This window comes from Triticum aestivum, chromosome 4B, assembly GCF_018294505.1.
Source record: "Triticum aestivum cultivar Chinese Spring chromosome 4B, IWGSC CS RefSeq v2.1, whole genome shotgun sequence".
Classification (NCBI taxonomy): Eukaryota; Viridiplantae; Streptophyta; class Magnoliopsida; order Poales; family Poaceae; genus Triticum; species Triticum aestivum.
Window position 1 is genome coordinate 63,439,005 of NC_057804.1, and position 72,089 is coordinate 63,511,093.

Sequence of the window (72,089 nt, forward strand, 5' to 3'; positions counted from 1 at the left end):
CCTCTTGTGAAATCTGGATTCCTTTGCCAAGGCAATTGCACCAGTATTATCACAGAAGATCTTCATTGGTCCCGATGCACTAGGTATAACACCTAGATCGGAAATGAACTCCTTCATCCAGACTCCTTCATTTGCTGCTTCCGAAGTAGCTATGTACTCCGCTTCACATGTAGATCCCGCCACGACGCTTTGTTTAGAACTGCACCAACTTACAGCTCCACCGTTTAATAAAAATATGTATCCGGTTTGCGATTTAGAATCGTCCGGATCAATGTCAAAGCTTGCATCGACGTAACCATTTACGACTAGCTCTTTGTCACCTCCATATACGAGAAACATATCCTTAGTCCTTTTCAGGTATTTCAGGATGTTCTTGACCGCTGTCCAGTGATCCACTCCTGGATTACTTTGGTACATCCCTGCCAAACTAATAGCAAGGCACACATCAGGTCTGGTACACAGCATTGCATACATGATAGAGCCTATGGCTGAAGCATAGGGAACTCCCTTCATTTTCTCTCTATCTTTTGCAGTGGTCGGGCATTGAGTCTGACTCAATTTTATACCTTGTAATACAGGCAAGAACCATTTCTTTGTCTGATCCATATTGAACCTTTTCAACACTTTATCAAGGTACGTGCATTGTGAAAGTCCAATCAAGCGTCTTGATCTATCTCTATAGATTTTGATGCCCAATATGTAAGCAGCTTCACCGAGGTCTTTCATTGAAAAACTTTTATTCAAGTATCCTTTTATGCTATCCAGAAATTCTATATCATTTCCAATCAACAATATGTCGTCCACATATAATATTAGAAATGCTACAGAGCTCCCACTCACTTTCTTGTAAATACAGGCTTCTCCAAAAGTCTGTATAAAACCATATGCTTTGATCACACTATCAAAGCGTTTATTCCAACTCCGAGAGGCTTGCACCAGACCATAGATTGATCGCTGGAGCTTGCACACTTTGTTAGCTCCCTTAGGATCGACAAAACCTTCCGGTTGCATCATATACAACTCTTCTTCCAGAAATCCATTCAGGAATGCAGTTTTGACATCCATTTTCCACATTTCATAATCATAAAATGCGGCAATTGCTAACATGATTCGGACAGACTTAAGCATCGCTACTAGTGAGAAGGTCTCATCGTAGTCAACCCCTTGAACTTGTCGAAAACCTTTCGCAACAACTCGAGCTTTATAGACAGTTACATTACCGTCAGCGTCAGTCTTCTTCTTAAAGATCCATTTATTCTCAATGGCTTGCCGATCATCGGGCAAGTCAACCAAAGTCCATACTTTGTTCTCATACATGGATCCCATCTCAGGTTTCATGGCCTCTAGCCATTTTGCGGAATCTGGGCTCATCATCGCTTCCTCATAGTTCGTAGGTTCATCATGGTCAAGTAACATGACTTCCAGAATAGAATTACCGTACCACTCTGGTAGACCTACGAGGTTCAGTAGAAACTTGATCTGAAGTTTCATGATCAATATCATTAGTTTCCTCACCAATTGGTGTAGTTGTCACAGGAACCGGTTCTTGTGATGAACTACCTTCCAATAAGGGAGTAGGTACAGTTACCTCATCAAGTTCTACTTTTCTCCCACTCACTTCTTTCGAGAGAAACTCCTTCTCTAGAAAGGATCCGATTTTAGCAACGAAAATCTTGCCCTCAGATCTGTGATAGAAGGTGTACCCAATAGTTTCTTTTGGGTATCCTATGAAGACACATTTCTCCGATTTAGGTTCGAGCTTATCTGGTTGAAGTTTCTTCACATAAGCATCGCAGCCCCAAACTTTAAGAAACGACAACTTTGGTTTCTTGCCAAACCACAGTTCATAAGGCATCGTCTCAACGGATTTTGATGGTTCCCTATTCAACGTGAATGTGGCCGTCTCTAAAGCATAACCAAGAACGATAGCGGTAAATCAGTAAGAGACATCATAGATCGCACCATATCTAGTAAAGTACGATTACGGCGTTCGGACACACCATTACGTTGTGGTGTTCCGGGTGGCGTGAGTTGCAAAACTATTCCGCATTGTTTTAAATGTAAACCAAACTCGTAACTCAAATATTCTCCTCCACGATCAGATCGTAGAAACTTTATTTTCTTGTTACGATGATTTTCCACTTCACTCTGAAATTCTTTGAACTTTTCAAATGTTTCAGACTTGCGTTTCATTAAGTAGATATACCCATATCTGCTCAAATCATCTGTGAAGGTGAGAAAATAACGATACCCGCCGCGAGCTTCAACATTCATTGGACCACAAACATCAGTATGTATGATTTCCAACAAATCAGTTGCTCGCTCCATAGTTCCGGAGAACGGCGTTTTAGTCATCTTGCCCATGAGGCATGGTTCGCAAGTACCAAGTGATTCATAATCAAGTGATTCCAAAAGCCCATCAGTATGGAGTTTCTTCATGCGCTTTATACCGATATGACCTAAACGGCAGTGCCACAAATAAGTTGCACTATCATTATCAAGTCTGCATCTTTTGGTTTCAACACTATGAATATGTGTATCACTACTATCGAGATTCAATAAAAATAGACCACTCTTCAAGGGTGCATGACCATAAAAGATATTACTCATATAAATAGAACAACCATTATTCTCTGATTTAAATGAATAACCGTCTCGCATCAAACAAGATCCAGATATAATGTTCATGCTCAACGCTGGCACCAAATAACAATTATTTAGGTCTAAAACTATTCCCGATGGTAGATGTAGAGGTAGCGTGCCGACCGCAATCACATCGACTTTGGAACCATTTCCCACGTGCATCGTCACCTCGTCCTTAGCTAATCTTCGCTTAATCCGTAGTCCCTGTTTCGAGTTGCAAATATTAGCAACAGAACCAGTATCAAATACCCAGGTACTACTGCGAGCATTAGTAAGGTACACATCAATAACATGTATATCACATATACCTTTGTTCACTTTGCCATCCTTCTTATCCGCCAAATACTTGGGGCAGTTCCGCTTCCAGTGTCTAGTCTGCTTGCAGTAGAAGCACTCAGTCTCAGGCTTAGGTCCAGACTTGGGTTTCTTCTCTTGAGCAGCAACTTGTTTGTTGTTCTTCTTGAAGTTCCCCTTCTTCTTCCCTTTGCCCTTTTTCTTGAAACTGGTGGTCTTGTTAACCATCAACACTTGATGCGCCTTCTTGATTTCTACCTCCGCGGCTTTTAGCATTGCGAAGATCTCGGGAATAGTCTTGTCCATCCCTTGCATATTATAGTTCATCACGAAGCTATTGTAGCTTGGTGGCAATGATTGAAGAATTCTGTCAATGACACTATCATCAGGAAGATTAACTCCCAGTTGAATCAAGTGATTATTATACCCAGACATTTTGAGTATGTGTTCACTGACAGAACTATTCTCCTTCATCTTGCAGCTATAGAACTTATTGGAGACTTCATATCTCTCAATCCGGGCATTTGCTTGAAAATATTAACTTCAACTCCTGGAACATCTCATATGCTCCATGACGTTCAAAACGTCGTTGAAGACCCGGTTCTAAGCCGTAAAGCATGGCACACTGAACTATCGAGTAGTCATCAGCTTTGCTCTGCCAGACGTTCTTAACGTCGTCAGTTGCATCAGCAGCAGGCCTGGCACCCAGCGGTGCTTCCAGGACGTAATTCTTCTGTGCAACAATGAGGATAATCCTCAGGTTATGGACCCAGTCCGTGTAATTGCTACCATCATCTTTCAACTTTGCTTTCTCAAGGAACGCATTAAAATTCAACGGAACAACAGCACGAGCCATCTATCTACAACAAACATAGACAAGCAAAATACTATCAGGTACTAAGTTCATGATAAATTTAAGTTCAATTAATCATATTACTTAAGAACTCCCACTTAGACAGACATCTCTCTAGTCATCTAAGTGATTACGTGATCCAAATCAACTAAACCATGTCCGATCATCACGTGAGATGGAGTAGTTTTCAATGGTGAACATCACTATGTTGATCATATCTACTATATGATTCACGCTCGACCTTTCGGTCTCTGTGTTCCGAGGCCATATTTGTATATGCTAGGCTCGTCAAGTTTAACCTGAGTATTCCGCGTGTGCAACTGTTTTGCACCCGTTGTATTTGAACGTAGAGCCTATCACACCCGATCATCACGTGGTGTCTCAGCACGAAGAACTTTCGCAACGGTGTATACTCAGGGAGAACACTTCTTGATAATTAGTGAGAGATCATCTTAAAATGCTACCATCAATCAAAGCAAGATAAGATGCATAAAGGATAAACATCACATGCAATCAATATAATGAAGGAAATATGCCCTAGAGGCAATAATAAAGTTATTGTTTATTTCCTCATATCATGATAAATGTTTATTATTCATGCTAGAATTGTATTAACCGGAAACATGATACATGTGTGAATACATAGACATACATATAGTCACTAGTATGCCTCTACTTGACTAGCTCATTAATCAAAGATGGTTATGTTTCCTAACCATAGAGATGTGTTGTCATTTGATTAACGGGATCACATCATTAGGAGAATGATGTGATTGACATGACCCATTCCGTTAGCCTAGCAGTTGATCGTTTAGTATATTGCTATTGCTTTCTTCATGACTTATACATGTTCATGTAACTATGAGATTATGCAACTCCCGTTTACCGGAGGAACACTTTGGGTACTACCAAACGTCACAACGTAACTGGGTGATTATAAAGGAGTACTACAGGTGTCTCCGAAGGTACATGTTGAGTTGGCGTATTTCGAGATTAGGTTTTGTCACTCCGATTGTCGGAGAGGTATCTCTGGGCCCTCTCGGTAATGCACATCACTATAAGCCTTGCAAGCGATGTGACCAATGAGTTGGTTACGGGATGATGCATTACATAACGAGTAAAGGGACTTGTCGGTAACGAGATTGAACTAGGTATTGGATACCGACGATCAAATCTCGGGCAAGTAACATACCGATGACAAAGGGAACAACGGATGTTGTTATGCGGTTTGACTGATAAAGATCTTCGTAGAATATGTAGGAACCAATATGGGCATCCAGGTTCCGCTATTGGTTATTGACCGAGAATAGTTCTAGGTCATGTCTACATAGTTCTCGAACCCGTAGGGTCTGCACGCTTAAAGTTACGATGACAGTTTTATTATGAGTTTATAAGTTTTGATGTACCGAAGTTTTTTCGGAGTCACGGATGTGATCACGGACATGACGAGGAGTCTCGAAATGGTCGAGACATAAAGATTGATATATTGGAAGCCTATGTTTGGACATCGGAAGTGTTCCGGGTGAAATCGGCATTTTACCGGAGTACCGGGGGTTACCGGAACCCTCCCGGGGGTTATTGGGCCTTCATGGGCCCTAAGGGAGAAGAGGAGAGGAGGCAAGAGGTGGGCTGCGCCCCTCCCCTCCCTAGTCCGAATAGGACAAGGAGAGGGGGGCGGCGCCCCCCCTTTTCCTTCCCCTCTTCCTCCTCCTTCCCCCTTCTCCTACTCCAACTAGGAAAGAAGGGAGTCCTACTCCCGGTGGGAGTAGGACTCCCCCTTGGCGCGCCCTCCTTGGCCGGCCGCCCCCTCCCCTTGGCTCCTTTATATACGGGGGCAGGGGGGCACCCTAGAACACACAAGTTGATCTACAGATCGTTCCTTAGCCGTGTGCGGTGCCCCCCTTCCACCATATTCCACCTCGGTCATATCGTCGCGGAGTTTAGGCGAAGCCCTGCGCCGGTAGAACATCATCATCATCACCACGCCGTCGTGCTGACGGAACTCATCCCCGAAGCTTTGCTGGATCGGAGCCCGGGGATCGTCATCGAGCTGAACATGTGCTGAACTCGGAGGTGCCGTACGTTCGGTGCTTGGATCGGTCGGATCATGCAGACGTATGACTACATCAACCGCGTTGTGCTAACGCTTCCGCTTACGGTCTACGAGGGTACGTGGACAACACTCTCCCCTCTCGTTGCTATGCCATCACCATGATCTTGCGTGTGCGTAGGAAATTTTTTGAAATTACTACGTTCCCCAACAGTGGCATCCGAGCCAGGTTTTATGCGTAGATGTCATATGCACGAGTAGAACACAAGTGAGTTGTGGGTGATACAAGTCATACTGCTTACCAGCATGTCATACTTTGGCTCAGCGGTATTGTGAGATGAAGCGGCCCGGACCGACATTACGCGTACGCTTATGCGAGACTGGTTTCACCGTTACGAGCACTCGTGCTTAAAGGTGACTGGCGGGTGTCTGTCTCTCTCACTTTAGCTGAACCGAGTGTGGCTACGCCCGGTACTTGCAAAGGTTAAAACAGCACTAACTTGACGAACTATCGTTGTGGTTTTGATGCATAGGTAAGAATGGTTCTTGCTAAGCCCGTAGCAGCCACGTAAAATTTGCAACAACAAAGTAGAGGACGTCTAACTTGTTTTTGCAGGGCATGCTGTGATGTGATATGGTCAAGACGTGATGCTATATTTTATTGTATGAGATGATCATGTTTTATAACCGAAGTTATCGGCAACTGGCAGGAGCCATATGGTTGTCGCTTTAGTGTATGAAATGCAAACGCCCTGTAATTGCTTTACTTTATCACTAAGCGGTAGCGATAGTCGTAGAAGCAATAGATGGCGTAACGACAACGATTCTACGATGGAGATCAAGGTGTCGCGCCGGTGACGATGGTGATCACGACGGTGTTTCGAAGATGGAGATCACAATCACAAGATGATGATGGCCATATCATATCACTTATATTGATTGCATGTGATGTTTATCCTTTATGCATCTTATCTTGCTTTGATTGACGGTAGCATTTTAAGATGATCTCTCACTAATTATCAAGAAGTGTTCTCCCTGAGTATGCACCGTTGCGAAAGTTCTTCGTGCTGAGACACCACGTGATGATCGGGTGTGATAGGCTCTACGTTCAAATACAACGGGTGCAAAACAGTTGCACACGCGGAATACTTGGGTTAAACTTGACGAGCCTAGCATATACAGATATGGCCTCGGAACACGGAGACCGAAAGGTCGAGCGTGAATCATATAGTAGATATGATCAACATATTGATGTTCACCATTGAAACTACTCCATCTCACGTGATGATCGGACATGGTTTAGTTGATTTGGATCACGTGATCACTTAGATGACTAGAGAGATGTCTGTCTAAGTGGGAGTTCTTTAGTAATATGATTAATTGAACTTAAATTTATCATGAACTTAGTACCTGATAGTATTTTGCTTGTCTATGTTTGTTGTAGATAGATGGCTCGTGCTGTTGTTCCGTTGAATTTTAATGCGTTCCTTGAGAAAGCAAAGTTGAAAGATGATGGTAGCAATTACACGGACTGGGTCCGTAACCTGAGGATTATCCTCATTGCTGCACAGAAGAATTACGTCCTGGAAGCACCGCTGGGTGCCAGGCCTGCTGCTGATGCAACTGACGACGTTAAGAACGTCTGGCAGAGCAAAGCTGATGACTACTCGATAGTTCAGTGTGCCATGCTTTACGGCTTAGAACCGGGACTTCAACGACGTTTTGAACGTCATGGAGCATATGAGATGTTCCAGGAGTTGAAGTTAATATTTCAAGCAAATGCCCGGATTGAGAGATATGAAGTCTCCAATAAGTTCTATAGCTGCAAGATGGAGGAGAATAGTTCTGTCAGTGAACACATACTCAAAATGTCTGGGTATAATAATCACTTGATTCAACTGGGAGTTAATCTTCCTGATGATAGTGTCATTGACAGAATTCTCCAATCACTGCCACCAAGCTACAAGAGCTTCGTGATGAACTATAATATGCAAGGGATGGACAAGACTATTCCCGAGCTCTTCGCAATGCTAAAAGCCGCGGAGGTAGAAATCAAGAAGGAGCATCAAGTGTTGATGGTTAACAAGACCACCAGTTTCAAGAAAAAGGGCAAAGGGAAGAAGAAGGGGAACTTCAAGAAGAACAGCAAACAAGTTGCTGCTCAAGAGAAGAAACCCAAGTCTGGACCAAAGCCTGAAACTGAGTGCTTCTACTGCAAGCAGACTGGACACTGGAAGCGGAACTGCCCCAAGTATTTGGCGGATAAGAAGGATGGCAAAGTGAACAAAGGTATATGTGATATACATGTTATTGATGTGTACCTTACTAATGCTCGCAGTAGTACCTGGGTATTTGATACTGGTTCTGTTGCTAATATTTGCAACTCGAAACAGGGACTACGGATTAAGCGAAGATTGGCTAAGGACGAGGTGACGATGCGCGTGGGAAATGGTTCCAAAGTCGATGTGATCGCGGTCGGCACGCTACCTCTACATCTACCATCGGGATTAGTTTTAGACCTAAATAATTGTTATTTGGTGCCAGTGTTAAGATGAGCATTATATCTGGATCTTGTTTGATGCGATATGGTTATTCATTTAAATCAGAGAATAATGGTTGTTCTATTTATATGAGTAATATCTTTTATGGTCATGCACCCTTGAAGAGTGGTCTATTTTTATTGAATCTCGATAGTAGTGATACACATATTCATAGTGTTGAAACCAAAAGATGCAGAGTTAATAATGATAGTGCACCTTATTTATGGCACTGCCGTTTAGGTCATATCGGTGTAAAGCGCATGAAGAAACTCCATACTGATGGGCTTTTGGAATCACTTGATTACGAATCACCTTGTACTTGCGAACCGTGCCTTATGGGCAAGATGACTAAAACGCCGTTCTCCGAAATTATGGAGCGAGCAACTGATTTGTTGGAAATCATACATACTGATGTTTGTGGTCCAATGAATGTTGAGGCTCGCGGCGGGTATCGTTATTTTCTCACCTTCACAGATGACTTAAGCAGATATGGGTATATCTACTTGATGAAACACAAGTCTGAAACATTTGAAAAGTTCAAAGAATTTCAGAGTGAAGTGGAAAATCATCGTAACAAGAAAATAAAATTTCTACGATCTGATCGTGGAGGAGAATATTTGAGTTACGAGTTTGGTTTACATTTGAAACAATGCGGAATAGTTTTGCAACTCACGCCACCCAGAACACCACAACGAAATGGTGTGTCCGAACGTCGTAATCGTACTTTACTAGATATGGTGCGATCTATGATGTCTCTTACTGATTTACCGCTATCGTTTTGGGGTTATGCTTTAGAGACGGCCGCATTCACGTTAAATAGGGCACCATCAAAATCCGTTGAGACGACGCCTTATGAACTGTGGTTTGGCAAGAAACCAAAGTTGTCGTTTCTTAAAGTTTGGGGCTGCGATGCTTATGTGAAGAAACTTCAACCAGATAAGCTCGAACCTAAATCGGAGAAATGTGTCTTCATAGGATACCCAAAAGAGACCATTGGGTACACCTTCTATCACAGATCTAAGGGCAAGATTTTTGTTGCTAAAATTGGATCCTTTCTAGAGAAGGAGTTTCTCTCGAAAGAAGTGAGTGGGAGGAAAGTAGAACTTGATGAGATAACTGTATCTACTCCCTTGTTGGAAAGTAGTTCATCACAAGAACCGGTTCCTGTGACAACTACACCAATTAGTGAGGAAGCTAATGATATTGATCATGAAACTTCAGATCAAGTTTCTACTGAACCTCGTAGGTCTACCAGAGTAAGATCCGCACCAGAGTGGTACGGTAATCCTATTCTGGAAGTCATGTTACTTGACCATGATGAACCTACGAACTATGAGGAAGCGATGATGAGCCCAGATTCCGCAAAATGGCTAGAGGCCATGAAATCTGAGATGGGATCCATGTATGAGAACAAAGTATGGACTTTGGTTGACTTGCCCGATGATCGGCAAGCCATTGAGAATAAATGGATCTTTAAGAAAAAGACTGACGCTGATGGTAATATAACTGTCTATAAAGCTCGACTTGTTGCGAAAGGTTTTCGACAAGTTCAAGGGGTTGACTACGATGAGACTTTCTCACCCGTAGCGATGCTTAAGTCTGTCTGAATCATGTTAGCTATTGCTGCATTTCATGATTATGAAATCTGGCAAATGGATGTCAAAACTGCATTCTTGAATGGATTTCTGGAAGAAGAGTTGTATATGATGCAGCCAGAAGGTTTTGTTGATCCAAAAGGTGCTGACAAAGTGTGCAAGCTCCAGCGATCCATTTATGGACTGGTGCAAGCATCTCGGAGTTGGAATAAACGCTTTGATAGTGTGATAAAAGCATATGATTTTATACAGACTTTTGGAGAAGCCTGTATTTACAAGAAAGTGAGTGGGAGCTTTGTAGCATTTCTGATATTATATGTAGATGACATATTGTTAATTGGAAATGATATAGAATTTCTGGATAGCATAAAGGGATACTTGAATAAAAGTTTTTCAATGAAAGATCTAGGTGAAGCTGCTTACATATTGGGCATCAAGATCTATAGAGATAGATCAAGACGCTTAATAGGACTTTCACAAAGCACATACCTTGATAAAATTTCGAAAAAGTTCAAAATGGATCAAGCAAAGAAAGGGTTCTTGCCCGTGCTTCAAGGTGTGAAGTTGAGTCAAACTCAATGCCCGACCACAGCAGAAGATAGAGAGAAAATGAAAGATATTCCCTATGCTTCAGCCATAGGCTCTATCATGTATGCAATGCTGTGTACCAGACCTGACGTATGCTTAGCAATAAGTTTGGCAGGGAGGTACCAAAGTAATCCAGGAATACCTGAAAAGGACTAAGGATATGTTTCTCGTATATGGAGGTGACAAAGAGCTAGTCATAAATGGTTACGTCGATGCAAGCTTTGACACTGATCCGGACGATTCTAAATCGCAAACCGGATACGTGTTTTTATTAAACGGTGGAGCTATAAGTTGGTGCAGTTCTAAACAAAGCGTCGTGGCGGGATCTACATGTGAAGCGGAGTACATAGCTGCTTCGGAAGCAGCAAATGAAGGAGTCTGGATGAAGGAGTTCATTTCTGATCTAGGTGTCATACCTAGTGCATCGGGACCAATGAAGATCTTCTGTGACAATACTGGTGCAATTGCTTTGGCAAAGGAATTCAGATTTCACAAGAGGACCAAGCACATCAAGAGACGCTTCAATTCCATCCGGGACCAAGTCCAGGTGGGAGACATAGAAATTTGCAAGATACATACAGATCTGAATGTTGCAGACCCATTGACTAAGCCTCTCTCACGAGCAAAACATGATCAGCACCAAGACTCCATGGGTGTTAGAATCATTACTATGTAATCTAAATTATTGACTCTAGTGCAAGTGGGAGACTGAAGGAAATATGCCCTAGAGGCAATAATAAAGCTATTATTTATTATTCATGCTAGAATTGTATTAACCGGAAACATGATACATGTGTGAATACATAGACATACATATAGTCACTAGTATGCCTCTACTTGACTAGCTCATTAATCAAAGATGGTTATGTTTCCTAACCATAGACATGTGTTGTCATTTGATTAACGGGATCACATCATTAGGAGAATGATGTGATTGACATGACCCATTCCGTTAGCCTAGCAGTTGATCGTTTAGTATATTGCTATTGCTTTATTCATGACTTATACATGTTCCTGTAACTATGAGATTATGCAACTCCCGTTTACCGGAGGAACACTTTGGGTACTACCAAACGTCACAACGTAACTGGGTGATTATAAAGGAGTACTACAGGTGTCTCCGAAGGTACATGTTGAGTTGGCGTATTTCGAGATTAGGTTTTGTCACTCCGATTGTCGGAGAGGTATCTCTGGGCCCTCTCGGTAATGCACATCACTATAAGCCTTGCAAGCAATGTGACCAATGAGTTGGTTACGGGATGATGCATTACGTAACGAGTAAAGAGACTTGCCGGTAACGAGATTGAACTAGGTATTGGATACCGACGATCAAATCTCGGGCAAGTAACATACCGATGACAAAGGGAACAACGTATGTTGTTATGCGGTTTGACCGATAAAGATCTTCGTAGAATATGTAGGAACCAATATGGGCATCCAGGTTCCGCTATTGGTTATTGACCGAGAATAGTTCTAGGTCATGTCTACATAGTTCTCGAACCCGTAGGGTCCGCACGCTTAACGTTACGATGACAGTTTTATTATGAGTTTATAAGATTTGATGTACTGAAGTTTGTTCAGAGTCCCGGATGTGATAACGGACATGACGAGGAGTCTCAAAATGGTCGAGACATAAAGATTGATATATTGGAAGCCTATGTTTGGACATCGGAAGTGTTCCGGGTGAAATCGGCATTTTACCGGAGTACCGGGGGGTTACCGGAACCCTCCCGGGGGTTATTGGGCCTTCATGGGCCCTAAGGGAGAAGAGGAGAGGAGGCAAGAGGTGGGCTGCGCCCCCTCCCCTCCCTAGTCCGAATAGGACAAGGAGAGGGGGGCGGCGCCCCCCCCTTTTCCTTCCCCTCTTCCTCCTCCTTCCCCCTTCTCCTACTTCAACTAGGAAAGAAGGGAGTCCTACTCCCGGTGGGAGTAGGACTCCCCCTTGGCGCGCCCTCCTTGGCCGGCCGCCCCCTCCCCCTTGGCTCCTTTATATACGGGGGCAGGGGGGCACCCTAGAACACACAAGTTGATCTACAGATCGTTCCTTAGCCGTGTGCGGTGCCCCCCTTCCACCATATTCCACCTCGGTCATATCGTCGCGGAGTTTAGGCGAAGCCCTGCACCGGTAGAACATCATCATCGTCACCACGCCGTCGTGCTGACGGAACTCATCCCCGAAGCTTTGCTGGATCGGAGCCCGGGGATCGTCATCGAGCTGAACGTGTGCTGAACTCGGAGGTGCCGTACGTTCGGTGATTGGATCGGTCGGATCGTGAAGACGTACGACTACATCAACCGCGTTGTGCTAACGCTTCCGCTTATGGTCTACGAGGGTACATGGACAACACTCTCCCCTCTCGTTGCTATGCCATCACCATGATCTTGCGTGTGCGTAGGAATTTTTTTGAAATTACTACGTTCCCCAACATATAAGTGATATGATATGGCCATCATCATCTTGTGCTTGTGATCTCCATCTCCGAAGCACCATCGTGATCACCATCGTCACCGGCGCGATATCTTGATCTCCATCGTAGCATCGTTGTCGTTTATGCCATCTATTGCTTCTACGACTATCGCTACCGCTTAGTGATAAAGTAAAGCAATTACAAGGCGTTTTGCATTTCATACAATAAAGCGACAACCGTATGGCTCCTGCCAGTTGCCGATAACTTCGGTTACAAAACATGATCATCTCATACAATAAAATATAGCATCACGTCTTGACCATATCACATCACAACATGCCCTGCAAAAACAAGTTAGACGTCCTCTACTTTGTTGTTGCAAGTTTTACGTGGCTGCTACGGGCTGAGCAAGAATCGTTCTTACCTACGCATCAGAACCACACCACACCGATAGTTTGTCAAGTTAGTGTTGTTTTAACCTTCGCAAGTACCGGGCGTAGCCACACTCGGTTCAACTAAAGTTGGAGAAACAGACACCCGCTAGTCACCTGTGTGCAAAGCACGGCGGTAAAACCAGTCTCGCGTAAGCGTACGCGTAATGTCGGTCCGGGCCGTCCAACAATACCGCTGAACCAAAGTATGACATGCTGGTAAGCAGTATGACTTGTATTGCCCACAACTCACTTGTGTTCTACTCGTGCATATAACATCAACGCATAAAACCTAGGCTCGGATGCCACTGTTGGGGAACGTAGTAATTTCAAAAAATTTCCTACGCACACGCAAGATCATGGTGATGGTATAGCAACGAGAGGGGAGAGTGTTGTCCACGTACCCTCGTAGACCGTAAGCGGAAGCGTTATGACAACGCGGTTGATGTAGTCGTACGTCTTCACGATCCGACCGATCCAAGTACCGAACGTACGGCACCTCCGTGTTCAGCACACGTTCAGCTCGATGACGTTCCCCGGGCTCCAATCCAGCAAAGCGTCAGGGATGAGTTCCGTCAGCACGACGGCGTGGTGACAATGATGATGTTCTTCCGGCGCGGGGCTTCGCCTAAACTCCGCGACGATATGACCGAGATGGAATATGGTGGAGGGGGGCACCGCACACGGCTAAGGAACGATCCGTAGATCAACTTGTGTGTTCTAGGGGTGCCCCCTCCCCCGTATATAAAGGGGGAGAGGAGGAGGGGGCCGGCCAAGGGGAGAGGCGCGCCCTAGGGGGGCAATCCTACTCCAAGTAGGTTTGGCCCCCCCTTTCCTATTAGGAGTAGGAGAGGGAAGGAAGAGAGGGGAGGGAAGAAGGAAAGGGGGGCCCGGCCCCCCTCCCAATTCGGATTGGGCTTGGGGGAGGCGCGCCCCTCCTTTGCCCCTTCTCCCTCCTTTCCACTAAGGCCCAATAAGGCCCATATACTTACCGGGGGGTTCCGGTAACCTCCCGGAGCTCCGGTATATTCCCAATCTCATCCGGAACCTTTCCGGTATCCAAATATATCCGTCCAATATATCAATCTTTATGTCTCGACCATTTTGAGACTCCTCGTCATGTCTGTGATCACATCCGTGACTCCGAACAAACTTCGGTACATCAAAACTTATAAACTCATAATAAAACTGTCATTGTAACGTTAAGCGTGCGGACCCTACGGGTTCGAGAACTATGTAGACATGACCTAGAACTATTCTCGGTCAATAACCAATAACGGAACCTGGATGTCCATATTGGTTCCTACATATTCTACGAAGATCTTTATCGGTCAAACCGCATAACAACATACGTTGTTCCCTTTGTCATCGGTATGTTACTTGCCCGAGATTCGATCGTCGGTATCCAATACCTAGTTCAATCTCGTTACCGGCAAGTCTGTTTACTCGTTCCGTAATACATCATTTCATAACTAGCTCATTAGTTACAATGCTTGCAAGGCTTAAGTGATGTGTATTACCGAGAGGGCCCAGAGATACCTCTCCGACAATCGGAGTGACAAAACCTAATCTCGAATTATGCCAACTCAACATGTACCTTTGGAGACACCTGTAGAGCACCTTTATAATCACCTAGTTACGTTGTGACGTTTGGTAGCACACAAAGTGTTCCTCCAGTAAACGGGAGTTGCATAATCTCATAGTTACAGGAACATGTATAAGTTATGAAGAAAGCAATAGCAACATACTAAACGATCAAGTGCTAGGCTAACGGAATGGGTCATGTCAATCACATTATTCTCCTAATGATGTGATCCCGTTAATCAAATGACAACTCTTTTGTCCATGGCTAGGAAACATAACCATCTTTGATAAACGAGCTAGTCAAGTAGAGGCATACTAGTGACTATATGTTTGTCTATGTATTCACACATGTATCATTGTTTCCAGTTAATACAATTCTAGCATGAATAATAAACATTTATCGTGATATGAGGAAATAAATAATAACTTTATTATTGCCTCTAGGGCATATTCCCTTCACAATCGGCCTTTGTGCCAGGCAGGAACATAACAGACAATATCGTCAGCGCATACGAGTGTCTTCACTTCATGAAACGCAGCCAGGCCAGGGTCAACTCCTTCTGTGCCCTGAAACTAGATATGATGAATGCTTATGATCGGCTGGAGTGGGAGTATCTTCAAGCAATGATGATAAAACTTGGCTTTGCAACATCATGGGTCCAGACTGTAATGAACATGGTGAGGTCAGTTTCTTTCTCAGTGCTCTTTAATGGTGAGAGACTCGACACTTTTCACCCATCCAGAGGCATACGGCAGGGAGATCCGATATCCCCATATCTCTTTTTAATCGTAGCGGAGGGCCTTTCGTGCCTACTAAAATCCAGTTCTCCGTCGACTCAGCTTGAAGGGATCAAGGTGGCAGCCACGACTCTAGTCATGAACCACCTCCTTTTTGCTGATGATAGCCTGCTGATGTTTAAATCGAGTGTTGAAGGGGTTGTTGCAGCATCAAACTTGTTGGAACGCTACTGCATGGCATCAGGACAGAGAATAAATCATGAGAAGAGCTCTATATTTTTCAGCAAAGGGTGCCCCCAGACAATGAGAGACAGTATAAAGAACACTCTGAATGTGCATAATGAATCTCTCAGTGACATGTACTTGGGGATGTCTACTGATGTTGGGCATGCAAAGAATGGTACTTTTCGATATTTGAGAGACCGGGTGTGGGAGAAAATTAGAGGGTGGATGGAAAAACTTTTGTCTGCAGCCGGAAAGGAAGTGCTCATTAAGGCGGTAGCGCAGTCTATCCCGGTCTTTTCTATGTCTTGCTTCCGCCTTCCAAGGGGTTTATGCGAGAATATCACTTCAATGATCAGACAATTTTGGTGGGGCAACAAGCAGGGGAAGCGCAAACCAAGTTGGGTAGCTTGGGATGAAATGACAAAGCCAAAACATCTTGGAGGGCTCGATTTCAAGGATTTGGAGATCTTTAACCTAGCACTGCTGTCAAAACAGGCTTGGAAGTTGCTTCAGAACCCCACGTCACTCAGTGCCCGCATCCTCAAAGGAGTCTACTACCCTGATGAATCCCTATTTGCAGCTCGGTTGGGCGGTCATCCATCACAAATTTGGCGCGCTATCTTGGATGGACGTGACATAATGCTGCAAGGATTAGTGAGGAGAATAGGGAACGGGGAAACCACGGATATTTGGCATGACAACTGGCTACCCCGCACGGTGATGAAGAGACCGATAACATCCCTAGCCCATGATCCACCTCAACTAGTTTCAGAACTCATCAACCAATCCATGGGCTCTTGGAACGAACCACTGGTTCGGGCAACCTTTATTCCAATAGATGCAGAGACAATTTTAAAAATTCCTCTTTGCAACAGACAAATTCAGGACTTTTGGGCTTGGAGTGAGGACAGGAGGGGTATCTTCACTGTAAGAACTGTGTACCATATGATTCAGCAGAAGAAACTAAGCAGAGAGGGCTGGCTTTATGAGCAGGGAGGATCTTCTCATTCTCATGGAGATAGTGATGGCTAGACTAAGATTTGGGGTATCAAAGTACCCTCGAAGCTGAAAATCTTCCTCTGGAGAATGGCGAAGAATACCACCCCGACTGCGTCTCTGCTACATCATCGTAACATGGCGGATACCCCCTCGTGCTGCCTTTGCGGAGCTGAAGATACCTGGAGGCATGCTCTGTTAAACTGCACAGTATCCAGGAGCACTTGGGCCATGTCCTCGGAGCAGATCATCGATGTGCTGAGCAGGAACGAAGAAACTGATGCCAAGAGATGGATTTTTGCAATGCACAACGCTCTACCTGTTGGGGAACGTTGCAGAAAACAAAAATTTTCCTACTCGTTTCACCAAGATCATCTAGGAGTTCATCTAGCAACGAGTGATTAGATGCATCTACATACCTTTGTAGATCGCGAGCGGAAGCGTTCAAAAGAACGGTGATGATGTAGTCGTACTCGACGTGATCCAAATCACCGATGACCAGCGCCGAACGGACGGCACCTCCGCGTTCAACACACGTACGGAACAGCCACGTCTCCTCCTTCTTGATCCAGCAAGGGAGGGAGGAGAGGTTGAGGGAGATGGCACCAGCAGCAGCACGACGGCGTGGTGTTGATGGAGCTGCAGTACTCCGGCAGAGCTTCGCTAAGCACTATGGAGGTGGAGGAGGTGTTGGGGAGGGAGAAGGAGGCAACCAAAGGCCAAGGCGTTCAGGTATGAAGTCCCTCCTCTCCCCCACTATATATAGGAGGGCCAAGGGGGGGTGGCCGGCCCTAGGAGATCCAATCTCCTAGGGGGTGCGGCGGCCAAGGGGGGTTTCCCTCCCCCCCCAAGGCACCTAGGAGGTGCCTTCCCCTCCTAGGACTCTTTCCCCCTTAAACCCTAGGCGCATGGGCCTATGTGGGGCTGGTGCCCTTGGCCCATTAGGCCAAGGCGCACCCCCTACAGCCCATGTGGCCCCCCGGGACAGGTGGACCCACCCGGTGGACCCCCGGGACCCTTCCGGTGGTCCCGGTACAATACCGATAACCCCGAAACTTGTCCCGATGCCCGAAACAGGACTTCCCATATATAAATCTTTACCTCCGGACCATTCCGGAACTCCTCGTGACGTCCGGGATCTCATCCGGGACTCCGAACAACATTCGGGTTACTGCATATACATATCCCTACAACCCTAGCGTAACTGAACCTTAAGTGTGTAGACCCTACGGGTTCGGGAGACAAGCAGACATGACCGAGACGACTCTCCGGTCAATAACCAACAGCGGGATCTGGATACCCATGTTGGCTCCCACATGCTCCACGATGATCTCATCGGATGAACCACGATGTCGAGGATTCTATCAACCCCGTACGCTATTCCCTTTGTCTATCGATATGTTACTTGCCCGAGATTCGATCGTCGGTATCCCAATACCTCGTTCAATCTCGTTACCGGCAAGTCACTTTACTCGTACCGTAATGCATGATCCCGTGACCAGACACTTGGTCACTCTGAGCTCATTATGATGATGCATTACCGAGTGGGCCCAGTGATACCTCTCCGTCATACGGAGTGACAAATCCCAGTCTTGATCCATGTCACCCAACAGACACTTTCGGAGATACCCGTAGTCTACCTTTATAGTCACCCAGTTACGTTGTGACGTTTGGCATACCCAAAGCACTCCTACGGTATCCGGGAGTTACACGATCTCATGGTCTAAGGAAAAGATACTTGACATTGGAAAACTCTAGCAAACGAACTATACGATCTTGTGCTATGTTTAGGATTGGGTCTTGTCCATCACATCATTCTCCTAATGATGTGATCTCGTTATCAATGACATCCAGTGTCCATAGTCAGGAAACCATGACTATCTGTTGATCAACGAGCTAGTCAACTAGAGGCTCACTAGGGACATGTTGATGTCTGTTATTCACACATGTATTACGATTTCCGGATAACACAATTATAGCATGAATAAAGACAATTATCATGAACAAGGAAATATAATAATAATGCTTTTATTATTGCCTCTAGGGCATATTTCCAACAGTCTCCCACTTGCACTAGAGTCAATAATCTAGTTACATTGTGATGAATCGAACACCCATGGAATTCTGGTGTTGATCATGTTTTGCTCTAGGGAGAGGTTTAGTCAACGGATCTGCTACATTCAGGTCCGTATGTACTTTACAAATCTCTATGTCTCCATCTTGAACATTTTCACGAATGGAGTTGAAGCGACGCTTGATGTGCCTTGTCTTCTTGTGAAACCTGGGCTCCTTGGCAAGTGCAATAGCTCCAGTGTTGTCACAGAAGAGCTTGATCGGCCCCGACGCATTGGGTATGACTCCTAGGTCGGTGATGAACTCCTTCACCCATATTGCTTCATGTGCTGCCTCCGAGGCTGCCATGTACTCCGCTTCACATGTAGATCCCGCCACGACGCTTTGCTTGCAACTGCACCAGCTTACTGCCCCACCATTCAAAATATACACGTATCCGGTTTGTGACTTAGAGTCATCCAGATCTGTGTCGAAGCTAGCGTCGACGTAACCCTTTACGACGAGCTCTTCGTCACCTCCATAAACGAGAAACATTTCCTTAGTCCTTTTCAGGTACTTCAGGATATTCTTGACCGCTGTCCAGTGTTCCTTGCCGGGATTACTTTGGTACCTTCCTACCAAACTTACGGCAAGGTTTACATCAGGTCTGGTACACAGCATGGCATACATAATAGAACCTATGGCTGAGGCATAGGGGATGACGCTCATCTCTTCTATATCTTCTGCCGTGGTCGGACATTGAGCTGAGCTCAATTTCATACCTTGCAACACAGGCAAGAACCCCTTCTTGGATTGATCCATATTGAACTTCTTCAATATCTTATCAAGGTATGTGCTTTGTGAAAGACCTATGAGGCGTCTCGATCTATCTCTATAGATTTTGATGCCTAATATATAAGCAGCTTCTCCAAGGTCCTTCATTGAAAAACTTTTATTCAAGTAGGCCTTGATGCTGTCCAAGAGTTCTATATCATTTCCCATCAAAAGTATGTCATCTACATATAATATGAGAAATGCTACAGAGCTCCCACTCACTTTCTTGTAAACGCAGGCTTCTCCATAAGTCTGTGTAAACCCAAACGCTTTGATCATCTCATCAAAGCGAATGTTCCAACTCCGAGATGCTTGCACCAGCCCATAAATCGAGCGTTGGAGCTTGCACACTTTGTCAGCATTCTTAGGATCGACAAAACCTTCCGGCTGCATCATATACAATTCTTCCTTAAGGAAACCATTAAGGAATGCCGTTTTGACGTCCATTTGCCATATTTCGTAATCATAGAATGCGGCAATTGCTAACATGATTCGGACGGACTTCAGCTTCGCTACCGGTGAGAAAGTCTCATCGTAGTCAACCCCTTGAACTTGTCGATAACCCTTAGCGACAAGCCGAGCTTTATAGATGGTCACATTACCATCCGCGTCTGTCTTCTTCTTAAAGATCCATTTATTTTCTATGGCTCGCCGCTCAACGGGCAAGTCAGTCAAAGTCCATACTTTGTTTTCATACATGGATCCTATCTCGGATTTCATGGCTTCTAGCCATTTGTCGGAATCCGGGCCCGCCATCGCTTCTTCATAGTTCGAAGGTTCACCGTTGTCTAACAGCATGATTTCCAAGACAGGGTTGCCGTACCACTCTGGTGCGGAACGTGTCCTTGTGGACCTTCGAATTTCAGTAGGGGCTTGATCAGAAGTATCTTTATCATTTTCATTAACTTCCTCTCTAGTCGGTGCAGGCACCTCAGGAACATTTTCTTGAGTTGCGCCATTTTCCGGTTCAAGAGGTAATACTTCATCAAGCTCTACTTTCCTCCCACTTACTTCTTTCGAGAGAAACTCTTTCTCCAGAAAGGACCCATTCTTGGCAACAAAGATCTTGCCTTCGGATCTGAGGTAGAAGGTGTACCCAATAGTTTCTTTTGGGTATCCTATGAAGACGCATTTTTCCGACTTGGGTTCGAGCTTTTCAGGTTGAAGTTTCTTGACATAAGCATCGCATCCCCAAACTTTTAGAAACGACAGCTTAGGTTTCTTCCCAAACCATAATTCATACGGTGTCGTCTCAACGGATTTCGACGGAGCCCTATTTAAAGTGAATGCGGCAGTCTCTAAAGCATAGCCCCAAAAAGAAAGCGGTAAATCGGTAAGAGACATCATAGATCGCACCATATCTAACAGAGTGCGATTACGACGTTCGGACACACCATTACGCTGAGGTGTTCCAGGCGGCGTGAGTTGTGAAACTATTCCACATTTTCTTAAGTGTGCCCCAAACTCGTGACTCAAGTATTCTCCTCCACGATCTGATCGTAGAAACTTGATTTTCCTGTCACGTTGATTTTCAACCTCACTCTGAAATTCCTTGAACTTTTCAAAGGTTTCAGACTTGTGTTTCATTAAGTAGATATACCCATACCTACTTAAATCATCAGTGAGGGTGAGAACATAACGATAGCCACCGCGAGCCTCAACACTCATTGGACCGCACACATCAGTATGTATGATTTCCAATAAGTCGGTTGCTCGCTCCATTGTTCCTGAGAACGGAGTCTTGGTCATTTTACCCATAAGGCATGGTTCGCACGTGTCAAATGATTCATAATCAAGAGACTCTAAAAGTCCATCAGCATGGAGCTTCTTCATGCGTTTGACACCTATGTGACCAAGGCGGCAGTGCCACAAGTATGTGGGACTATCATTATCAACCTTACTTCTTTTGGTACTCACATTATGAACATGTGTAGCATCACGTTCGAGATTCATAAAGAATAAACCATTCACCATAGGAGCATGACCATAAAACATATCTCTCATAAAAATGGAACAACCATTATTCTCAGATTTAAAAGAGTAGCCATCTCGAATTAAACGAGATCCCGATACAATGTTCATGCTCAAAGCTGGCACTAAATAACAATTATTAAGGTTTAAAACTAATCCCGAAGGGAGATGCAGAGGTAGCGTGCCGACGGCGATCACATTGACCTTGGAACCATTCCCGACGCGCATCGTCACCTCGTCCTTTGCCAGTTTCCGCTTATTCCGCAGCCCCTGCTTTGAGTTACAAATGTGAGCAACTGCACCGGTATCAAATACCCAGGAGCCACTACGGGCACTAGTAAGGTACACATCAATTACATGTATATCACATATACCTTTTGTTTTGCCGGCCTTCTTATCCGCTAAGTACTTAGGGCAGTTCCGCTTCCAGTGACCGCTTCCCTTGCAATAAAAGCACTCAGTCTCGGGCTTGGGTCCATTCTTTGGCTTCTTCCCGGCAGCTTGCTTGCCGGGCGCGGCAACCTCCTTGCCGTCCTTCTTGAAGTTCTTTTTACCCTTGCCTTTCTTGAACTTAGTGGTTTTATTGACCATCAACACTTGATGTTCCTTCCTGACTTCTACCTCTGCTGATTTCAGCATAGCAAATACTTCAGGAATGGTCTTTTCCATCCCCTGCATATTGAAGTTCATCACAAAGCTCTTGTAGCTTGGTGGAAGCGACTGGAGGATTCTGTCAATGACCGCATCATCCGGGAGATTAACTCCCAGCTGAGTCAAGCGGTTATGCAACCCAGACATAGTGAGTATGTGCTCACTGACAGAACTGTTTTCCTCCATCTTACAGCTGAAGAATTTGTCGGAGACTTCATATCTCTCGACCCGGGCATGAGCTTGGAAAACCATTTTCAGCTCTTCGAACATCTCATATGCTCCATGTCTCTCAAAACGCTTTTGGAGCCCCGGCTCTAGGCTGTAAAGCATGCCGCACTGAACGAGGGAGTAGTCATCGAAACGTGCCTGCCAAGCGTTCATAACATCTTGTTCTGCAGGGAGAACGGGTGCGTCACCAAGCGGTGCTTGTAGGACATAATCTTTCTTGGCAGCTATGAGGATGATCCTCAGGTTCCGGACCCAGTCCGTATAGTTGCTGCCATCGTCTTTCAGCTTAGTTTTCTCTAGGAACGCGTTGAAGTTGAGGACTACGTTGGCCATTTGATCTACAAGACATATTGCAAAGATTTTAGACTAAGTTCATGATAATTAAGTTCAACTAATCAAATTATTAGTGAACTCCCACTTAGATTAGACATCCCTCTAGTCATCTAAGTATTACATGATCCGAGTTAAACTAGACCGTGTCCGATCATCACGTGAGACGGACTAGTCAACATCGGTGAACATCTTCATGTTGATCGTATCTTCTATACGACTCATGCTCGACCTTTCGGTCTTCTGTGTTCCGAGGCCATGTCTGTACATGCTAGGCTCGTCAAGTCAACCTAAGTGTTTGCATGTGTAAATCTGTCTTACACCCGTTGTATGTGAACGTCTGAATAAAACACCCGATCATCACGTGGTGTTTTGAAACAGCGAACTGTCGCAACGGTGCACAGTTAGGGGGAACACTTCTTGAATTTATTGTGAGGGATCATCTTATTTACTACCGTCGTTCTAAGTAAACAAGATGCAAAACATGATAAACATCACATGCAATCAAATAATAAACGTGACATGATATGGCCAATATCACATAGCTCCTTTGATCTCCATCTTGGGGCTCCATGATCATCTTGTCACCGGCTTGACACCATGATCTCCATCATCATGATCTCCATCATCGTGTCTCCATGAAGTTGCTCGCCAACTATTACTTCTACTACTATGGCTAACGCGTTTAGCAATAAAGTAAAGTAATTTACATGGCGTTTCTTGATGACACGCAGGTCATATAAAAGAATAAAGACAACTCCTATGGCTCCTGCCGGTTGTCATACTCATCGACATGCAAGTCGTGATTCCTATTACAATAGCATGAACATCTCATACATCACATATAGATCATTCATCATTCATCACAACTTTGGCCATATCATATCACAAACCACTTGCTGCAAAAACAAGTTAGACGTCCTCTAATTGTTGTTGCAAGTTTTACGTGGCTGAATTAGGGTTCTAGCAAGAACGTCTTCTTACCTACGTTAAAGCCACAACGTGATTTGTCAACTTCTATTTACCCTTCATAAGGACCCTGTTCATCGATTCCGCTCCAACTAAAGTAGGAGAGACAGACACCCGCCAGCCACCTTATGCAACTAGTGCATGTTAGTCGGTGGAACCGGTCTCACGTAAGCGTACGTGTAAGGTTGGTCCGGGCCGCTTCATCCCACAATACCGCTGAAGCAAGAAAGGACTAGTAACGGCAAGAAAGTTGACAAATCTACGCCCACAACAAATTGTGTTCTACTCGCGCAAGAAGAACTACGCATAGACCTAGCTCATGATGCCACTGTTGGGGAACGTTGCAGAAAACAAAAATTTCCTACTCGTTTCACCAAGATCATCTAGGAGTTCATCTAGCAACGAGTGATTAGATGCATCTACATACCTTTGTAGATCGCGAGCGGAAGCGTTCAAAAGAACGGTGATGATGTAGTCGTACTCGACGTGATCCAAATCACCGATGACCAGCGCCGAACGGACGGCACCTCCGCGTTCAACACACGTACGGAACAGCCACGTCTCCTCCTTCTTGATCCAGCAAGGGAGGGAGGAGAGGTTGAGGGAGATGGCACCAGCAGCAGCACGACGGCGTGGTGTTGATGGAGCTGCAGTACTCCGGCAGAGCTTCGCTAAGCACTATGGAGGTGGAGGAGGTGTTGGGGAGGGAGAAGGAGGCAACCAAAGGCCAAGGCGTTCAGGTATGAAGTCCCTCCTCTCCCCCACTATATATAGGAGGGCCAAGGGGGGGTGGCCGGCCCTAGGAGATCCAATCTCCTAGGGGGTGCGGCGGCCAAGGGGGGTTTCCCTCCCCCCCAAGGCACCTAGGAGGTGCCTTCCCCTCCTAGGACTCTTCCCCCTTCAAACCCTAGGCGCATGGGCCTATGTGGGGCTGGTGCCCTTGGCCCATTAGGCCAAGGCGCACCCCCTACAGCCCATGTGGCCCCCCCGGGACAGGTGGACCCACCCGGTGGACCCCCGGGACCCTTCCGGTGGTCCCGGTACAATACCGATAACCCCGAAACTTGTCCCGATGCCCGAAACAGGACTTCCCATATATAAATCTTTACCTCCGGACCATTCCGGAACTCCTCGTGACGTCCGGGATCTCATCCGGGACTCCGAACAACATTCGGGTTACTGCATATACATATCCCTACAACCCTAGCGTAACTGAACCTTAAGTGTGTAGACCCTACGGGTTCGGGAGACAAGCAGACATGACCGAGACGACTCTCCGGTCAATAACCAACAGCGGGATCTGGATACCCATGTTGGCTCCCACATGCTCCACGATGATCTCATCGGATGAACCACGATGTCGAGGATTCTATCAACCCCGTACGCTATTCCCTTTGTCTATCGATATGTTACTTGCCCGAGATTCGATCGTCGGTATCCCAATACCTCGTTCAATCTCGTTACCGGCAAGTCACTTTACTCGTACCGTAATGCATGATCCCGTGACCAGACACTTGGTCACTCTGAGCTCATTATGATGATGCATTACCGAGTGGGCCCAGTGATACCTCTCCGTCATACGGAGTGACAAATCCCAGTCTTGATCCATGTCACCCAACAGACACTTTCGGAGATACCCGTAGTCTACCTTTATAGTCACCCAGTTACGTTGTGACGTTTGGCATACCCAAAGCACTCCTACGGTATCCGGGAGTTACACGATCTCATGGTTTAAGGAAAAGATACTTGACATTGGAAAACTCTAGCAAACGAACTATACGATCTTGTGCTATGTTTAGGATTGGGTCTTGTCCATCACATCATTCTCCTAATGATGTGATCTCGTTATCAATGACATCCAGTGTCCATAGTCAGGAAACCATGACTATCTGTTGATCAACGAGCTAGTCAACTAGAGGCTCACTAGGGACATGTTGATGTCTGTTATTCACGCATGTATTACGATTTCCGGATAACACAATTATAGCATGAATAAAGACAATTATCATGAATAAGGAAATATAATAATAATGCTTTTATTATTGCCTCTAGGGCATATTTCCAACACTACGCGCATGCAGAGTTCACTACCCTGGTAGTTACACTATGGGCGCTGTGGTCTGCTCGACAGAAAGCGATCCATGAACATATTTACCAGAGCCCTTTTTCAGTCCATGCTTTCATCCAGTCTTATATCAACGAGCTCAATGTTGTTCAGGCAGGAACGGCGAGACAACCTGGCGCTCCGGTACAGCGACCAATGGGTGGATCGCTCCGCCGGCGGGGCTTACAAAAATAAATGCCGATGCTGCAGTAGGGAGGGGACGGAAACATGGAGCTGTGGCGGCAATATCAAGAGACAGCACTGGCCAGTTCCTGGGGGCGTCGGCTGTGGTTTTCGGAGGCATATCCGATCCAGCGACACTCGAGTGCATGGCGGTCAGGGAGGCACTAGCCCTCGCTGATGATCTGAATGTGACAGACATCAAAGTGGCATTAGACTCGAAGGTGGTGGTCGACGACATCCGAGAGAAGAACCCAACGGAGTATGGAGCGGTTATACATGAAATAATAGAGCATAGTTCATCTTTCCATTTTTGTAATTTTTGTCATGAATTTAGGAGCTCGAACACCGAGGCTCACAAGCTTGCGAGGCACGCTTTATCCCTTCCGGTAGGCCGACATGTTTGGTTGGGCCAGCCGGATGGACTCTCTTTTGTCCATGTAAACATTGTGACCTCATAAATAAAGCTTCGGGAGTTTGTCTCAAAAAAAAATTGCCCTACCTTGTTACCTGGAAAGGTAAGAATGTTCTTGTGGCGTTTGTCCAAGCAGTCGCTACCCACAAATGATGTGAGGGCTCATAGGCACATGACAGACTCCCCTGCATGCGGTATTTGTGGCTCGCCAGATTCATGGAGACATTCACTGGTCAATTGTACGATGTCGCGGTGCATCTGGGCCCTGGTCGATGATGAGATGGCACAAAAATTGATATCAACCACGGAACCCAGTGCAAAGAACTGATTGTTCACACTGATGGAGCTTTTGTCACATGAAATGTTTGTCAAACTTTCAGTTACATTGTGGGCGATCTGGACATCTCGTCGGAAGGCTATTCACGAAGGCATATTTCAAAGCCCTCATGCTACACACTCCTTTGTCAACAGATATATTGAAGAACTTGAAATGATTTCTGGGAAGGAAGAGACGAGGCGAACAGAACCTCCAATGCAGGGACGAGCGCCGAGACCTAGTCGACCACCCACGGGATTTCATAAAATCCATGTGGATGCAGCGACATGCCAAGGTAGAGGTGGAGCTGTTTCAGCTGTGTGCAGAGATGGCAACGACAACTTCGTCGGCAGCTCAGCTCTGGTGATAGTAGGTGTTCAGGACCCAACAACACTTGAAGCCATCGCGGTGAGGGAGGCTCTATCACTTGCAACGGATATGCATATTCAAAACGTGGTGGTCTCTTCGAATTGCAAGCAAGTAATCATGGATATAAAGAACGATACAGATGGAAGATATGGAGCGATCATCAAGGAAATCAAGATCCAATCAACTTTTTTCAATTGTAATTTTATTTTTGGAAGTCGTAGAGTCAACGTTGAGGCTCATAAACTAGCCAAGTATTCTATTACTCTTGGTCCGGGACGGCACGTTTGGTTTGGCCAATCCCATGACCAAAGATGTATGCCACACTCTGTGGTCTATGATGAATAAAACTTGGTTTCCCCCCTCAAAAAAAAATTTGCCCTACCTTGTTTGTCTAAAATATTTTTTTTTGCCCTACCTTGTGTTTCTAAAAAGAGACTTTTAGATTTCAGTCCTTAACTCGAACCCACTACTCAGATTTACCCCTAATTTCAAAATATGCTCAAATTTGCCCTTCTACCATTATGTGGTACTCCCTCCGTTCGGAAATACTTGTCATTGAAATGGATGTATCTAGATGTATTTTAGTTCTAGAATCTAGATACATCCATTTTGATGACAAGTAATTCCGAACAGAGGGAGTATTACAGAAATACCCCTGAATGATTTTTTTTGTCAGGTCTTCTCTACTTTATAAGCTTGGCAACGTCCCTCTATAGCTGCTGGTGCTTTCCGTTCTTTTGTAGCATTCTTGAGCTTCTCCATGGATGACAGTTCTTGTTTTTGGGTGTTTATGTTTTCAGGGATGCTACAAAAGAACGGAAAGCATCAACAATTACAAAGGGATGTTGCGATGCTTATAAAGTAGAGAAGACCAGACAAAAACATCGTTTAGGGGTATTTCTATAATACTCCATCCGTCTGAAAATACTTGTCTTAGAAATGAAAAAAATGAATGTATCTATAACTAAAATAAGGCTAGATACAACCATTTTTAGGACAAGTATTTCTGGACGGAGGGAGTACCACATAACAGCAGAAAGACAAATTTGAGCACACTTTGAAATTCAAGGTAAATCTAAGTAGTGGATTTGAGTTTAGGGCTGAAAATGTAAAAGTCCTTTGTAAAAAAAAACAAAATTTCCCCTACCTTGTAACCACCAAAAAAAAAAATGCCCTACTTTGTATCACTGGAAGGTGGACCCGAGCCTTTTTTTGCATCGAAACTGCTACGTAGACGATGCATGTGTGCACGACACTAGGACGACGGGCAGTCCAGCCGCTGATATGCGCTGGATAGTATGCATGGACGGCTTGATATGTGCTGTCGTGCATGAGTCGTCCGCACGGCGTCGTGTGTATAGCAGCGCCGTTTTTGCATTAAAAAAAGATGGTCCCGAGAGCTGATTACCAACCGAACCCCGACAAAGTATCCTATTGAAAGTTTGAAATTCAGTTTCAATGGAGGTAATCGAAACCGGAGCTAGAAACGAAGCGAAGCTTGGCGTGAACCTAGGGAAGCACAAAGGTGATTTTGCCAAGTACTGTTTAAACGCTGGGCTAAACGTACACGATAGGAAAGGCGATATATTCAAAATGTATCGATCAATGAGCATTCAGCAAAAGTTGGCCAAACAATCTATAACATCGTCAATCAAATGGTTCCAAATTCATTTCCTTTCACAAGGAACGCACTCAAGTAACACAAACTTACACACAGAATGGTTTCAGCAGTAGTCATCCTTGCTTTACTGCCCATGAGCAAGGGCAATCAACTACAAGAAATACAGGTTTATTTTTCACAAGTATCCGTAAATCATGGGCGTTTTCCCTGTCTGCTGTTTTTACTTGTACAATATAAGGTTAATTGTCCTCTGGTGCAGGTGCGGGTTCAGATGCAGCAACAGTAGTAGCGAAATTACTGAGGCCCAACTTAAACATGTCGAGATTCAATCCGTTGTTTACTAGAACACTCGTAACTCCCATTTTCGATACCTGAAAGCAAGAGGTACAGAAATTAGTTAAGGCCGCTCAGAAACATGCTCCTTATTTTGTAAAAAAGAACTATTTACACATGCATAATGATCACAGACTGCAATATCACACCGAAGGACCATTAGCTAGAACCAAACAATAAAAGGAGCATACAAATCTGGCGCAGGACTAAGCTACAAAGGTTCAAATCAAGGAACTGGTCTTACTGACTGAAAAAATTATTCAAGGAAAACCAACCACAGTACGATAGGGAGCTTCCAGAAAATGAGTGTGGGAAAGATGTCTTCCTTGGAAGAAAAAACCAACACAGTTTCAGCTTACATGCCTATGTAATCTTAAAGCTAGATCACATGACTTATTTTGAAGCATACCTCTCACTAGAGGCCCCATATAAACTGAAATTTTGAAAAACAGCAGTTGACCCTTGGGTCATGCATTTTTTTTTTCCAAAGTATTCTTGTATTACTGAGAAACTCAGATTGGGGCATGCAGTTACAAGATGAAACCACAATAATCTAGTTTACCAAACAAGCTTCAGCTAGACTGTGCCTGAAAACAACGAGAAAAACTTATAAAGCTTACTCAAAATACTTATTCTACATACTAAGGCTGTGTTCGGCATTGTGGTGGGTTCTCACAATCCTGTTTGCCCCGCCCACTCTCTCCTATTTTAGTGTTTGTATGACCCACTTTACTTTTCTGGCTAATTTTCCAAAGTAAATTTATAAAATAAGCACGACAAAACACAGTTCAGCAACCGCAGCTGAGCCTAAGAGCAATGGTAAGACAAAACCACAATAACCTAGATGAGCCCTGAAAACAGACAGCGTAAGAAGAACTTTGAAGCTTGTAGCAAATATTAAATCAACAGACTAAGAGTCAACAATATATATGCACCACAAATTTGATGCAAAACCTGGCAAGTTGAATAAAACTCCACTGGAGACCGCATACTGAATATTCTGTATTAAGATGTTCAACATTTTTCGATAGTACTTATGGATTAAAGGATGACTGCACTAAGAATTAGGACATTACCGATTGAATATTCCTGTCCTCATCGTCAAAGAACAGCATGGACTTGTATGGAACCCCAGTTTTTCTGTGGATCTTTTGGAAATGCTCTGTCTTGTGAGTCCAGCTGGAGAATATTTCCTTCATACAGACCAAGAGTCCAAGAGTAAGCAATACATCCAGTTCTTGTTACAAAAATGTGTGCATGCTTAACTAGGATCTATGAGTTCAAGACAGAGGTGTATACCATGCATTGTCATAGACGATCGCACATCAGAGCAGTGGCGGACCGTAAACAGAATCTAGGGGGGGGGGGGGGGGGGCTAAAATGGCAGCACACGGCAAAATCAGCTAGGGAGATTAGAGTGGACAGGTAACTTAAAGTGAGTTTACCAATAGGACCATTTTTTTGCATCAAATTCTTTTGGAGAGGAAGGGGGGTGGGGTGGGTGGGTGGGTGGGGGGGGGGGCAGGACCCGGGATTGTCCCGCCGACGCTCCGCTCTGCATCAGAGATATTTCAAGTGATGTTTTTCCCAGGACTTTGTACAGAACAGAGCATGAATAATTCCATGCAGTGCTTTTCTAGTACTAGATTAATAAGATGTGGTATTTATTGTGTACTAAGTCTAAAGTTAAGGTGTTTAACAAAATTCGGGTGGCATACTGGCATGTCAACTTTCTCAATCAACAAACCTCAAATCTGTACGCAATTTCTATCTATATTTCATGAGTCTTTCAGTGATAATGAGACATGTTTATTGTGCACTAAGCTTAAGATGAAATAACAAGATCAGCTTCCAACATTCTTGATTCTGCTCCCATTCAGCTCGCGGCTTTCACGGTCAAATCAAAGGAAGGAAGACATTCACTCGTAAATATCCGTTCCCAATGTGCTCCATGCTTGGTGCATCAAAGAACCATTTTGCACGCATGCACATGCCCAATTTTAGCTACTTTTACATCACAAGGCTGACTGCAAACAAGCTGACTGAATTCCGGTGCGCTGAGGATGTACTAAAACCAGCTGCCGGGAGAGCTTTACCTGTGCGACGAACATGGGCTGGAGCTCGAGCTTGTCGATGAAGACCCTGGCGATGTCGGAGGTGGGCGAGCGCGACGCAATGGCCATGTCGACCCCCTTCTCCTTGAGCGCGCAGATGATGCCCTTGGCGTGGCGGTACAGGCTGGGCGACTCCCTCTTGGAGCGGCACTCGCTGGTGAATGAAAAGCGTCAAATCACCGGCCGATAACAGCGGAATCGGGGCCGAGGAGCGGGGCGTACCAGTAGAAGGGCCACAGGGTGTAGTCGAGGTCGAAGACGACGAGGCGCGGGAGCACCTGGAACAGGCCCAGGATCTGCAGCGCCTCCGCCTTCACGCGCTCGTCGCCCATCCCGGACGGCCGAGCTGCTTCTGCTGCTGCTGCGGCGGCGGCGGTGGCGGAGATTGCTCGCCGGCGGCAGGGAGGGATTGGTCGCCCGGTTCAACGGCGTTCGGCTGGGGCAGGTAAAAAGGAAAGGATGTGACGACGAGATCAAAACGCGTGGAAAGACCAGACGACCAGGCCCATCCTGTCCCGGTAATCTCTCTACTGGGCCGGTACAATCGAGCGGGCCGGGCTCTTCGTGTTCCTCGCCGTGTCCGGGCCGGTCAGGCCCGCACCACTCGGGCTCTCTCTCTCTCTCTCCATAACACCAGACCGGGAGGGGTTCTGCTCCCCAACCGGCGCCCCCGAAACCCCTTGACGGCCGGACCGCCGCTGCCGCTGCCGCCCGTCGCCGCGCCCCTCCTCGGCGTCCTCCGGAGGACGCCATAGTACTGCGGCATCCCCTCCACACCCGCTTCCATCAAGCGGTGTTCACCAGCAGGGGGGAGGGGGGCTCGATTCGGCTGCTGGGAGCGGAGGGAGGAGCGGCCAAGATGTCGGATTTCCAGACCTCCACGCACCGGGAGCGGTGGATCTTCCAGCCGCAGGACCTGGTAGCCCTCCCTCTCCGATCCGTTCTTTCTTCTTCCGTGCTCGGTGCCCAGGGTTTGCTTTGGCCTGGGACGGCTACCCTATACTATAGCATGCTCTGGACATCACATGGTAATGGTATGCTGATGCCTGCGATTCTGCTTTGCAGGTGAATAAGTGGACTACGGCGAACCGGCGTTCAGCGGAGATCCTCGCCCAGGTTGGCTTCTCCCGACGCCATTGCATTCCTTCACTTGTTTATTTAATATTTAGCTTATGTGTGGCTGCTCATTTTGTGTTCCCTTCGTTTTTTTGTGAAGTATGGGACGACGCGGTTGAAGGTGGACCCTGTTGATGGCTCGATATCGAACCCAGAACCTGTGCCTGATCATGGTATGCGCCATTTGATGGTTTCTGCTGCCTATATGTTTCCATGAGTAGCCATGAGCTTCAGAAGCGATGTCTATGTGCTGATTTCACTTCAAAGTTTTGTTCTTTCATAGTTATGCTTGTTTTCCTTGTTGGCCGATGTTCATCATAATTTTTTTTGCGGAGTTTGTTCAACTACTCGCATTTAGATGTCTTATAGTGTTAAACCACTGTTTGGATTCAGTTGTTGGGAGCTCGAGTGTGAAGCCTCTATCCTGCGAAGAGGAGCAAGTGATGCGGATATTTTACGAGCAAAAGATTCAAGAAGTGTGCAGAGCATTCAAATTCCCCCACAAAATTCAGGTAAAGCATTCCTCTTCCAAGAGACCGTGCCTTTGCTAGCTTATTAGTGATCGAATGCTAACAGCCAGTTGTTGCTTTGCAGGCTACAGCGATAATATATTTCAAGAGATTCTATCTACAGTGGTCTGTAATGGAGCACCACCCAAAGCATATTATGTAAGCAGCAGTGGTAACCTGAATAGTTTCATGGTTAGGAACACATAAAATCCTGGTCTATGAATACTCGGCTACGATTCACTTCCCTCTCAAACGTAGCTAGAAAACTAGGCAAACGAATGGGACCCTTCATACTTCTGTGCAAAGTGAATATGTGTATCCTAATCAAAGATAAAAGTATGAGCGTCCATAGTGTTATGTTCCTATCAATGTTATTTCCTGACCCTGTTAGTATTTGCCAGTGGCCAAGTTAATCAATTTTATTTTGACAGGTTAACTTGTGTATATGCTTCTTGCAAAGTGGAAGAAAATCATGTGTCTGCTGAGGAACTTGGCAAAGGGATTCAGCAGGATCACCAGATTATTCTAAATAATGAGATGATTGTTCTGAAAGTATGCAATTTTCATATTCAAGTTTTATAGCACCTCCAAGCAAACAGAACGGGACACTAAATTTCTTGCTTTCTTGCAGTCTTTAGATTTTGATTTGATCGTTTATGCTCCATATCGTTCTATCGAAGGATTTATTGATGACATGGATGTAAGTTCTGTGTGAACATTCCATTATATTCAGCATTTTTGTCCATCGTATTTTAGCTTATCCTATGGCTGCATTGGCTAATGACATTCTTTTTTTTGTTCTATGAAGGATTTTTGTAGGGCAGGTAATGGTGCACACCAACGGTTGAAGGTCATACATTCCTTTCACCCTTTTGCCATACTGTTCAAGAACACATTAATAAAAAATGTTTACTGTGTTAGCCTTTTCTGATATGTGTACTTAAATTATGTTCTATATTCTCGATGTTTCCCAATAATCACTTACATAATCATAGTATCTTGTACAAACTGCGAATTCATGCAAGCTTTATGACTGCTTATACAAACAATAACTAAAGCATCCACTGCCAAATTTATAAAACCAGTTTAATGTAAAAGAAGCCCTTTCACCTTATTTCTTACATGAAAGGAAAGAAAGGTAATATGAATAACAAAACATGCAAGCTTTATGACTGCCCTGCTTATGCATCAGATGTTTGTATTGTAGGATTTGCATCGAACTGCGAATTCTGAGGTTGACACAATGATGTTGACTGATGCACCTCTTCTCTATACTCCTGGACAGGTAGCCTTAAACTATAAATACTATGGTTAATCTTCAGTTAGTGTGCTACTCCAGTACATCACTGTCATTTTCATATTTTTCTTGGTTAATGTGCATTGATTAAGAAAGCTTAATCCCCAGCGTCAAGCTTAGGGTATTCAAACCCCAGAGTTTGTACCAATTTCTTAGGCGATCTGATTGGATAGTGCGTTCCATTTTTTTTACAGTTGGCTTTGGCTGCTCTGTACAAGTCCAACGCTGCACTCAGTGTCCTTGATTTTGAAAGGTTGCAAACTTATCTTTGTTTATTATGATCTTAATTTGTGAGAACTCTGTGTTTCACGATGCAATATTTTTTCCTACATTTAATCATTGTTGATCTTGCGAAATTCATTGATTGTTTGCAGATACTTGGAAAGTGTTTTTTCAAGGCAACACTTTGATTGTCCAGTCGAACAATTTATTCAGATAATCAGTTTAATCAATCACCTGGTAAGAATGTTTACCTGGCTTGGCACAAATACAGTTTATAACACAATCATGTAAACTCCCACCAATAATTGTTCTTTAACTGTGTGTTTCATTTCACCGGTCTGCATGAACACTTTGTGTTAACAAAAAAGAATTGATCAAGGTGGTGCTTGGTTGAACATATGCCACTGTTTAGGGTATTTAAACATTGATGCCCTTATCAGTACCTTTGGCGTTGCCTCTATTATCTGTGTATGTATATATGCAGGTTAGCCAGCTTCAACTACCTGGCACGAAAGAAATGAGGCATGCTGATCGCAAGCTGAAGCATTGTTTGGATCCAAGCTCAAGCTCTCATGATGAGTAAGCTCTCTGACTCCACAAGCCTGGATGCCCTCCATGATTGTTACCCTCATGTGCTCATGCTTGCTATCTGAAAACTTCTACAGCCACAAGAAGAAAGAAAAGAAGTCAAAGCACAAATCGAAAAGAACTGCCAGTGATGCCCAGCTGTAAGTACCTTGCACACCAACACGCATGTTTGAGGATGTTCTTTCCAGTCTTGCATCTGAATTTATGCCGCGTAATGCTTCTCCGCAGCAACAGCTAGAAATCGTGCCGTTGGGCAGCTGTGCAGTGTAGGAACCAGCTCTGGAAAATGTGGTGGTAAGAACTTGTACCGTGCTACGTGTGTTAGCTACGCAACCAAATTAACATACGAAGTATTTTTGGTCTACTCAGGCTTTCCGTTTGATGAGGTTTCGATTCCAAATTTCTCCAGCCATCAGATTGGTGATGCTCAGCTGATCTCCTCAGCAGCCCAAGTCTTGGCCAAGGACAGGCAGTTTTCAGATGAGGCGTCCTTTAGGCGAGTGCTGTGCTTTTTGTAACTCAATAATGATTTTATTAGAGCGGCTTAAATCTTGGGCGCGAGGGGAGAGAAACTTGGAGATGTAAACCATTGGATGCTATTTTGTTGTAACTTGATTTTATTAGAGTAACATAGGATAACTCCAACATTTCGTCTGCTTCGTTTGGGCATTTTTCGTTTCGTGTCTAATCCCCCCCAAAAAAAGGAATTGGGTCGGGTTTGTGTCCACACGGACCACTCGGTGTCCGCCCATGGACCATGCGGTGGCCACCCAATGAGCACGAGGTAGTCCGTCAAACCCTAGGCCACAGTAATTGCCCATACAACACATTAACGGTCGCGCAAGGGGCGCATGCTCGCGACGTCCACGTAGGACTAGCTAGCCGACAAAAAAAACAGTCGAAGGGACAAAAAGAACGGAAGGGTTCGCTCGCTCAGCGTCAGCCCCTGATTCCTCTACCTCTCCCTCGTCTACAGCCGCCGCGACCACCCCTTTCCCTGGACGTCTTCCTTCCCCTGCAGCTGGCGCCCCCACCCCTTCTCTCCTTCCCTCACCATCTCCCCCACCACCGATGAGGTCCTCCCCTCTTCCTCGCCCCAGATCGACCAGCAGGGTCGGATCCTGCCGCCATTCGTGCATCTCGCCCTCGTCATCGGCCGCCGCTGCCGTGCCCCCCCCCCCCCCCCCCCCCCCCGCGCTGCGCGTGTCGTTGTCTTGTCCTTAGCGGGGCGCCGAGGTTCATGGATCTCAAGGCCGGGAATCGAGCCCCAGTTCTGGATGCGCAATAGGTGTTTGAGGTATGTCCCAACAGATGCTCCTGTGCTTTGAATACTATACACTATGATGTTATTAGCTACGTTTGAATGAGAATTAATTAACACTTCCGCCTTCATAAGACATCCAGTACCGCACCATGAAAGAGCGGGAGATGCCGAGCTACATCAGGATGCCGTTCCCTCTGATGCCTCTCACGTCTCTCTTTTCTGCCCTTGGTTCGACTCAATTCGATTTGGATGTTGCATTGTTGTTACTCATGAAGGTCCGATTTGCTTTACTTCCTGATGCGGTCACGCAGGTCGCCATTAAGGCCTCGAGCTGGCTGCGACCAAGCACGACCTCTAGCTCGCCCTGCACCGCGATTGCAGTCGCGCGGCTGATGGCCATGGGCTGCTCCACGCACGGACGACAAGCACGGCATCCGCGATCAAGGTGCTCTTGCCCCTCTTCTCTTCCCGGTGGCTCTATCCATCTCCCCCTGTTTGATTTGGCTGTCGTTCCAGATCGTTAGTCGCTAATTGGAGTAACTCTATTGGTTAGAATTATTTAGATGCAACATTTCGGATTTGCAGTGCGTGGTAATCCTGTTGAAGGTATGCTCTTGTGTTTCTTCAAGTTCCAACTATGATTTTAAATTGGGGCTAAGCGAGTGAAGAGATTTAGGTTCGTTATGTTCTCACCATTGCTAGGGCTTTCATGCTAGACGGACATTTCTGTGCGACATGGCAATGTGAGTGTTTTCCTACTTATGTTTAGTTCCTGAATCTCAATAAAATAAAACTATAAAAATCCTGAGCTACCTCTACACTCACAGAGCTTACAAGTTGGCATAATTAGGATGAACACACATCTTTACCTTATCAGGGTGACCCCCAACAGGAAGTAGCTTCGCATCTAATGAGAAGTGATACGCGCAACCTTGTTTTATGCTTGCTCGAACTGAAGAGATCTCTTGGAAGATAAATGTTGTGTTGCACATGGAACTTAATATAGAACAAAGTAATGATAGTTAACCACTTAATTAGCAGTAAAAAACCAGTCTACACTGTACTGAAATATAAAGGTTTAACCACTTAATTAGCAGTAAAAAATAGTCTACGCTGTACTGAAATATAAAGGTGGGAACCTGGATGGCTGTACCTTTTTCACGATGATCATTTGGCATACTTCTCTGAAGAGAACAAACTAAGGAACCAATGGAGCTACCACATAAAACAGTGAAAGAAAATAGGAAGAAAATAAGCTAGGATGTGATCCTGACATGGCCATCAGACTTTGTGGCGATGTTGACAGTTTCTTACAACATATGTTTGGTTTGTTTCCACTACAAGGCAAAGCAAGGGAAAAGAACAGGTAAATCTTGTGTGGCTGTGTGATGCATTTCTTGTTGGTATACGACTATGACGGTATTACCGAATATTATTTATCTTTTACCTTTCTGAATCTTGTAGCACAACAGAAACATGATTTTGTGCTATTGAATAATGCCTCTATTAGTTTTGATGGATTTAGTGATGATTTGTTGATTATGGTAGTGGGGATTTGGAGAGAATCAAGAAGTTGCCACATGAACTGTCATTTATCTCTCTAACTTCCATTTAGTAAAATTTCTATTTCTGATGTTCTACTCTTTCTGAATTTTTATGTGGTGCATTGTGAAGATCCTTCTCTGCTACAGGAGAACCTGAGATGCAACATCAACGTGGTGGTCATATATCAGAAAGGCAAGTTCTTATGAAAGGAAGGTACCATACCAATACCTTGATTCCCATTGGGCTGCAAATCTGCTGCTTTGGTGTTCCTCCAGTCAGTGTGAATGGCTGTTTGTAGGTCAACATCTCCGGCGGCAGGCCAACGGGCACCATCTCGAGCCATAGGTGCGTGTACGCCGCATACTGTCTTGCCTTTTGATTGCATAATCTGCACTGTAATTGTGGCCTAGCCGTCGTGTAATGCATGTATGCTAGGAACACATGTTGTACATGTCTGTTTTGTGTCAGTGATTTGGTTTTCTGTTGATTGTCTGAATGAAATGGTGGCATTTAATGTGTGTACCATTTTGACCAGCAACCATGAAAATGATTGAGTTGCTTACTACATGTCATGTTATATGCACTGGTTTTCAGATAATGGTGTGGAGCTTGAGGTAGCTTAATTTACACCCATTTATTTGATGTTTTGACCAGTCATGAGTAAGGGCAACTTGTCGTGTTTCAAGTTTATGAGAGAAATAATTTGTATATTGCACACACATGCCTGGTTCAAATATGAGGTGTATGATGGAGTAACTTAGTCTAATTCATTACATACCTGTATTGGATGATTTATTTGTTGGACAATTTGCTCTGCTCCTGAAATGTCACTATGTTTGGGAGTTATATTATAGCTTAGTATAATTCGTTCCATACTTGTATATATGGGTGATTTATTTGCTGTACAATTTGCTCTGCTCCTGAAAAAATAGGACTAGCAGCAGCACCAATCGTTTGCTTGAACCAAGTGTTATGCTGCCATTACAAATAATCAGAAGAGACAATGCTTATAGATTCTGCTCATTTGTTGTACAATCTTATTCTGCAGAACCTGCATGAGAGACAAGAAACACAAGGTCCATTATGAGGTGAGGGTTCTGCTGTCCCAATTTTTCTTCCAGTTTATGATCAGGTTTCTTCCTGTCGCTTGCTTTTCTCTTCCTTCCATGGTTCACTGATGGGGCTGTAGTCTGTACTAGGATTGAAGTAGGAAGCTGCCAGAGGTGTGTAATTCATGTACGGTGAGTGCTTTGCTTGGATCAATTGTATGTACCCCCTGAGTTTTTAGATTCATAGCAGTTGACTGATCTTAATGTGGGGTGCTATTTCAGTTATAAATGTTCTTTTCCTGATGTACATGAATGGTACTTTCTGATTTGGCAATGAATAGTTTGTTCGATCTTTTGATAAGAGGTGTACGAATGTGATTTAAAAGAGTGCTATTATTTGTGAAATTGGTATGTTGATAAAGCTCACAAGAAATCTTAAAGAGAGATGGACCCGAAGAGAAGATTTGAGCAAAGCATGAAAAATGTCTCTTATTTGTACTGTCAACACTTTAACAACTACGACAACTTGATTAGTGCGCACAGTAACATATTGGTCATGATCTGGACATCTCCATCGACCAAATATACATTGTTAGCTTATTATTTCTGTGAAATTACACTAGCAATAATGCACTAGCTCTTCTAAGTGTCAAGTACATAGTTTTTTTGGCTGGTAACCCTTTTGAGGATAATTGTCAGTGTCATAGTGATACGTGTAACAGAAAAAGTTATGTAAGCTCCAAATAATACCGCCTCATCTGCGCTGCCTGTCTTCTCGCTAAACTAAGCATATTGTTATACAGACACTTAACAAATACAACAGCTTGATTAGTGCGCATAATCATGCCTAAGAGGCGCCACCAGGTGACGCCCCAGCCACTAGTCTATGGTGCAAATGTTGTGGAAGTGAACCCCTTGGAAGCATGACCATGAGGCCGGCTCAACCGCAGGTATATCCGACGTGTATTGGGAGGTGGCTGTCGGCGTTCTAGGATCGGGGTACCCAGACTTGCCTGCCTGTGGCCTAGCACGCGGGCTCAACGACGGCCTGGTACGGCCCAGCGGCAAGGCCTCTAGGACAAGAACCTCGCGAGGGCCCCCGGGCTCTCGAGGCGGACGACGCGAAGACCTCGAGGCCCCTGATGACGTGAGCCGCGACGACGAAAGCCAGGCGGGTGCAGACAGTTTCCTCTTCGGTGCTAAGGGAGCAAGGGTAGACGTAGGTTCCCGAGGAAGGCCCCAAAGGTTTCCATTCCGGTGCAACGAGACTAAGACCACAAGCTCGGTCGGACGGATGTCATCGCCGAGCCCACCGCTGCATCATGGCCAAAAGCTTTGCAGTCAAAGACCACCTTTCGTCAGGATAAGATGTACTCCTTGCCCCCTTTCAAAATTGGCTGTTATGGGATCCCTTCCCGCCAGTTATGAGGGAAGAGGACCAAGGCCACTATAAGTATAGGCTAGTTTCCACCATAGGGGGGATCAGATCCATTCCACCTTCACTACCCGAGCCTTGCGAGGCTGCTCATCCACTGTACTAGTTCATCCACACCTCCTCGTGAGGCCAATCCACCACAAAGCAGGAGTAGGGTTTTACACCGCAAAGTGGCCCGAACCTGTGTAAATTGCCGTGTTCATCTTTTTCCCTGCTCGCGCACACTCGACGAGGCTATGCCGTGAGGTGGTGAGCTTGAGACTAGAGTTGGTTGGGATCTTCGCACACGCCCGAGAGTTCGAACCTTCGTGGGTCTGCGGAGCCCTGAATCCGATATTTGGCGCGCCAGGTATGGGGCTGTCAAAATCCTCCTTCCAGTTCTGCTTCGTCTCCGCTCCATCGCTCCCATGGCCGACAAGCTGAGTCCGCGCCGAGCGCCGGGCTGCTCGCGTCGCCCAGACGATGCCCGTGGGCCGCGGTGTCCCTCGCCACTCTGCCTCTTCCGTGGCTAATGCTGCCACTGACCCCGCCGCTCACGAGCAGCAGGACTCATCGCTGCCATCCTCCGTGCGGCGCGACGGCCGCACTGCTACTCAGTCTCTCACTCCCGCCACGGTGTCGTCCTCCCACGCTCGCCGCGGGCCGGTGCGTGGCTGCTCATGGCGCGTGAGCTGCTGCGCTACCGCCCCGCCGACGAGGGCCACGATGCCTGGCTCAGCCGCATCATCAAGCTCATCAACACCGCCGGCGAGGCCCCGACGCCTTCCCACTCGCTCCGTCCCCCATCGTCTCGTGCGGGTGACGTGGCCCATGGCGCGCCTCCTCCTCCTCCTCTGCGTGGCGCCGACCCTGACCCACCGCGTGGAGCACCGGTGCCCGCACGGGATAGGCAAGCTGCCAGGTGGTGCAGCGGCCACAAGGTGACACGAGGTCGCTCCTCGCACCATCGTGCCAACACCAGGACCACGCGCCGCTGGAGGCAGTGGCGCGTGGACGTCAAGATCGAGCCCCCTCCATGCTTGTTGCGCCCGTGAGTGCAACGGGCTGCCGCGCCTTCACCCCGAGGCTGCGCCGCGTCGCCTGGCCTAACAAGTTCAAGCCAGACCTGCCTCCATGCTACGACGGCACCCCCGACCCTGCGGAGTTCCTCTAGCTCTAGTCGCTGAGCATCAAGGTGGTGAACGGTGATGACAAGGTCGTGGCGAACTGGTTCCCCATGGCTCTGAAGGATGGCGCGTGCTCTTGGCTCCTTCACCTCCCGAGGGATCGATCTCCTCCTGGGATGAGCTTCGTGAGTGCTTCATCGCCAACTTCCAGGGTATCCGCGACCACACCACTGCAGTGAATGACCTGCAACGTGAAGCAACAGTCGGGCAAGACTCTGCACAAGTACATACAACGCTTCATGGATGTCCGCCTCAAGATCACGAAGGGATCGGACGAGGCCATCATCTCGGCGTTCACCGATGGCTTCAGAGACGTCAAGATGATAGAGGAGCTTTCCATCCACGACGACTTGTGCTCGGCCCTGGAGATGTTCAACCTGGGGAACAAGTGTGCAAGGGCCGAAGAGGGTCCCCTCTCCCTCCTCGAGCTTCCGGAGGCCGACCCTGAAGACAAGAAGGCCAAGGCTAAGGAAGTGAAGCGCAAGGGCCCCACCGTGCTTGCGGTAGAGCCTGAGATGAAGCGCGACTGCGACCATGATGAGCCTCCCAGGGGCAACTGCCCGTTCTGCGTCTTCCACAACATACACAACCACAACACCAACGACTATCAGGAGCTCAGGGCACTCCGTGACGGGTGCCTCGACCGCCGCCCCGTGCGCGGAGACCGTGGCTACGGCCATGGAGGAGACCAGAGGCCGCTGGGACAACCACGACCCTCGCCAGGACTGCCATGACAAGCCTCGCGAGGACCGTTGGCGGGATCAGCCTCGTGACGGCCCCTGGAGTGACCAGCTTCGTGAGGACCGTCCCCAGGGTAATGCCGGCCTCCCTCCGCTGTCGCGGCCGTCAAGGAGAAATGATGACAACCGATAGGATGATGGGGCTGGGGTCTTCCAGGAACTCTGTGTGATCGCCTTCATCATGGGTGGTGTCCAGGCCCCTGCCTCGAACCGCATCTTCAAGCAGTTCTCTCGTGAGGTGAACGCAACCCTCCCGAGGCTTGAGGCCGCGCGTCCCCTCAGGTGGTCGCAGTACGCCATTACCTTCGACTCCAAGGACCACCTAAAGTGCTCAGCCGCAGCAGGCATGCTCCCCATGCTTTGCACGCCCACCATTAGCAATGTCCTCGTCACCAAGACCATCATCGATGGTGGCGCTTGGCTCAATGTCCTTTCTATCGAGACGTTCGAGACACTTCGGGTTCCCTATGATCAACTCATGCCAACCAAGCCATTCTTTAGGGTGACCGACGGGTCTACCGCCCCCCTGGGGCAAGTACGCCCCCCAGTCACCTTCGGCAAGCGCGACAACTACCACATCAAGCTCATCGACTTCGACGTCGCCCACATCGCCTCCCGTACAACGCCATCCTGGGGTACCCGGCCCTCGCCAAGTTCATGGCGGCAACCCACCATGGCTACAACGTACTCAAGATGCTAGGGTGCAGCGGCATCATCACAGACGCCTGCGATGAGAAGGATGTAGTCTACTCTCTTGAGTGCCCCTACCAGGCTGCGGCGGCTGAAAACTCTAATGATGAGGGCGACATCCTGCCTCCCGAGGCCACCCCCAAGAAGAAGCAGCTCCTCCCCAAGAGCCGTTAGGAGGTGATACGTCTACAACGTATCTATAATTTTTGATCGTTCCATGCTGTTATATTATCATTCTTGGATGTTTTACAGTCAGTTTATAACAAATTTATATCATTTTTTGGGACTAACCTATTGACATACTGCCCAGTATCAGTTGCTATTTTTTTGCTTGTTTTTTACTTCGTAGAATATTAGTACCAAACGGAGTCCAAACCTAATAAAACTTTTTGGAGAATTTTTATGGGCTAGAAGACACAGGATGACCAAAGAAGTACCAAAGGGGTGCCTCGAGGGGGCACAACCCACCTGGGCATGCCCTAGTGGGTTATGCCCACCTCGGTGGTTTCCTACACCGACTCTTCACCCTATAAATACCCAAATATTTCAGAAACACTAGGGGAGTTGACGAAAACACAATACCAGCCGCTGCATGTTCCAGAACCACGCGATCCAATCTAGACAACATCACAGAGGGGTTCACCATCCTCATTGGTGCCTCTCCGATGATGCGTGAGTAGTTCATTGTAGACCTACGGGCCCATAGGCAGTAGATATGGCTTCTTCTCTCTTTTGATCCTCAATACAATGGTCTCTTGGAGATCTATTTGATGTAACTCTTTTTGCGATGTGTTTGTTGGGATCCGATGAACTTTGAGTTTATGATCAGACCTATTTTATCCATGAAAGTTATTTGATTTTTTGATCTCTTATATGCATGATTACTTATAGCCTCGTATTTCTTCTTCGAATCTTTGGTTTAGTTAGTCCGACTATATCAATTTTTCTTGCCATGGGAAGAGGTGCTTTGTGCTGGGTTCAGCCGTGCGGTGTTATTTCCCAGTGACAGAAGGGGCAGCAAGACACATATTGATTGTTGCCATTAAGGATAACAAGACGGGTCTATTCCTACATGAATAGATCTTGTCTACATCATGTCATCGTTCTTATTGCATTACTTTGTTTCTCCATGAACTCAATACACTAGATGCATGCTGGATAGCGGTCGATGTGTGCAGTAATAATAGTAGATGCAGGCAGGAGTAGGTCTACTAATCTTGGACGTGATGCCTATATAATGATCATTGCCTGAATATCGTCATAATTATTTGAAGTTCTATCAATTTCCCAATAGTAATTTGTTCATTCATCGTATACTATTTTCTCGAGAGAAGCCACTAGTGAAATCTACGGCCCCCGGGTCTATTTTCCCATCATATATCTTCAGATCTTTATTGCTATTTGCCTTTTTTATTTATTTGCATCTTTTATTTTTCAGAACTATATTATCAAAACCCCAAAAATACCTCGCTGAATTTTATTTGCCGTTATTTTATTTACATCTACCAAATTATATCTTTACCAATCTTTTACACGGGAGGGATTGACAACCCTCTTACGCGTCGGGTTGCAAGTATTTTTTTCTTTGTGTGCAGGTACCGTTTACATAGTGTTGCTTGGTTCTCCTACTGGTCTGATAACCTTGGTTTCATCACTGAGGAAAATACCTACCGTAGCTATGATGCATCATCCATTCCTCTTTGGGGAAAAACTGACGCGTACATGAGCCATCAAGAAAGGATTTCTAGCGCTGTTGCCGGGGAGACATCATCAACATCTATCAGGTTCCTAATCATAAATCTCATATCCTTGCAATTTACATTATTTGCCATTTGCCTCTCGTTTTCATCTCCCTCACTTCACAAAAAATGCCATTTTATTTGCCCTCTTTTTTGTTCAATGTTTTTTCGTCAGATCTGTTTATGTGTGTGATCTTGCTTGTCTACCTTGTCACTATGTCTAGCACGACTCCTCCTCCTTTATCTCCAGATTTTGAAGTTTTATACTTCAAGCAGAGACAAGAAGAAATTTTGGAAGACGCTTGGTATAGATTAATGGAATCTTATCGCATTAGCAATCTTAAAGGAGAGGAAAGGATTTTGCTTCGAATTTTTTATATAGGATTAGCTTTGCATCATAGTCAACTTTTGGATTTTGCCGCTAAAGGGAATTTTATTGAAGTTGATGCTAATACTACTTATGAGATCTTAGAGGGGATCTTGGGAATCCCACCAACCAAAAATTACCTTTACCCAAGAAGGGGTTCAAATTCTAGAAAAGTTGATGATTTGCATAAACATATGGTCGAGTTGCAAAAATATAATGAACCTCTCAAACATATTAGTGGAAACCTGAATCGCATAAATACTTTGATTACTCTATGCAATAAACGGGTGGATATTTTAGATCTCAAAATGGTTTCTTTTCCTGAGAATTTAGGAAGCATAAAGAGTTTTGAGAAAGCCCTTGCAAAAGTTGCCAAAACTACAAATGACAATACTTAGATTTATGCATTATGCCTAGCCAGGGGCATAAAATGATATCACTTGTTGGGAGGCAACCCAATGAATAAAATTTATTTTTGCCTTTTCTTTCTGTTCTTGAGTGTTTGCACAATTATGATATTGTTATGATTGTGTTTTTATGTTTTAATTAGTGTTTGTGCCAAGTAAAGCCTATGGGATCATGTTGGGTGATAGTTGACTTGATCTTGTTGAAAAACAGAAACTTTGTGCGCCAGTGATACGTCCATTTTGCATCATACTTTTATATCGATATTTATTGCATTATGGGCCGTTACTACACATTATATCACAATACTTATGCCTTTTCTCTCTTATTTTACAAGGTTTACACGAAGAGGGAGAATGTTGACAGCTGGAATTCTAGGCTGGAAAAGGAGCAAATAATAGAGACATATTTTGCACAACTCCAAAAGTCCTGAAACTCCACGAAAGTCAGTTTTGGAATATATTAAAAATATTGGGTGAAGAAAGCACCAGAGGGGGGCCACCCACTGTCCACTAGGGCGGAGGGTGCGCCCTACCCCTTGGCCGCGTCCCCTGCCTCGTGGGCCACCTGGCAGCCCCCCTATGCCCATCTTCTGCTATATGGTGTCTTTTGCCCTGGAAAAAATCATAAGGAAGCTTTCGGGACGAAGCGCCACCGCCGTCTCGAGGCAGAACCTTGGCGGAACCAATCTAGGGCTCCGGCGGAGCTGTTCTACCGGGGAAACATCCCTCTGGGAGGGGGAAATCGTCACCATCATCATCACCATCGATCCTCTCATCGAGAGGGGGTCAATCTCCATCAACATCTTTACCAGCACCATCTCCTCTCAAACCCTAGTTCATCTCTTGTATCCGATCTTTGTCTCAAAACCTCAGATTGATACCTGTGGGTTCCTAGTAGTGTTGATTACTCCTTGTAGTTGATGCTAGTATGCATATTAATACCCCTCTGATTATGAACATGAATATGATTTGTGAGTAGTTACGTTTGTTCCTGAGGACATGGGAGAAATCTTGTTATAAGTAATCATGTGAATTTGGTATTCGTTCGATATTTTGATGAGATGCATGTTGTCTCTCCTCTAGTGGTGTTATGTGAACGTAGACTACATGACACTTCACCATTATTTGGGCTTAGGGGAAGGCATTGGGAAGTAATAAGTAGATGATGGGTTGCTAGAGTGACAGAAGCTTAAACCTAGTTTATGCGTTGCTTCGTAAGGGGCTGATTTGGATCCATATGTTTCTTGCTATGGTTAGGTTTACCTTAATTCTTCTTTGTAGTTGCGGATGCTTGCAAGAGGGGTTAATCATAAGTGGGATGCTTGTCCAAGGAAGGGCAATACCCAAGCACCGGTCCACCCACATATCAAATTATCAAAGTACCTAACATGAATCATGTGAGCATGATGAAAACTAGATTGACGATAATTCCCATGTGTCCTCGAGAGCGCTTTGCTTTATATAAGAGTTTGTCCAGGCTTGTCCTTTGCTACAAAAAGGATTGGGCCACCTTTTTGCACCTTGTTACTTTTGTTACTTGTTACCCTTACAAATTACCTTATCACAAAACTATCTGTTACCGATAATTTCAATGCTTGCAGAGAATACCTTACTGGAAATCGCTTGTCATTTCCTTCTACTCCTCGTTGGGTTTGATACTCTTACTTATCGAAAGGACTACAATAGATACCCTATACTTGTGGGTCATCAAGACTCTTTTCTGGCGCCGTTGCCGGGGAGTGAAGCGCCTTTGGTAGGTGGAATTTGGTAAGGAAACATTTATATATTGTGCTGAAATTTACTGTCACTTGTTACTATGGAAAATAATCCTTTGAGGGGCTTGTTCGGGGTATCTTCACCCCGACCAGAAGAGCAAAGAGTTGCTCCTCAACCTATTGAACCTACTGAAAATGTTTACTTTGAAATTCCTTCGGGTATGATAGAGAAATTGCTAGCTAATCCTTTTACAGCAGATGGAACATTACATCTCGATATGCACCTAATCTATGTGGATGAAGTTTGTGGATTATTTAAGCTTGCAGGTATGCCCGAGGATATTATCGAGAAGAAGGTCTTCCCTTTATCTTTGAAGGGAAAGACATTGACATGGTTTAGGCTATGTGATGATATTGGATCGTGGAACTACAATGGATTGAAATTGGAATTTCATCAGAAGTTTTATCCTATGCATCTGGTTCATTGTGATCGTAATTATATATATAATTTTTGGCCATGCGAAGGAGAATGTATCGATCAAGCTTGGGGGAGGCTTAAGTCAATGTTATATTTATGCCCCAATCATGAGCTCTCAAGAGAAATTATTATTCAAAAATTTTATGCTCGGCTTTCTCTCAATAATCGTTCCATTCTCGATACTTCTTGTACTGGTTCTTTTATGATGAAGACTATTGAATTCAGATGAGATTTATTGGAAATAATTAAACGCAACTCTGAAGATTGGGAACTCAACGAAGGTAAGGAGTCAGGTATAACACCTAAGTTTGATTGTGTTAAATCTTTTACGGATAACGATGCTTTTCGTGAATTTAGCACTAAATATGGACTTGAAAATGAGATAGTAGCTTCTTTCTGTGAATCATTTGCTACTCATGTTGATCTCCCTAAGGAGAAGTGGTTTAAACATCATCCTCCCATTGAAGTAAAAGTAGTAGAACCTATTAAAGTTGAAGAAAAGACTATCACTTATAATGTTGATCCTATTGTTCCTACTGCTTATATTGAGAAACCACCTTTCCCTGTTAGAATAAAGGATCATGCTAAAGCTTCAACTATGGTTCATAAGAGTAATGCTAGAATACCTACACCCCCTGAGCAAATTAAAGTTGAACCTAGTATTGCTATGGTTAAAGATCTCTTGGTCGACAATATTGATGGGCATGTTATTTACTTCTGTGATGAAGCTGCTAGAATTGCTAGACCCGATACTGAAAATAAACATAGACTTGTTGTTGGCATGCATGTTGTTTCTGTTAAAATATGAGATCATTGTTGTCATGGCTTATGTGATATGGGTGCTAGTGCAAGTGCAATACCTCATTCCTTATATGAAGAAATTATGCATGATATCGCACCCGCTGAAATAGAAGGTATTGATGTTACTATCAAGCTTGCCAATAGAGATACTATTTTGCCAATCGGGATTGTTAGAGATGTTGATGTCTTGTGTGGGAAAATGAAATATTCTACTGATTTTCTTGTTCTTGGTTCCCCACAAGATGACTTTTGTCCCATTATATTTGGTAGACCCTTCTTGAATACTGTTAGTGCTAAGATAGATTGCGAAAAGGATACTGTTACTATTGGTTTAGGGGATGTGTCTCATGATTTTAATTTTGCTAAATTCCATAGACAACCCCATGATAAAGAATTACCTGTTAAAGATGAAATAATCGGTCTTGCTTCTATTGTCATGCCTCCTATGATCCTTTAGAACAATATTTGCTAGACCATGAAAATGATATGTTTATGAATGAAAGAAGGGAAATAGATGAAGCATTCTTTAAACGGGGACCTATTTTGAAACACAACTTGCCTGTTGAAATCCTTGGGGATCCTCCTCCACCTAAGGGCGATCCCGTGTTTGAGCTTAAACAATTACCTGATACTTTAAAATATGCTTATCTTGATAAAAAGAAGATATATCCTGTTATTATTAGTGCTAACCTTTTAGAGCATGAAGAAGAGAAATTATTGAAAACTCTGAAGAAGCACCGTGCTGCTATTGGATATACTCTTGATGATCTTAAGGGCATTAGTCCCACCCTATGCCAGCACAAAATAAAGCTGGAGAAAGATGCTAAACCAGTTGTTGATCACCAACGATGGTTAAATCCTAAGATGAAAGAAATGGTAAGAAATGAAATACTAAAGCTTCTGGAGGCAGGTATAATTTATCCTGTTGCTGATAGTCAGTGGGTAAGTCCTGTACATTGTGTCCCTAAGAAGGGAGGTATTGCTGTTGTTCCTAATGATAAGGATGAATTGACCCCACAAAGAATTGTTACAGGTTATAGATCGGTAATTGATTTCCGCAAATTAAATAAATCTACTAGAAAAGATCATTACCCTTTACCTTTTATTGATCAAATGCTAGAAAGATTATCCAAACATACACATTTTTGCTTTCTAGATGGTTATTCTGGGTTCTCTCAAATACCTATGTCAGAAAAGGATCAGAATAAGACCACTTTTACTTGCCCTTTCGGTGCCTTTTCTTATAGACGTATGCCTTTTGGTTTATGTAATGCACCTGCTACCTTTCAAAGATGTATGACGGCTATATTCTTTGACTTTTGTGAAAAGATTTTTGAGGTTTTCATGGATGATTTCTCTGCGTATGGAACTTCTTTTGATGATTGCTTAAGCAACCTTGATCGAGTCTTGTAGAGATGTGAAGAAACTAACCTTGTCTTGAATTGGGAGAAGTGCCACTTTATGGTTAATGAAAGTATTGTCTTGGGGCATAACATTTCTGAAAGAGGTATTGAAGTTGATAAAGATAAAGTTGATGCTACTGAAAAGATGTTGTGTCCTAAGGACATCAAAGGTATAAGAAGTTTCCTTGGTCATGCCGGTTTATATAGGAGGTTCATTAAAGACTTCTCTAAAATTTCTAGGCCTGTGACTAATCTCTTACAAAAAGATGTTCCTTTTGTCTTTGATGATGATTGTGTAGAAGCATTTGAAATACTTAAGAAAGCCTTGATTTCTGCACCTATTGTCCAGCCACCTGATTGGAATTTACCCTTTGAAATTATGTGTGATGCTAGTGATTATGCTGTAGGTGTTGTTCTAGGGCAAAGAGTTGATAAGAAATTAAATGTTATCCAATATGCTAGTAAAACTCTAGACAGTGCCCAGAGAAATTATGCTACTACTGAAAAGGGATTTTTGGCAGTTGTATTTGCTTGTGATAAGTTCAGACCTTATATTGTTGATTCCAAAGTAATTGTTCACACTGATCATGCTACTATTAGATACCTTATGGAAAATAAAGATGCTAAACCTAGACTTATTAGATGGGTTCTCTTTCTACAAGAATTTGATTTGCATATTATTGATAGAAAGGGAGCTGAGAACCCCGTTGTAGACAACTTGTCTAGGTTAGAAAATGTTCTTGATGACCCACTACCTATTGATGATAGCTTTCCTGATGAACAATTAGCTGTCATAAATGCTTCTCATACTGTTCCATGGTATGCTGATTATGCTAATTACATTGTTGCTAAATTTATACCACCTAGTGTCACATACTAGCAAAAGAAAAAGTTTTTCTATGATTTAAGACATTACTTCTGGGATGATCCACACCTTTATAAAGAAGGAGTAGATGGTGTTATTAGACATTGTGTACCTGAGCATGAACAGGAACAGATCCTATGCAAGTGTCACTCCGAGGCATATGGAGGGCACCACGCTGAAGATAGAACTGCACATAAGGTATTGCAATCCTGTTTTTATTGGCCTGCTCTCTTCAAAGATGCCCGTAAGTTTGTCTTGTCTTGTGATGAATGTCAAAGAATTGGTAATATTAGTAGACGTCAAGAAATGCCTATGAACTATTCACTTGTTATTGAACCATTTGATGTTTGGGGCTTTGATTATATGGGATATTTTCCTTCCTATAATGGATATACACATATTTTAGTTACTGTTGATTACGTTACTAAGTGGGTAGAAGCTATTCCAACTAGTAGCGCTGATCATAACACCTCTATTAAGATGCTTTAAGAAGTTATTTTTCCGAGGTTTGGAGTCCCTAGATACTTAATGACTGATGGTGGTTCACATTTTATTCATGGTGCTTTTTGTAAAGTGCTTGCTAAGTATGATGTTAATCATAGAATTGCATCCCCATACCATCCACAGTCTAGTGGTCAGGTAGAATGGAGTAATAGAGAGATTACATTAATTTTGCAAAAGCCTGTTAATAGATCTAGAAAGAATTGGTCCAAGAAACTTGATGATGCATTATGGGCCTATAGAACTGCATATAAGAATCCTATGGGTATGTCTTCGTATAAAATGGTTTATAAAAAAGCATGTCACTTACCTCTCGAATTAGAACATAAGGCATATTGGGCAATTAAAGAGCTCAATTATGATTTCAAACTTGCCGGTGAGAAGAGGCTATTTGACATTAGCTCACTTGATGAATGGAGAACCCAGGCCTATGAGAACGCCAAACTGTTTTTTAAAAAAGTTAAAAGATGGCATGACAAAAGGATACAAAAGCGTGAGTTTAACGTAGGTGATTATGTTTTGCTATACAACTCTCGTTTAAGATTTTTTGTAGGAAAACTTCTCTCTAAATGGGAAGGTCCTTACGTTGTCAAGGAGGTCTATCGTTCCGGTGCCATAAAAATCAACCATGTCGAAGGCACAAACCCGAAGGTGGTGAACAGGCAAAGAATCAAACATTATATGTCAGGAAATCCCATAAATGTTGAAACCAATGTTATTGACATTGTAACCCCAGAGGAGTACATAAGGGACACTTTCCAGAATGATTCAAACTCCGAAAAGGAATAGGTATGTGGTACCATAAGTAAACCGACTCCAAAACAGTTCTAATTGCAATTTTTCTCCATTTTGGAATATTAAAAAAAATAGGAAAATAAGAAGTAGTCTGAAAGGGACACGAGGCATCCACGAGGGTGGAGGGCGCGCCCTACCCCCCTAGGCGCGCCCCCCTGCCTCATGGACACCTCGTGTGCCCTTCGGACTCCGTTTTCTTGCACGATACTTCTTTTGGTCGGTAAAAAATCATTATATAATATCCCGAAGGTTTTGACCACCTTACCACGACAAAATCCTCTGTTTTTGTTTCGAGCTATTTTACTGACCAATCTAGATCACCATGACGTCTTCAAGCGCCCCCAAGGTCATCAACCCCTACCTCACGGAGGTGCTGCAATACCCTCAAGCCATTGAGATGCGTGAGGGGGTGCTGCACATCCGCGATGTTGAGGGACCAATGAGGACCGGAAGCGTGGAGACAAGACTCGAAGCAATGGAGCAACAAATTTTCAAGTGCCAAGGGATGGTGGAACGCGGACTCAACACCAACAACATGATGATCGCGGAGTTCACCAACAACCACAAGCTGGATGCCAAGAACATTGGGGAGACCATCTTCAAGCTTCACGAGAAAATCGAGCACCTCCAAGCCCAGATCTATGACCTGCAAAACCAAAACTATGAGTATGAATATAGATTCAAGAGGATGAGTTTGGCTACAGATTTGAGGATCCCGGAGACCCGATCATCCTTCTATGATAGTGAGCCTATGCCTTGGAAGATGGACGACAAGCCTACATCATCAACAACTCCATCACCACCACCTCCGAAGAAAGAGACATAAATACATGGGTATGGGCACTCCCCTTGGCAACTGCCAAGCTTGGGGGAGGTGCCCCAGTATCATATCACCATCACACTTCTATCTTTACTGTTTTCTCAGTTCGATCCTTTTGGTTATGTCTTGATCTAGTAGAATAAAGTTTAGTATGATCTAGCTTTGAGTTTTGTGTTGATCCCTATCTATGTAATCGAGTCCGTGAGTTATATATAATAAAGATTAGTTTTGAGTCGAGGGATTTGCTATCTTGCTATGATCTTGAGAGAATAAAAGAAAGAATAAAAAGAAATAAAAATATCGTATTGATCTTATGGAGAGTAATGACTTCACATATAAAGAGTATGATGAATAAAAGTTGTTGAGAGTTGACAAACATAGTTTTGGTCATCGATGCAATTAATAGGAAGTAATAAAGAAAGAGAAGTTTTCACATATAAATATACTATCTTGGACATCTTTTATGATTGTGAGCACTCAATTAAATATGACATGCTAAAAAGTTGATGTTGGACAAGGAAGTTGATAGGTCTCCAACGTATCTATAATTTTTGATTGTTCCATGCTATTATATTATCCATCTTAGATGTTTTATATGCATTTATATGTTGTTTTATATGATTTTTTGGACTAACCTATTAACCTAGATCCCAGTGCCAGTTTCTATTTTTTTCCTTGTTTTTGAGTTTTACAGAAAAGGAATACCAAACGGAGTCCAATTGACGTGCCAATTTTTGATGATTTTTTATGGACCAAAAGAAGCCCCCGGAGTAAAAGAGTTGGGCCAGAAGAGTCCCGAGCCATCCACGAGGGTGGAGGGCGCGCCCCCTGCCTCGTGGATGACTCAGAGACCCTCCTGATGTGAGACCAACGCCAAAAATTCCTATAAATACAGAAACCCCCGAAAAGAAACCTAGATCGGGAGTTCCACCGCCTCAGGCCTCCGTAGCCACCAAAAACCAATCGAGGCCCTGTTCCGGCTCCCTTCCGGAGGGGGGATCCATCACCGGTGGCCATCTTCATCATCCCGGCGCTCTCCATGATGAGGAGGGAGTAGTTCACCCTCAGGGCTGAGGGTATGTGTCGGTGTCAAAACCGGCGGATCTCGGGTAGGGGGTCCCGTACTGTGCGTCTAAGGTCGATGGTAACATGAGACGGGGGACACAATGTTTACCCAGGTTTGGGCCCTCTCTATGGAGGTAATACCCTACTTCCTGCTTGATTGATCTTGATGAATATGAGTATTACAAGAGGTGATCTACCACGAGATCATAATGACTAAACCCTAGAAGTCTAGGCTGTATGATTACGATTCTCCCTCCACGGATTAATCCCTCCAGTTTATATAGACAGCGGAGGGGACTAGGGTTGTACATAGTCAGTTACAGAGAAATGAATCCTCATTATCCAGACGCCAAGCTTGCCATCCACGCCAAGGAGAGTCCCATCCGGACACGGAAGAGAGTCTTCGGTCTTGTATCTTCACATCCCAACAGTCCGGCCTACGCTTCATAGTCCGGCCGTCCGAGGATCCCTTAATCCAGGACTCCCTCAGTAGCCCCTGAACTAGGCTTCAATTACGAGGTGTCTGACGCGCAGATTGTCTTCGGCATTGCAAGGCGTGTTCCTTCTCCGAATACTCCAAAATAGTCTTCGAACACAAGAATCGTGTCCGGCTCTGCAAAACAAATTCCACACACAACCGTAGAGAGCATAATATTTTCACGAGTCCAATCCGCTGACAACTTTTTGTAGCATGACATCACGTCGCCGCCCGACCATTATTTCGAACCGTTTTTTAGCCCGCGGCTCCATATTTCGAGATGCGGTTTCATTGGCATGTCTTGTCAAAGCAGAGATCGTGTCCCCTTATTGCGGGATTCTCATCGATACGGGCTTCGGTAATTCCACCGTACCATTTGCACGACCCTTGGGGATAAGCGAGTTTTTAGAGCGAGTGGGGAGGCGCTTGATATTCACTGCCTTTATAAAGAGATAAGGATTCATCTCTTTCACCCACGCCTTCTTTCTCTCCGCTTCCCCCATTCTCGAGCTCCAGCACCCAAGTTCTCATCCTTTCCGCCCCTAGAAAGCACTCGAGCCATGTCCGAATCTGGAGCGCGGGGCAAGTGGATGGTCTCCTCCATCAAGGAGAAGGATATTACAAAGCTCCGGGAGGCCGGGTATCTGGCCTAGGAAATCACCCACTGACTTCTGACCGAGGGACAGATCGTCCCCACTCCGGAGCCCCATGAGAGGGTTGTATTCCTCTCTCACTTCATCCGCAGGCTGGGATTTCCTCTCCACCCATCCGTCCGTGGACTCATGTATTACTACGGGCTAGATTTCCATGATCTATCCCCAAATTCTTTCCTCAACATCTTGGAATTCATTGTCGTGTGCGAGACTTTCCTCCGCACCCCACCACACTTTGGATTGTGGTTGAATACCTTCAATGTGAAGCCGAAGGTGGTGGGTGGCCAACACGCAGAGTGCGGAGGCGCCATGGTGAGCAAGATGCCCAACGTTACATGGCCAACATGTACCTTTATTGAGACCGTCAAAGGGTGGCAACAACAGTGGTTCTATGTCACTGAGCCACACGACACCACCTGGGTCGCGGCTCCCGAATTCCGATCCGGAGCCCTGACCCGGCTCACCTCCTGGCCAGAGAAGGGCCTAGACTGGTCTTTGTCAGACGAGATGACAACGCTTCAGGCGCGCATCGAGAACATGGTGGACAAGAACATCAAGCTTGTCAACGTGATCCAGGTGAAGCTAGTTCGCCGGATCCTTCCATGCCAAAGCCGGACTTGCCATCTGTGGGAGTTCGATCCGGCCAAGCACCAGACCCTACTGGAGTTCTTCGGCACTACAGACGAAGACATCTGGAAGGTGCTTTTCAAGTCTAACCAGACGTGGCTGGACTCGACCGAGGACCGTGGGCACAACTTGGCGCATCCCGCTAGTTTGGTAAGTTTTTACATGTTTTCAAGGTATATCTTTTACTTGCATATTTGAGGAAGAAGCCTAAGCCTTCCTACAGATTCTTTCAGGGCTGGACAAAGAAGGCGGAGCGGATTCACTGTCCGGCTCCGCTGCCCGAAGACCCAACAATTCCACTTCAGACGAAGATGCTGGTTCTGGCGCCCTATCAAGCACTAGAGAAGAAGGCCAAGGAGACCAAGGAGACCAGGAGTGGTCTCCGTCGCAAGGGTGCTTCGGACATGACATCCGAAGACACCGAGACTCATTCCTCCTCCGCCAAGGATGACAAGGAAGAGGAGGAAGAAGAAAGCCATTCCCCCCTGGGGGGAGGAAGAAGAGGGTGACCTCCACACATCTGGAGGCCGAGGCGTCCAAGAAGGGGGAGGCTTCCCTTTCGGACAACTCCACAGCGGACACCGACAACAGCTTGGAATGGTGCCCCAGGGAGAAGCCCCTGGCCAAACCGCGAGTACTCAAAGACCCGAACACATTCATACATCCGACCTCTCTACTTCATAGTCTTAACATGTTGAGTCATGCATCTGTAGTCCGGCTCGGTCCGACCTCGAGCGGTCCTCGTCTTTCGGAGATTCGCTGGACCCAGAGGCAATGGATAGCGGGTCCCTCCTGGTGGCCTCCTCTCCCAAGGCTACGGATGGTGCCGAGGCGTTGTCCCAAAGGATCCCAGGCCAAGGAGAGACTCAGGAGGCCATCAAGGCGGCGCCGGAGGGTGAAACCTCGGTTGCCGGACACATGGAGGAGCAAATCTCCATGGATACTGGCAATGTGGGCCATATCCAATTCACCCCCAGACGAATACAATTCCGGAGATCTATACGGCTCTAGAATCAGGCAAGCAACCTCTTTCAAAAGAAGGAGGTGTGCCTGTTCCACCGGTATCCTCTGTCATCCGGAGGCACTGGATAATTTGCTGGAAGCGCTTCCATTGTTGAGGAACACCATACCCTTATGGGTACAGTGGTTGAGAAGATCCATTCTGCAAAGAGCGGACTGACCGAAGCGTGCACAAGCCTTCTAACAGGCTTTGAGGTAAGCAAAGCAATTATGTAAAAAGAATGTCACAGTATAGACAATAGCCCCTGAGACTCTATCCGGTGTTCGAAATGAAAAGCCGAACAGAGGATCAAATTATTATCGTAGGAGACCAAACTGACATGTCTATATGAATAAGCAGGCGTTGTTGCTGGCTGTGACCTCTCATGCTGCTGAGGTCTCCAGACTGAAGCAAAGTCTGGAGCGGACCGAGGAAGAGCTCGACCGTGTGAAGAAACATCTGGAGGATAATCAAGGTATGCAATAATGCAATAATCTTGTCCATATTTCAGGAAGGCTGAATGATTTGTACTGACTAAAGTGCCATGACATTTATTAGGAGCGGCGATCAAGGTGGAGACCCTCAAGAAGGCTCTGGCCGAGGCCGAGGAGAGAGCGGCCAAGGAAAAAAGCCGCCCGTGAAAAGCATGAGGCCAGGGTTGTTGAGGTCCAGCAGGAGCTCCAGGACGCCATGAAGAAATGCGAGTCCTTGGAGCGCAACATTGCATATCAAGAGACCAAACTGACCAAGGATCGCCAAAGCGCATACGATGCCCGAGTTGAAGCCCAGGGCGCTCTCCAGGAAGTCCAGGAAGCAAGAAAAATCACGGCGGGTAAGGCCTTTATAATGCAGAGCAAATGGTGGGATAGACAAGGTTGCTTCTTCGTGGATCCTTCTTGGGTGGAGCCCTCCGTGGACTCGCGCAACCGTTACCCTTCATGGGTTGAAGTCTCCATCAACGTAGATGTACGATAGCACCACCTATCGGAACCACGGCTCAAAAATCACAGTGTCTCCAAATTGCGTTTGAAATCTCGAAACCCTTCCCTTTACATTCTTGCAAGTTGCATGCTTTAATTTCCGCTGCTCATATACTCTTTGCATGCTTGCTTGAATTGTGTGAAGATTGCTTGACTTATGCTAAGATAGCTAAAATCTGCCAAAGACTAAAATTGGGAAAAGGCATAGTTTTTAATTGGTCAAGTAGTCTAATCACCCCCCTTCTAGACTTACTTATCACTTCTTCTCAAGGTCCTACAAGTGGTATCAGAGCATTGGTCTCCATTGCTTTGGTTTAATCACCATTGGAGGAAGATGGATGAGTCTACTTTGGGGAGTCTTAGACATAGAATGCCCATACATGATGGAGAGTATTTTCATGAGTGAAAAAATGAGATGCTTGTAATTTTCAATCAATATCATTTGAACAAGTACATTGCTAGTCCCTGTGCACCTTGTGTTAATCCTATGCATCCTACCCTTGATGAGTCTATTGACATGATTAGAAATGTTAGAACTGTTAATCTTATCACTAGAGGCTTGCCTAGAAACTTGATTGGGAAGCTGCCTACTCTCGAGTGTGCCTACACTATATGGAAATTTCTTGAGGAACGATTTCCTAATTATTCCTTGAAAAATTTGGATGAAATTCTTCATAAGTCTATTGCCTTGACTAAGATGAATTCCAATGATCCTATGTTTAGTAATTGTCTATTTGAACCTACAAATCTTATGCGTGCCAAAGGAAATGTTGGAATTATTAGCGATATTATTTCTAAAGATACTAGAATTCATAGAGGAGATTATTGTCAAACTCATACTAATGAATCACTCTCATTAGGAATTGATCCACCACATGACAATGTTGAACATGGATACTATGATGAGGATGATAATGATGACTTTGATCTTGATGATGCAATGAGACACTTTGGTCTTATGGCAAATCTTCGGGCATATATGGCAGGAGGAAAGGAATGGGTTCTTGACAGTGGATGTACCGATCACATGACCGGAGATAAAGACATGTTTCGTGAGCTTGCTGAAAATGATAGTCCTCGAAAGTATGTCACTTTTGGTGACAACTCAAAGGGTAAGGTGGTTGGCATCGGTAAGGTGGCCATCTCACATGATAGCTCCATTCAGAATGTTATGCTCGTTGAATCTCTTGGCTACAACTTACTTTCAGTATCTAGACTTGCTGATTTTGGTTTCAATGTTCTATTTACTGAAGTAGATTGCCAAGTGTTTCGTCGAGACAATCATAAAATGGTATTTACCGGTATACATAGAGGTGATCTTTACATTGTTGATTTCTCTAAAAAGGCTCAACCTAGAACTTGCTTCATTGCTAAATCCTCAAAAGGTTGGTTATGGCATAGACGGTTAGGTCACGTTGGCATGAGAAGCCTTGACAAGCTTATTAAAGGGAATCGTATCCTTGGTGTTAACGATGTCATATTTGATAAGGATAGACTTTGCAGTGCTTGTCAAGCAGGTAAACAGGTTGGAGGAAGGCATCCCGTGAAGAACATCATGACCACAAGGAGGCCACTTGAGCTACTTCACATGGATCTTTTTGGTCCCAACGCTTACAAAAGTCTCAATGGAAATTCTTTTGGTCTAGTTATAGTTGATGATTTTTCAAGATTTACGTGGGTGTTCTTTCTTGATGACAAATCGCAGGTCCAAAAGATCTTCAAAAACTTTGCCAGGAAGGCTCAAAATAAATTTGAAGAGAAGATCAAGAAGGTTCGCAGCGACAACGGAATGGAGTTCAAGAACGCAAATGTGGACACCTTTCTTGATGGAGAAGGGATTTCACATGATTTCTCGGCTACGTACACACCTTAACAAAATGGAGTTGTTGAGAGGAAGAACCAGATGCTCATCGAAATGGGGAGAACGATGCTTGATGAGTACAAGACACCGAAGCACTTTTGGGCAGAAGCGGTTAAGACAGCTTGTCATGCAACAAATCACTTGTATCTTCACAAGCTACTCGGCAAGATGGCATACGAGCTCCTCACCGGTAACAAACTCCAAGTTGATACTTTCGAGTATTCGGCTCAAAGTGCTACATTCTTCATAAGCATCATCGTTCTAAATTTGCTCCTAAGTCTCATGAAGGTTTCCTACTAGGTTATGGCTCAAACTCTCACACTTACCGTGTCTACAACAATTTCACCCGAAAGGTTGAAGAGACGGTAGATGTGAAGTTTGATGAATCTAACGGCTCGCAAGTAGAGCAATTGCCAATTGATGTAGGAGACAAAGATCCCTCGGAAGCAATCCAAGACTTGTCTATTGGCAAGGTTCGTCCAACGGAGGTGAAGGAGAGTACCTTGTCCGTCCAAGTGGAAGCTTCTACTTCACGGAAAGATGAACCAAGAGTTGATACAGAAGCATCCACAAGTGGGACACACCAAGATGAAGAAAATGAGGAAGTACATCAAGAACGTCAACAACCTCCTTCTCCACCACGACAAGAGAACGACAACGCCAATAATGAACAAGGCCAAGAAGAAGAAGGCCAAGAAGAAGGAGAAGAACAAGATGAAGAAGATGTTCAACCAAGACCCAAGCAAAAGCTTTCACGAGTTCGAGCAAGAATTGCTAAAGACCATCCCGTCGAGCAAATCTACAATGATATTCAAACCGGGAGAATCACTCGCTCTAAAACTCGTTTAGCTAACTTTTGTGAAAACTATTCATTCATCTCTAGCATTGAACCTATGAAGGTCGAAGAAGCATTGGAAGATCCGGATTGGATAAATGCTATGCATGAAGAGCTACACAACTTTGAGATAAATCAAGTTTGGACATTGGTTGAGAAGCCCGACAACAACCACAACATCATCGGTACCAAATGGGTGTTTCACAACAAGCAAGATGAAGATGGACAAGTAGTTCGCAACAAAGCACGTCTCGTCGCCCAAGGCTACACACAAGTCGAAGGTATGGACTATGGTGAGACTTATGCTCCTGTTGCTAGACTTGAGTCCATTCGCATCTTACTTGCCTATGCTAATCACCATGATATCACCTTATACCAAATAGACATTAAAAGTGCTTTTCTAAATGGTGAAATAGAGGAGGAAGTTTATGTTAAACAACCTCCCGGCTTTATCAATCCTAAGAAACCCAATCATGTCTATAAACTTCGCAAAGCTCTTTATGGTCTTAAACAAGCTCCTAGAGCTTGGTATAAGTGCTTAACTAAGTTCCTTATTCAAAAAGGCTTTGAAATTGGGAAAATTGATTCTACACTTTTTACTACAAGGGTTAATGGAGAATTATTTGTATGCCAAATTTATGTTGATGATATTATATTTGGATCAACTAACCCTCATTTTAGTGAGAAGTTTGGAAAGCTAATGTCAAAGAAGTTTGAGATGTCAATGATGAGTGAACTCAAATTCTTTCTTGGGTTGCAAATCAAGCAAACTAAGGAAGGTACTTTTGTCTCTCAAATGAAGTGCACTAAGGACTTATTCAAGAAGTTCAATATGCAAGAATGCAAAGGTATGTCTACACCCATGCCTACTAGTGGACATCTTGATTTGACCAAAGATGGTGAACCAGTTGATCAAAAGGCTTATCGCTCTATGATTGGTTCATTGTTATATCTATGTGCTTCACGTCCCGATATTATGTTAAGTGTGTGCATGTGTGCAAGATATCAAGCTGCTCCTAAAGAATGTCATCTTAAGGTCGTGAAAAGGATAGTGAGATATTTAATTCATACGCCAAATTTTGGCATTTGGTATCCTAAGAGGGCCTCTTTTGATCTTGTTGGCTAGTCCGACTCGGACTATGCCGGAGACAAGGTTGATAGGAAGTCCACTTCGGGTACTTGTCAATTTCTTGGTAGATCCCTTGTGTCTTGGTCTTCCAAGAAACAAAACTCGGTATCCTTATCTACCGCTGAAGCGGAGTACATTGCCGCTGGTTCATGTTGTGCTCAATTACTTTGGATGACCCAAACTCTTAAAGATTATGGGATACATGTGAAACATGTTCCTTTGCTTTGTGACAATGAAAGTGCTATCAAAATTGGTCACAATCCCGTGCAACATTCTCGAACTAAGCATATTGAAGTTCGTCATCATTTCATTCGAGATCATGTTCTAAGGGTGACATTGATCTTAAACATGTTCGCATCGAAAAGCAATTAGCAGATATTTTCACCAAACCTCTTGATGAGAAAGTGCTTTGCAGGTTGAGAGGAGAATTGAACATCATTGATGCTTCAAACTTGGAGTAGAAACTCCATTGGATACATGCAAGACATGAGCTTATGACTAATCCTTGATATTTCTCTTATGATGAAAATCTTATGTCTTGGATATATTTGCACCTTGCATGTTATCCAACCCATGTAGGTACTTGGTTTAAAAAAATTCCATGAGATTGTAACCTACTCATATCTTGAGCAATCTCTACATCACCAAGTCTCTATACTATGGTGGTTGAAGAAAAGGAAGCACAGAATCATTCGAACATATCCTTTGACAAATTCTATGTTAAGTTTCATGATTGTTATTTTGGATACACAAGTGCTCTTCCTTGCAAGAACTAACCCATGTAGGTAGACTGAACTCAAATTCCAAGTGGTGCTCCCAACTCTTGATGAGCTACATCAACCTTGAGCAACCCACACAAGTTCAACTACATGATCAACACCACCACCCAAGGTATGTCATTCCATCTTAGAGAAGCTTTACTCCGAGACATGAGTTAAAGCAACTCGACAAGATGTGAATACATCAAGATGCTTAAACAAAAAATGGAAACCCCATTTGAGCTTAAACGATGAGTATGACCTATGATCAAGTGATCTCACTTGACTCCTAAGTCAATATACTCTAACATAGGTGACTTTGTCACCGACCAACTCTAGATGAGGTTCTCTCGTGTTCTTTTATGTGCTCTTGCATTTGTCTCATGCATGTTTGTTTCCCCTTTCAAAAAAAACTTCATCTAGATTTCTTTGTTTTCTTTTCTGTTTGCTCTGCATTTCCTGCGTCCAATTCATTGCATATCATTTAGTTAATTTCTTGCAAATCCTTGTGAGATCTTACTAGTCTAGTGAGCTGAGGTGACAAGTGTTTTCTCTGCGATGAACTCGGTCTCACTGGTTTGTTATTTTCGGCCCAACCGAATCCTTTCGGTGCAACCGAAGCATACCACTCGGTGCCACCGATTTCACAATAGGAAAAACATTTTGCTACCTATTCATCGTTATCTTCTGTTCCAGCTCCATCAATGAATCTTGTCCTCTAGAAGCATCACATTTTTATAAGTGCTTTGTACTGTGACTCGAGGATCAAACCCATTCACAACAAATTCCAGAAGCCCTTCTTGGAAATTGATGTCAAAGGGGGAGAGAGAGATCACATCAAAGCTTATCACTTCCAAAGGGAGAGAGAATATCACTTCCACAGGGGGAGAGAGAGATCTCCAGGGGGACAGAATACTCAAGAAGAGAGTAATCCTCAAGGATCCCATATGCTTGGTGTTTAAGAGGAGAGATACCAGATGTCTTCTTGAGGGGAAAGACGTGTTCATATGTGCTTATTTGCCTTAGCTCTGATCATTTGTTCCTTTCAGCTCTGATTTTCTATTCCCTATCTTCTCCCAGTATCCCATGCTAGATTCAGGGGGAGAAAGACATCCAAGGGAAAGAAATCACTTAAATTCATTGCATATCTTTACCTTTGGGGGCATGTCTAATTCAATGTGGTACTTAGTACTCACTCTCTACATGTCATCCCGATCTTGGTATTCTTGTGGTTTCTTCTGTTTGCTCTGGATAGTAGGTGTATCGGTGTTATCTAACCTTGTTTATGCAGGTTCATTCCATCCTAAGCCAACTCAAGACCACAAGGTAAGTATATGCATCACAATCATGTGTATGAGTAATTCTTGCTTATGTACATACTATTTGCAAGAAGGACTCATGAGCATGAAGGTATTCTTTAATATTCTTTGCTCTGATGCATATGGCCAAGATACATGTAACACATTGCTTACTCTGTCATGTTCATGCATTCACATGCTTCTATACTCTATATTCACATAATTGCATACATGTAGGGGGAGCCTATGCTTGTTACATGTCTTTCCAAAGCTTTACTTGCTATTCTCTATATCTTTATCTAAAAGCTTTGATGTATGTTGCCATCAATTACCAAAAAGGGGGAGATTGAAAGCACAAGTGCTCCCTGGGTGGTTTTGGTAATTAATGTCAACATATCTCTTGTTGGACTAACACTTTTATCTAGCATATTTCAGACAAGTTCAACTATGGAGTGACATGTACTAAAGGATGTGGAACCCCTTCAAGATGCTAAGGACAAAGGATTGGCTCAAGCTTCAAGATCAAGACTCTTCATTTTATATTTTAGTGATCCAAGATCACATTGAGTCTATAGGAAAAGCCAATACTATAAAGGAGGGATGAGGTGTTGCTTAATGAGTTTCTTGCTCCACAGTGCTTAGTGATATGCTCCAAAACCCTCAACTTCTTTCCCACATCCACGCATATGACCTAAACCTAAAGTCAAACTCGGCCCCACCGATTCTTTCTATCCGGCGCCACCGAGTTTAGATGTCACAGCCACTGCCACAAACCCTAGGCAAATTGGTCTCACCGATAGGGATCTTGGTCTCACCGAGATGGGATTGTAATCTCTCTATGTATGTCCATTATCAAAATCGGTCCCACCGAGTTTGAGCAATCGGTACTACCGAGATCACAATGTAAACTCTCTGGTTAACTTATTACCCAAATCGGTCTCACCGAGTTGGAGTAATCGGTCCCACCGAGTTTGCCTGACCAACTCTCTGGTTAGCTAATTACCAAAATCGGTCTCACCGAGTTTGTGTAATCGGTCTCACCGAGATTACGTTATGCCCTAACCCTAACCATATCGGTCCTACCAAGTTGCATTTCGGTCCCACCAAAAACCCTAACGGTCACATTATTTACTAAATCGGTCTGACCGAGTTTATTGATTCGGTCCCACCGAGATTGGTAAATTGTGTGTAACGGTTAGATTCTATGTGGAGGCTATATATACCCCTCCACCTCCTCTTCATTCATGGAGAGAGCCATCAGAACAAACCTACACTTCCAACTTACCATTTCTGAGAGAGAACTACCTACTCATGTGTTGAGGCCAAGATATTCCATTCCTACCATATGAATCTTGATCTCTAGCCTTCCCCAAGTTGCTTTCCACTCAAATCTTCTTTCCACCAGATCCAAATCCTATGAGAGAGAGTTGAGTGTTAGGGAGACTATCATTTGAAGCACAAGAGCAAGGAGTTCATCATCAACGCACCATTTGTTACTTCTTGGAGAGTGGTGTCTCCTAGACTGGCTAGGTGTCACTTGGGATCCTCCGACAAGATTGTGGAGTTTAACCAAGGAGTTTGTAAGGGCAAGGAGATCGCCTACTTCGTGAAGATCTACCGCTAGTGAGGCAAGTCCTTCGTGGGCGACGGCCATGGTGGGATAGACAAGGTTTCTTCTTCGTGGACCCTTCTTGGGTGGAGCCCTCCGTGGACTCGCGCAACCGTTACCCTTAGTGGGTTGAAGTCTCTATCAACGTGGATGTATGATAGCACCACCTATCGGAACCACGGCTCAAAAATCACCGTGTCTCCAAATTGCGTTTGAAATCTCCAAACCCTTGTCTCCAAATTGCATTTGAAATCTCCAAACCCTTCCCTTTACATGCTTGCAAGTTGCATGCTTTAATTTCCGCTGCTCGTATACTCTTTGCATGCTTGTTTGAATTGTGTGAAGATTGTTTGACTTATGCTAAGATAGCTAAAATCTGCCAAAGACTAAAATTGGGAAAAGGCATAGTTTTTAATTGGTCAAGTAGTCTAATCACCCCCCTTCTAGACTTACTTATCACTTCTTCTCAAGGTCCTACACTTTGTTACAAAACATGATCATATCATACAACAATTTATATCACATCATGCCTTGACCATATCACATCACAGCAAGCCCTGCAAAAACAAGGTAGACGTCCTCTACTTTGTTGTTGCAGGTTTTACGTGGCTGCTACGGGCTTCTAGCAAGAACCGTTCTTACCTATGCATGAAAACCACAACGATTTTTCGTCAAGCGTGCTATTTTAACCTTCAACAAGGACCGGGCGTAGCCACACTTGATTCAAGTAAAGTTGGAGAAACAGACACTCACCAGCCACCTGTGTGCAAAGCACGTCGGTAGAACCAGTCTCGCTAAGCGTACGCATAATGTCGGTCTGAGCCGCTTCATCCAACAATACCGCCGAATCAAAGTATGACATGCTGGTAAGCAATATGACTATTATCTCCCACAACTCTTTGTGTTCTACGCATGCATATGACATCTACACATAGACCTGGCTCGGAGCCACTGTCGGGGAACGCGGTAATTTCAAAAAAATTCCTATGATCACGCAAGATCTATCTATGCATAGCAAAAAGAGGGGAGTGTGTGTGTCCACATACCCTCATAGACCGAAAGCAGAAGCGTTTAATTAACGCGGTTGATGTAGTCGAACATCTTCGCGATCCAACCGATCCAAGCACCGAACATACGGCACCTCCGCGTTTAGCACACGTTCAGCTCGGAGACGTCCCTCATACTCTTAATCCAGTTGAGGTTGAGGGAGAGTTTCGTCAGCATGATGGCATGGTGACGGTGATGATGAAGTTACCGGCGCAGGGCTTCGCCTAAGCACTACGATGATATGACCGAGGTGTGTAACTATGGAGGGGGGCACCGCACACGGCTAAAACAATTGTCAACTTGTGTGTCCTAGGGTGCCCCCTGCCCCCGTATATAAAGGAGCAAGGGGGGAGGCCGGCCGGCCCATGTAGTGTGCGCCCCAAGTAGGATTCCTACTAGGAATCCTATTCCTAGTAGGTTTCCAACTTGGGGAAGGGAGGGGGAAGGAAGGAGAGGGAGAGAGGGAAGGCAAGGGGGGCGCCCCCTTCCTTGACCTATTCGGACTCAGGGGGAGGGGGCACGCGGCCTGCCCTGGCCGGCCCCTCTCTCTCTCCACCCACTAGGACCTATCAAGGCCCATTAGTTCCTCGGGGGGTTCCGGTAACCCTCTGACACTCCTGTTTTATCTGAAACTTCTACGGAACAGTTCTGTTGTCCGAATATAGTCATCCAATATATCAATCTTTATGTCTCGACCATTTCGAGACTCCTCGTCATGTCCGTGATCACATCCGGGCCTCCGAACAATCTTCGGTACAACGTATCATGTAAACTCATAATACCAATCGTCATCGAATGTTAAGTGTGCGGACCCTACGGGTTCGAGAACTATATAGACATGATCGAGACACCTCTCCGGTCAATAACCAATAGCGGAACCTAGATGCTCATATTGGTTCCTACATATTCTACGAAGATCTTTATCGGTCAAACCGCATAACAACATACGTTGTTGTAGGATCGAAAGTATGTCTACAGGAGGGGGGGTGATTAGACTACTTGACCAAATAAAAATCTAGCCTTTTCCCAATTTTAGTTCTTAGCAGATTTTAGCAACTTGGCACAAGCCAAACAATCACAGTAAAATTCAAGCAAGCATGCAATGAGTATATGAGCAACGGAAAGTAAAGCATGCAACTTGCAAGAAAGTAAAGGGATGGGATTGGAGTGTGCAAACGCAATTGGAGACACGTATGTTTTTGTCGTGGTTCCGATAGGTGGTGCTATCGTACATCCACGTTGATGGAGACTTCAACCCATGAAGGGTAACGTCTGCGCGAGTCCATGGAGGGCTCCACCCAAGAAGGGTCCACGAAGAAGCAACCTTGTCTATCCCATCATGGACATCGCCCACGAAGGACTTGCCTCACTAGGGTAGATCTTCATGAAGTAGGCGATCTCCTTGCCCTTACAAACTCCTTGGTTCAACTCCACAATCTTGTCGGAGGCTCCCAAGTGACACCTAACCAATCTAGGAGACACCACTCTCCAAAAGGTAATAGATGGTGTGTTGATGATGAACTCCTTGCTCTTGTGCTTCAAATGATAGTCTCCCCAACACTCAACTCTCTCTCATAGGATTGGATTTGGTGGAAATATGATTTGAGTGGAAAGCAACTTGGGGAAGGCTAGAGATCAAGATTCATATGGTTGGATTGGAATATCTTGGTCTCAACACATGAGTAGGTGGTTCTCTCTCAGAAAATGAGTAGTGGAAGTGTAGGCCAGTTCTGATGGCTTCCCTCATGAATGAGGAGAGGGTGGAGGGGTATATATAGCCTCCACACAAAATCTAAGCGTTACACACAATATAACAAGCTAGGTGGGACCGAATAATAAAACTTGGTCGGACCAATTCGGTACATTATGTGACCATCAGGAATTTCGATGGGACCGACTGTCAACTCGGTTGGACCGATATCATTAGGGTTAGGGAATAACGTAATCTCGGTTTGACTGATTACACAAACTCGATGGGACCGACTTTGGTAATAAGCTAACCAGAGAGTTGGTCAGGAAAACTCGGTGGGACCGATTCACTCATCTCGGTGGGACTGAAATGTTACGAAAGGGAAACAGAGAGTTTACATTGCGAACTCGGTGGGATCGATCGCTCATCTCAGTTGGACCGAAACATTACGAAGGGAAACAAAGAGTTTGCAATCCCTTCTCGGTGAGACCGAGATCCCTATCAGTTAGACCGAAGTGACTAGGGTTTCTGGCAGTGGCTATGTCAAATGAGCTCGGTGGCGCTGGATGGACCAAATCGGTGGGGCCGAGTTTGACTTTTGGTTTGGGACATATGTGGATATGAGAAAGTGGTTGAGGGCTTTGGAGCATATCCTTAAGCATCATGAGAGCAAGCAAGCCATTAAGCAACACCTCATCCCCTTTTAATAGTATTGGCTTTCCTATGGACTCAATGTGATCTTGGATCACTAAAAGTAAAATGTAGAGTCTTGAACTTTGAAGCTTGAGTCAATCCTTTGTCCTTAGCATTTTGAGGGGTCCACATTCCTAATCCATGCCATGCCAATCATTGAACCTTCTTGAAATATTTATCTTGAAATAACATTAGTTCAATGAGCTATATGTTGTTAATCATTACCAAAACCACCCAGGGATAGTTGCACTTTCAATCTCCCCCTTTTTGGTAATTGATGACAACATATAGATCAAAGCTTCGAAAAATGATGAAAAGATTGAAATATATTGTCGCTTTGAGAAGTATGTGATAAGTAAGAGCTCCCCCTAAATTTGTGCATTATGTAAAATTTCCTTTGGACTGCAAATGCACAGTTTGTTAGGATCATGGGTCACTCTTCCATGTCACATACATCTTGGTGGAGCGCTCAAAATGATAACAATAAAAAACATGCACTCATCACCAAGCAAAGTGAATGATCATATATGGAAATAAGAGATGATATCATTCAAGCACACATTAAAGTAGCATATGATCAACCACATGATCATCCAAGTATCTCACAAAAGACATAATGTAACAAGTAGTCATACAATAAAGTTCAACCAAATAAAGTTCGAGAGACAAAAATCAACACTCTCTCTCTCGAACGCTATGATCTATACATATTTCTCCCCCTTTGGCAACAAGTTACCAAAAAGTTCAAATATGCATAGTGCTATGCGTCTCTCAGGCTTGGTCTCCATGAGGCAGTGTAGAGATGACTCCAAGGACGAAGGCTTCTGTTGATGTAGCTGGAGCTGCTGGAGTGGGTGCTGGAGGTGGTACTGAAGCTGTGGCTGCTGGTGCAGATGTGGTGGCTCTAGTATCTGGTACTGGCACTGCATTAGACCTCTGGCCTCTTGGCACTCTTGTGAAAGCATCTGTAGTAGCCTTGCCTTTCTTATCCTCTACTTCCTCCTGGAGTTGCTCAACTATTGACTGAATCTTAGTTACTTTGACATCAAGATCATATAATTTTTTCTCAATGATTCTCTCCAAACTCTCCTGATTTGAGCAAAAATCTAAGAGGCATCAAGGTAGATTCTCTCCAAACTCTCCTGATTTTTGATCTCAGGTGCTGAAGAGGCACCAAGGTAGATTGGATCAAAAATCCAAGTTGATCTTGTTTACTCTTTAAGAACACCTAAGATGCCTCTTCAGTACTTGGCATCTTTGCAGCCTTGTCTACCCTTGCCTTTTCTCTCTTCTCATGTGCTTGCACTGATGAAGGATCATTCTCATCCATGACCACATTATTGTCTTCAAAATCTAGCCTGAGGGGTAAGTGCTCCTTGTCCAACAAATAAGTGCATGTGCCCATCTTTGAGTTGATGAGCATCTGAATTTGTGGAGCATACCCACAAGACCTTTTCTGATCTGCAGCAGTCCTCTTGATTGTTTCTACAATCAGACTCATCACTTTGAACTTCTGAGGAACATCAAATATGTGTAGGAAGTTGATTGGATGTCCTCTTATCATCATGTGATCTCTGGACTTGGGCAAAAGAGTATGCCTCAGGATGGTGTTGATTGTAGGCAGTCCTCACAATAAGTGCTTCACTGAACCAAAATTGTGAGTTTCCAAGTCTGCATCAGGAATTTCCTTGTACATACTTGCCATTGAGTTATGGTCTTTCTTCTTCTTGGAATACACATCCAAGTCATCCTCACGAGCTGTTGGGGCATTTATCAACTTGGCCCATTCATCAATAGTGGATTGGTACCTTGTACCCTCTGACATCCATACAATCCTGCCATCTGGATAGAAGTAAGCGGTGGAGTAGAATTCCATGATCAACTCATCATTCCACTTAGTGAGCTTCTCGCCAACAAACTTGTCAACTCCAAAATCGTTGAAGCTATCATATGCAACTGGGAAGTGATCTTCATTGTTTCTGATGTATGTCCAGTCAACCCATCTCATGTCACAGACAATTGGCTTCTTGTCAAGTAGGATAGTCTCATTGAAATCTTGTTGTTCTTTGGTGTGGAACCTGTAATCCACAACTATTCTCCTTCTCACAGCATAGGGGTCATTCTTCCTCCAAAGTCTCAGACCTGCATCCTTCCTGATGCTCATGTCCTCTGCCACTGGATGTGTGTCATTGTGGTCTGGGATATTTGGTTTGAGCTTTCTCAGCACTTGGGCTTCAGCTTCTTCTTCTGCAGCTTCAGGCACTGGGGCCTTGTTCTTCTCTTCAGCAGGGATATTTCTTATGCTCCTCTTGGCTGGAGCAGCAGCTTTGGGTGCAGATTTGGGCTTAGGAGCAGCCCCTGATCTGATTGCATCTCCCATAAGCTTCTGTGTCTTAGGTGCTGGAGCAGCATCCTCTTCCTCTTCCTCTTCAGATTCTCTCATCATAGAGGTCTTGCCAATGATCCTGGTAGTGGTCTTCTTGACCCTCTCCCTCCTTTTCTTCTCTGCTACAACAGTCCCTTTGGTTTCAGATCCCAAAGTTTCTTGAGTGGAGGCTCTGGGCTTAGACATTGGAACTCTCCTTGCTGGTGCCTTCTTGTTCAACCCTGGCTGGGTTGAAGCAGCAGCGCCATATTCTTTCTTCATCACCTTCTTCTTTGAAGTGGCCTCATCCTCAGATGCAACATAATCCTCATCCTCTGAATCTGAGGTCATCTTGTTCCTTGCTCTAGTAGCAACCTTGGGCAAGTTACTAGGGGTGCTCCTGCTGCCCTCATCATAACTGCTCGAGGTACTAGTGCCCTCACTCAGATGCACTTGCTCTTCAGACTTATTCTGGATGTCACTTTGGCCAGACATCTTGCAGGCAAACTATCAGCAGAATCTATGAATAGATATAGATGAGGTAGAGTAGATGAGCATCACAAAGTACAGAGGTTTTGCAAAACAAATGAGTCAAAACTCTTAGTTTTAGTTCGCTACAGAAATGATCTCGGAGCTACCGAATTGACAAACTCGGTGGTACCGAAGCAACTTTTGGAACCTAAACTAGTGAACTCGGTCAGACCGAGTCACAATTTGGTGGCACCGAGATTGCTAGGGTTTCATAGAGAAGTGATCTCGGTCACACCAATTTGCATTTTTCGGTCATACCGAAAAGCGCATGTGCAATGGCCTAAGCCAAATTGGTGAGACCGATTTCTATGATTCGGTCGGTCCGAGATGAGTACTGCGGAGAGCTAACCCTAATTTATCTGTATCAAACTAGGCCTAAGGAAGATTTAACTAGATAGATTGATTTCATTCGTGGCAAGAATCATGGCATTATCCTCGTGCTAGGAATCAGAGGTAAATAGACAACATAAGGGGTCGAACACATACCCTAGAATGGTGGGTGTTCGCTACCACGGCGATGGCGCAG

General features: G+C 44.7%; 2 protein-coding genes and 1 long non-coding RNA gene across 9 annotated transcripts; 2 read left to right on the top strand and 1 right to left on the bottom strand.

Annotated features, from left to right (window-relative positions):
- Positions 1-28,976: 28,976 nt before the first annotated feature.
- Positions 28,977-31,924, bottom strand: LOC123091039 (magnesium-dependent phosphatase 1). Its single transcript, XM_044512430.1, has 4 exons — positions 31,655-31,924; positions 31,415-31,586; positions 30,395-30,511; positions 28,977-29,356 (listed from the first exon to the last, which is right to left on the bottom strand). Exons 1-4 carry the CDS (start codon positions 31,762-31,764, stop codon positions 29,225-29,227), a joined length of 531 nt encoding a protein of 176 aa, XP_044368365.1. The 5' UTR covers positions 31,765-31,924; the 3' UTR covers positions 28,977-29,224.
- A 133-nt stretch (positions 31,925-32,057) lies between these two features.
- On the top strand, positions 32,058-35,811 carry LOC123091038 (cyclin-H1-1). Of its 3 annotated transcripts, none has more exons than XR_006442750.1 (15): positions 32,058-32,351; positions 32,498-32,548; positions 32,649-32,721; positions 32,942-33,060; positions 33,143-33,216; positions 33,489-33,609; positions 33,689-33,757; positions 33,866-33,907; positions 34,265-34,342; positions 34,549-34,607; positions 34,729-34,813; positions 35,061-35,155; positions 35,242-35,304; positions 35,393-35,458; positions 35,534-35,811. XR_006442750.1 is itself a non-coding variant. In XM_044512429.1 (13 exons), the coding sequence occupies exons 1-13, from the start codon at positions 32,292-32,294 to the stop codon at positions 35,306-35,308; spliced, it is 993 nt and encodes a 330-aa protein (XP_044368364.1). In that variant the 5' UTR covers positions 32,058-32,291. The 3 variants fall into 3 exon arrangements, 1 of the variants encoding a protein (XP_044368364.1); XR_006442751.1 differs by having other exon boundaries at positions 35,574-35,811; XM_044512429.1 differs by lacking the exons at positions 35,393-35,458; positions 35,534-35,811 and having other exon boundaries at positions 35,242-35,308.
- A 528-nt stretch (positions 35,812-36,339) lies between these two features.
- LOC123091040 (uncharacterized) lies at positions 36,340-39,286 on the top strand. Of its 5 annotated transcripts, none has more exons than XR_006442752.1 (5): positions 36,340-36,461; positions 36,561-38,186; positions 38,272-38,318; positions 39,022-39,061; positions 39,163-39,286. It is a non-coding gene; the product is annotated as an uncharacterized lncRNA (long non-coding RNA). The 5 variants fall into 5 exon arrangements; XR_006442755.1 differs by having other exon boundaries at positions 36,561-36,656; positions 36,740-38,318; XR_006442756.1 differs by having other exon boundaries at positions 36,561-36,636; positions 36,740-38,318.
- Positions 39,287-72,089: the final 32,803 nt, after the last annotated feature.

Excerpts from the sequence above, each read along its gene's own strand:
- LOC123091039 (XM_044512430.1), bottom strand. The coding sequence starts at position 31,764 with ATGGGCGACGAGCGCGTGAAGGCGGAGGCGCTGCAGATCCTGGGCCTG. Across the intron at positions 31,587-31,654 it reads ACCCTGTGGCCCTTCTACTG|CGAGTGCCGCTCCAAGAGGG; the intron begins GTACGCCCCGCT and ends TTCATTCACCAG. Across the intron at positions 29,357-30,394 it reads AGGACAGGAATATTCAATCG|GTATCGAAAATGGGAGTTAC; the intron begins GTAATGTCCTAA and ends TCTTGCTTTCAG.
- LOC123091038 (XM_044512429.1), top strand. The coding sequence starts at position 32,292 with ATGTCGGATTTCCAGACCTCCACGCACCGGGAGCGGTGGATCTTCCAG. Across the intron at positions 33,217-33,488 it reads CACCACCCAAAGCATATTAT|GTTAACTTGTGTATATGCTT; the intron begins GTAAGCAGCAGT and ends TTATTTTGACAG. Across the intron at positions 34,343-34,548 it reads TTCTCTATACTCCTGGACAG|TTGGCTTTGGCTGCTCTGTA; the intron begins GTAGCCTTAAAC and ends TTTTTTTTACAG.